The following is a 72089-nucleotide window of genomic DNA, read 5'->3' as shown; positions in this document are numbered from 1 at the left end:
GTATTTTAATAAACAAATCTGAGTACAATAAAATGTTTAGATATAATATGCCATAAACAAGATTGGTGCCCCCTTTAAATTTTGTAAAATGATGATGATAGTAAATAACATAACTGTAAACAGCAATATTACTAGAAATTAGAAAATGTTATCCATTTGTAAAGTATTCTAATCTTTATGGATGTGGTATTTTGGCAAAATGTCACAAATATTATGTAGATAAATTAATATTAGTTGGAGAAGATGTTATAAGAAACATTAGAACATTATAAAAATAGTATTTTAGAAAGATAATTTCAAAAATAAGTGCTGACACTTTTAAAGATGTAACTATTTTTTAATGCAAAATATATTTACTTAAGTAGACAGGAAATTTCCAGAGCCAAATCACATTCAAAATAGAAACACAGAATTGGACAGAACCATTTGGTCAATCTAGTCTGCCCAGTTTTCCTGCTTTAACACCTTCGTGACAATGGCTGATTTATTTTTTGTACCCTTCGTGACAATGTCTGTTTTAACATTTCTGGGGTGCTCGTGTTTAGCTATAATTTTCTTCTTTCCCATTTACTGAACCCACACAAGTTAAATATTGTTGTTTTTTTTCAGGAAAAGGGACTTTCTTTAGATGTCATTATTTTGATTGTATCATATAAGTTACTATGAAAAAGTTTAAAATATGGTAAACAATTGAGAAAAAAACTTTTACTTAAAATATTTTACTCATCTATAAAAGCTAATGAAAAAACTGCTAAAAAGATTCATTTTTCCCTGAGTTTAGAAATACCCAATGTTTTTTATGTTTTGCACTAATTCTACCGCCAGTCTTTGTCAAACTTAGTGGTAGTAATTTTTTTTTTGCGTTTTTTTTTCCACACACATTTTATTTCAGGCATGAATTTACAGGTCCTGGTTTATGTCACTGTCACACAACACCCCAATATGTGTTTAGCAACATCTCCTTAGAACAGTGATACCATCCATGCATGGGCTTGTCGGGTAGTTTAGGACTAAAAGGCCACATTTGGGATTTGGGAAGTGTGCATTTTTCAAATTGGAATTTTGACATGTTGAAAATTCTGCCCACATATCCTATTTGGGATGTATTTGAAGCTGGTTAGTTTAATTTACCCCAACAAATCATTTATTTTTTAACACACCAGGATATGTAAAATGCTGTATTTGAACTCCTTCCATGCACTAATTCTAATCAGTGGGGGTTCTACCCTGGCATTCAGAGTTTCCAGGTTTCCCGGAAATCCTCTCTCTTTCAATGTCTCCCTACCCTTTTGGGAAGTGCTCTGGGAGGCCTGGTTCATAGAGGACTTACCAAAAGAGACAGAGAAGCGTGTGTCTGTTGGCTCTGCTTTTTTTGCGGAAATGCTCCAGGAGCCCTTTCTTGGAGAAGTGGACAAAGAAAGAAAACTAGGGGAGAAATAAACAAGGAAACGAAGAAGGAGGACAGAAGAAGAAGAGTCAAGAGAAGAGGCAGAGCTGCAGGAAAGAAGATAGAGACACGGAAACTGTGGACAGAGAAGGTAGAGAGACATTGAGAGAGATAGCATGAGAGAGTGTGTAAGAGTGTGAGAATGTGAGAACATAAGTAAGACTGAAAGAGTACCACGGCCCCCAGCTGATGTGAGTCCCTCTGGGATCCTAAGCTTAAAACGGGCGAACTTGCCAATATCCAAGATGGCCAGCACACCCAGGGCCGGCCTTAGGGGTGTGCGAGCTGTGCAGCACACAGGGCGCCACGGCAGCAGGGGCACCATGCGGCCGTCCCATCACTGATGCCGATGCGGCAGGTAAAGGGGGAGAGAAAGGGACGCCAAGTGGTCGCACATGAAAAAGATTTTAGCAACTGTTCGGCCCCCTTTGTCTCCTCAGCTCCCTACCGCCGCTCTGACTGCGGTGGTGGGAGCTCGAGGCCTTTGTCGATGCCTCATGATGAGCACCGGAATATGACATCATATTCCGACACTCAGCAGTGAAGCTGTGAGCACTGCTGCAGGGCAGAGATACTGAGGCCTCGCGCTCCCACCACAGGACTTCACCAGGGTAAGTGAACTGCAAGGGGAGGGGGTAGATAGTTAGAAAGGGGGAGAGGGGTAGATAGTAAGAAGGGATCAGAGGGAGAGATAGCAAGAAGTGGGGAGAGGGGTAGATAGTAAGAAGGGGGGTAGATGGTGAGAAGTGGAGGAGATTGTGAGAAAGGGAGGTTCTAAGAATGTCAAGGTCCATCCAGGCTGCAGAACTGCCTATCTCTGTTTTTCTCTGCCTTGTCTCAGTTCCCATGTTTTGTTCCCATCCATATGCTCTGGTCTGTGCCTCTTTTTCCTTTATTCTAGTTCTGCTCTTTGCTTCAGCCCTCCAATTGTTATCACATAGTCCTAGGCTAGTTCCTGTATTCACGTTTGTCTGTCTCTTATGTGCCTTTGCTCTCCTTTCCCTGAATCATCTGAGGATTTCAGTTCCTCTCTCCTCTCCCCACGTCCCAGTTAAGTTGTCCTATCCTTAAAGGAGAAGTGTCCGAGGATTCCGGCTCCTCGCTCCATCCCCTGTGTTCCTTGCCTTGTTCCCTGTCCTTTGTTGTGCCCTGTACCAGGTATGTCCTGTCTTCCCATGCTCTTTGCTCGGTCTCCCTGTTCCTTGCTCTGTCTTCCTTGCTTGCTATGTTTTCGTTTTATACTCTGCTTAGCCTTCCGTGTTCCCAGCCTCCAGAATCCTGCACATGATTCTAGTGCTATGTCTCATGCCTGCTCCAGAGTGCCTGCAGGATATCTAATAGTTTTGCTTTGTTCTGGACAACATCCGCTGCTGTGGTAGGGTGCTGGTATGTGGCTTCTCAACCCTAGATGCCCACCTGAGAGAGTGCAGTCGCCCTGCACCAGGTCCGACTCTGCACAATAACTCCTGAACACAATCTTTGGGCGCTCTGGGTCATTACAGTCGTCTGTATAGACCCAGTTCCTGACATAGAATCTTGAAAGAGAGTGAGAATGAGTAAGAGAATTCATTAATGTGTGGGTGAATTGTGTGAATGCATGAGGATGAATGAATTGATGTGTGGATGAATTTTGTGAATGTGTGAGAGAATAAAAGAATTAATGTGTGGATGAATTGTGTGACTGAGGAAGATAATGAATGAATTAATGTGTGGATGAATCGCGTGAATGAGCGAGAATATAAATTAATGTGTGAATAAATTGTGTGAATGAGAGAGAATAAATTAATGTGTGGATGAATTGTGTCAATTAATTAGATAATTAATGAATTTATGTGTGGATGAATGGTGAGAATGCATTAATGATTATGTGTAAAAGATTTGTGTGAATGAGGGATAGAATGAATAATTGTGTGAAGGAATTGTGTAAATGACACATGAGTGACTGTATAAGTGACTGTATAAGTGTTGTGTGTATGATAGATGTATAAGTGATTTGGGGAAAGGCAAAGATGGCACAAGCCGGATGTTTGAGCTTTGGGGGCCAAGATGGCACCAGCAAGGTATTTATGGGACAAAGATGGCACAGGCAGGGTGTTTATGGGACAAAGATGGCCCAAGCAGGGTGTTTATGGGACAAAGATAGCACAAGCAGGGTGTTTGAGCTTTGGGGACCAAGATGGCACGGGCAGGGTGTTTATGGGACAAAGATGGCATGGGCAGGGTGTTTATGGGATAAAGATGGCACAAGCATAGTGTTTATGGGACAAAGATGGCTCAGGCTGGGCTGTAATTTGTGTGTGTAATCTGGGTGCTGGTCAAGTTCTATGCGGACACTGTTCTATGCGGGCCGGCTTTAGGGTATGTAACCTGTGATCTATGCCTGTAATTTAGGTTTTTAAATCTATACCTTTAATGCTGAGTTTAAATGTGATTTCCAGTTGATCTATACCTGCAAAGCCGTATTTGTGTGCTTTTCTGTTGATCTATATCTGCTATGCCATGTTTACATACATTATTTATGTATATCTGCAAATACAGGGTTTGTAGATCTTATTTAGTTGATCTATACCTGCAGTGATGTTTCCATGTGTTGTTCATTTGATCTATACCTGAACTACAGGGAGGAAGGAAAAGAGAGGTGTGACTTAGTGAATGAGGGGACAAAAGGACTCTGGGGAAGAGTACGGGAGAGAGGACCTTTCAAAGAGTCAGAAGGGGGGAAGACTGCACTAACTCTCACAGTCTTCCCCTAATCTGCAGTCCATGTGGAAAATATTTTTTTTGATGTGGGAGCAGAGGGAGTGATTGCATCCTAGGGTGGGGTTTGCAAAGGAAATAATTGCCTAGGGTCCAATTATTTCAATATTTAAAGGGAAAATGTTTTTTGTTACATAGATTATGCTGTCTTTTTTCCTATATTTAATGTATTTAAGGTACATTATTGTTACCAGTGTTTCCAGTTATATATTATTGTGCTCGTTTGCATTTGCACATAAATAATCTCTAATTAAAACTAGATTTTATTAAGGACACAGAGGCTCCTATTATGCATTATCTTTCTTTATTACTCCCTCAGCAGCAAAGAACTGAGGGAAAAAACTTGACTGAAAGAGTTAAAACAAATGAAATAGTAAGAACCATAACACTGACCAGCGATAGCCCAACCAATCAGCAGTTCTCATCATCCTCAAGGGGAGTGCAATCCTAACGAACTTCCTCTTTCTTTGCTGCTTACGGTTAAGTATTTTTTGCTCTCCGTATTCAATACATATATATTTCTTATATTTATTTTTCTTATATTTAAAGAATTTTATCTCCATCCTATTCAACATTTCTCCGAACGCCTGGTAGATCAGCTTTAAAATTGCATAATAGGAGCCTCCGTGTCCTTAATAAAATTCCAAGATTTTACTATTAACATGACGTAAAGTCATGATTTTATTAATGACACGGAGGCGAGTATTATTCCCACCCATTCTTTCCCTCCCCGGGCGGGAGAAATGAGGTAAGATCTTATTATGTTTATTTGGCTTCTTTATTTATACCATGTCTATTCGATTTCTGTATTTATACCCGCCTATGTTTAGCTGCCTAGTCGATTTCCCATTTTGTATACCCGATTTGGTACCTGTTTGATCACTACTATCACCTCTTCTCTCATTTTTCTGTAGCTTGATCTGCTATGGATGTCTCGTTGGAGTTCTACATGAGGCCTTGATTTGGTTTCCTGTTTTGTTTCTTCTGGTTCGGTTTCATTGGATCCGCAAACAAAGAGGAAGTTTGTTAGGATTGCACTCCCCCTGACGATGATGAGGACTGCTGATTGGTTGGACTATCGCTGGGCAGTGTTATGGTTGTTTTAACTCTTTCAGTCAAGTTTTAACTCTTTCAGTCAAGTTTTTTCCCTCAATTCTTTGCTGCTGAGGGAGTAATAAAGAAAGAGAATGCATAATACTCGCCTCCGTGTCATTAATAAAATCATGACTATATGTCATGTTAATAGTAAAATCTTGGAATTTTTTTCCCTTTCTTTTTTGCCCAGGGGGGCACCAGAGAACTAGTCCGCACAGGCGCCTGAACACCTAAGGCCGGCCCTGAGCACACTGTCACTCTGGAAACACACCCACAGTATGTAAGACAGCATTCCCCCTTGCTGCTACACTCAGGTGTACCATAAGGGGTGTGGCTTATCTCATACAGGGTATTAGCATTGCTATGGAGACACCATAGCACAGCTGCAAGAAATCAATTAAAGAGATCTTCTCCAGGTGTGAGATACCTTTCCATACCCATATATAGTGACATCTCATTCCTTTCCTTGCTTAGTTAATAAGCTATCTTTAGTGTACTTGTTTCCTAAAGTTTGCTGCTGTTGTTATATTTGTGCTTTGCTCTGCTCAAACAAGCTTACTATTCCATATATATGTACACATGCACATATGCACATTCATAAATAATTTAGTACAAAGGGCTATAATGCATTTCTATTTTTTAAATAGAAATTTGATAGTACATTTGTATACATAATGTGGGTAATTATCTTAGCAGTTCCTTAAACACTGCAGAAATGCAATATTTATGTTATAATAACTCCATAATAACTCATAACTCTTTGGTGGATAGCCTTTTCAATATATATATGAAATTATGTGGGTAACATGATAAATTACAAATGTTTAAGAAGTAATTACCCAATTTTTCAACTTAATATAATTAAACATTATTTTATAAAATAGTTTACTTCCCACACTAAAAATTACAAGGTGTATCAGTAATTGTAATATAGATGCACACACTTAACTTTTTGTTAGAAAATATATGACTTTTCCAAATCATCAGGATCAACTCAAACGAACCACGGATAAGTGTCTTTGACTTTGCTTTGAAAGTATAATCAGAAGTGAATTCTATATTTTATATGATTTGAGAAGAATCTGGTATTACATATATAGTGGCAAAATGTAAACATAGAAACATAGAAAGTGGCAGCAGATAAGAACCATTAGGCCCATCCAGTGTGCCCAACCTCTGAGTACTTTCCCCTTATCCTATATCTAGCTTGGCCTTATGCCTAGCCAATGCTTGCTTAACCCCTTCGTGACAATGGCCGTTTTAACATTTCTGCGCTGCTCGTGTTTAGCTGTAATTTTCTTCTTTCCCGTTTACTGAACCCACACACATTATATATTGTTTTTTTCAGGACAAGAAGGGCTTTCTTTAGATGACATTGTTTTGATTGTATCGTATTATTTACTATTAAAAACAGTATAAAATATGGTGAAACATTTAGAAAAAAATGACTGTTTCTAACTTTTAGTTGAAAAATCTTTTACTCATCTATAAAAGGTAATAAAAAAAACCTGCTAAATAGATTCTACTATTTGTCCTGAGTTTAGAAATACCCAATGTTTTTATGTTTTTTTTGCTTTTTTCTACACATTATGGGGCAATAAGTACAGGTAGCGTTTTGCTATTTCAAAGCCATTTTTTCCAAATCTGGTAATTCTTCCCCCCATGTGCCATTTCGGGTATCTTTGAAGCCGGCCAATGCAATTTACCCCATCAAGTCATATATTTTTGAAAACTAGACAGCCCAGGGTATTCCAAATGCTAGTATTTTAACCCTTTCCAAGCACTTATTCTACCATCAGCCTTTGTCAAACTTTATGGCAGTAATTTTTTTGCATTTGTTTTTTCACACACATTTTACTTCAGGTATGAATAAACAGGTTCTGGTATATGTCACTATCACAAAACACCCCAAAATGTGTTCAGCAACATCTGAGCGCAGTGATACCCCACATGAATGATTTTGCCTGGCTGTTTGGGGGCAAAAGGGCCACATTTGGGGCATGCACATTTTTCAATGTTGAACTTTGGCATTTGGGGATCCACTGCCCATGCCCTATTTGGTACATCTTTGAGCCGGGCCATTTCAGTGTGCCCAACAAAACCATATATTTTTGAAATGTACACACCACAGTGTATTTTAAATGCTGGTATTTTAACTCTTTGCATGCACACGTTTTACCACCAGCATTGTTTCAAAGTTTGCAGTAGTATTTTTGTGTGTGTATTTTTCCCACACACACCTACTTTATGTATGAATTTACAGCTCCTGGTATATGCCACTGTCACACGACACCCCAATATGTGTTCAGCAACATCTCCTGAGTACAGTGATACCCCACATGCATGGGTTTGTCATTTTTTTGGGGAACTAAAAAATTTTTTAATTGGAAATTAGATGTGTGGCCATCCTTCCCCCCCGTGTTAATTGGGACATTGTTGAATCCGGCCAATTCAATTTACCCCATCAAATCATACATTTTTTAAAAGTAGACACCCCATGGGCATTTAATATGCCAGTATTTTAACTCTTTCCATGCGAGAATTGTTTTAAGCTAATATGCTAATTTTAGGACTTGCTCACAAAATTATATTTTTTATATATATATATTTTTTTTTTGCCTTTTTTTTTACATTTTTTTCAACTTGAAGGTTCCCCTGATAGTGACATCAGTGGGAAATTATTTTTACATTTTACTGGTTTTTTACTATTTTTTTCTAATTATTATTAATTTTATTTTATTTTTAATTTATTTTTACTAATCACACTGTGATTAGAAAGCTGAGCTCCATTGACTTGCATGGTTGAATGCAGTACCTGTATTCAACCTGCAAGTGGAGCCAGAGTTCTCTAGAGGGTCTGGAGACCGTCTAGCGAACTTTTTAGTCTTTATTGTTGAGGTCGAGGCATTACAGCAACGGCGTTTCGGTGCAGAAAGCGAAAATAGTTCGCTTTCTGCACCCGTTTAAAGACGTGCCGGTCCTGGCACGTCAATTGTCATCAAGGGGTTAAATGTCTTTACTGTATTAACATCTACCACTTCTGCTGGAAGGCTATTCCATGCATCCACTACCCTTCCCGTAAAGTAATATTTCCTGATGTTAGCTTTAAACCTTTGCCCCTCTAGCTTATTACTATATCTCTTGTGGTAGTATTTCTCCTTTTAAATAAACTCTCTTCCTTTATCTTGTTGATTCCCTTTAAGTATGTAAATGCTTCTATCATTTCCCCCCTGTCATGTCTTTCTTCCAGGATATACCGTATTTGCTCGATTATAAGACAAGGTTTTTTTCAGAGAAAATGCTCTGAAAAATACCCCTCGTCTTATAATCGGGGTCGTCTTATAATCAGACCTCAAATAGGTCTGACTATGAGACGACTAAGATCCAGATCCCCCGCAGCTGCAGGGGACCTGGATCCTCCTGCCCCCCCCCGCCCCACTTACCGGTACTTCTGAGTCCCCGGTGTGCAGCTGGGGCAGCGTGTAGATGTCTACGTGATTCGCGTAGACAACTTCCGCTGCAGCAGGAAGGAGGTGTGGCTAGCAGCGGGGGTTGTCTGCGTCCATCGCGCAGACCTTCCCCGGCTGTCAGAGATCAGAGTTCCCCGCACCGGGGAGGCATAAGGCATTTCTGGAGGCAGAGTGCTCTGTGAAATGCCTTTTAACCCCCTTAATGCCACTCTGCCTCCAGAAATGCCTTTTTAACCCTCTATACACCACTCTGCCTCCTGAATGCCTTAAACCTCCCTATATGCCACTCTTCCCCATAATATGCCTTTTAACCCTCTAAATGCCAGAGTTGGCATATAGGGGTATAAGGCATTTCTGGAGGCAGAGTGGCACATAGGGGGTCAAAAGGCATATCATGGGGCACAGTGGCGTATAGGGTTAAAAGGCATATCACGGGGCACAGTGGCATTTAGAGGGTTAAAAGGCATATCATGGGGCACAGTGGCATATAGGGGGTATAAGGCATTTCTGGGGCAGATGTGCATAACTGGGGGGCAGGTTGGAAAATAGAAGGAAATAAAACCAAAATATTTTTCTCAATCATAGCTTTTATTAAAAAAAAATAGTTTAGATGAATTAACATTTACTGGTAAAACTTTTTTCCTATAGCGTCGTCTTATATTCAGGCTTTTTCTTTTTTTCCTAAATTAATATTCAGATTTGGGGGGTCGTGTTATAATCAGGGTCATCTTATAATTGAGCAAATACGGTATATGTTAAGATCCTTTAACCTGTCCTGGTAAGGTTTATCCTGTAATCCATAAACCATTTTAATAGCCCTTCTAGAGATACGGTCTCCAGTACTGTATACAATACTCCAAATGAGGTCTCACCGGTGATCTGTACAACGGCATGAGCTCTTCTCTCTCACTATACAACCAAGCATTTTGCTTGCATTTCCTGCTGCTCAATTGCATTGTCTACCTACTTTTAAATCCTCAGAAATAATTACCCCTAAATCCCTTACCTCGCATGTTGAGATTAGGACAGTGTCAAATATTCTATACTCTGTCCTTGGGTTTTTATGCCCTAGATGCATTACTTTCCACATTAAATGCCAGTTGCCACAGCTCTGACCATTTTTCCAGTTTAGATCAAATTCTATAATTATTTTTGTTTACAAAAAATATTTACTAAATACATAATACAAATTTGGAGAGCATGCTGTATAAAAACATAAACACTTATTAATGAATAGGTGAAAATATTTTTAAATAAAAAAATATGGTAACAATCATTTCTCTAGTGAATATTATGTGAATATTAAAAAGGATCATCATAAAGTGAATTTACGAGAGAGAAACTGTAAATATATTCTGGGAATATGCAAGCATCATAACAGATTATTACAATTATAATGGTAATTTGCCAATGCACGTTTGTGAGAGCACATAGTATTTTTGTTCATGTGACAGATAGTTTTACTGCATCTATAAATATACACTAAGCAGAATTAGTTTTACAAAGAGGTCTCCCTACCATGGCGCTAAATAAAATACAATAAGAAACAGAATACTGCTTTATAATTACCATGACTCCCACCATCCATTAGGACACTCATCTGAATTCTCATACTAATTCAAATATATCATAACATCTGGGTCGCCTGAGCCCCGGTGGGGACAAACAGCTGGGAGTCGGAACTGCAAGCCCGGAAGAGGGCCCCTGGAGGCCAGGGAGTGGCATCACGTCTGGACGGAGGCGGCGTCCTCCGCAATGGCTGAGCCCCAGCTGGGATTCATCAAGGCCCGTCTGGGCCTCGGAGACCGGAGGAGGCCATGGTGTTGTGGATCCTCATTCCCGGCATCACGGGAAGGCTGCTGGCGGTGGGCCATCTGGGCTGGCCTCAATGGAGGTGAGGCCTGTTCAAGGCCTAGGCGAACGGCAGTCCCTGGACTCGGAGTCAGATGGGAGCGCCCGGGGATGGAGCAGACGAGACGGCCGGGTGCGGCTTGCACCATGCTAGCAGGAGCAGCGGCCCAGGCAAGTGGGGGCAGCAGCGGGGGATGTCTGTGGCGCCCTGCCGTTAGGAAGTCTCAGCCTGGGGCCCAAGGGGGTGTTCTAGAGGGGTCCTCTGGGGTTCCTTTAGGGGTAAGGGTGGCAGCTTAGGGGTAATGGGGTCTGGGGGGGTTTGGTTAGGTCCCCTGGGGGGGTCGGGGGGATCAGGCGGCGGGTTCCAGTGAGTGCCCTGTGGGGTGGTCCCCTAGGGAGCCAGGGAGCGAGAAGAACGGGGGACAGGGGTCTTCGTCCGGCCATCTGTGGCTCTTTTGCTTGTGTTTTGGGTAGGCGCCAGGTTCAGTCCGGTAGTGATGGGAGTTTCTCTTATAGGGGGTCTCCAGTAAGCTGTGTTCCTCGGGGTGGTGGGCGGTGGGCTGGATCCGGGTATTCTTCTGCTTCAGATCTGTCGGTGAGTCGTAGGGATCGCCCTGGGCGATATAGGCGCTTCCCGGGTTGTGGTAGTCGGTCAGGTTCCAGGAGGTCCCGTGGTTGGGATGGGGATAAGCCGAGGGCCTTTCGCATGTGGGTGTAGCTCAGTGTGGCGGCGACAATAGGGATGGCAGGACCATAACATTCCAAAGACTTTCGGAAACTGGCTTCACGCTTTCTGCATCCTGGCTAACGTAATAGAGGAGAAGACACCGGAGAAATGCTCCGCGTTTTTCTGTTATGCTGATGGATTTGAGAGGCTTACAGGGTGTACGGGGGTTTGGCGTAGTGGCGCTACAATGGACAGTTTTGCCTGCGCCTAGCGGCTAATCCGGGCATGAGGAGGGACCGGATAGACCTGCCTCTTTGGCTCAAGCTGATGATGGCTTAAAAGGCATCGGCGGGACGTCCCAGGGTTCTTCGTCGGCCTGAGGGGAAGAAGGGAACATGCTGGCCATTTAACGACAGCCAGTGCAAGTGGGGGGTGTCGTACAAGTTCAGGCACGAATGCTCTGGTTGCGCAGGCCCCTTTCTGGAGGCTGTTTTTGAGTGTTTTCGGGTTTCGCCGCTGGGGTTAGTGCCAAAAAAGGAAGTGGGTAAATTCATCATCTGTCCTATCCAAAGGGGGGTTATGTTAATGATGATATTGACAAGGAGCTCTGTTCTGTCTCCTACACCTCTTTCAATAGGGGGATAGCCTTGGTTAGGGAGGCAGGCCCGAGGCCCTCATGGCAAATGCGGACATTGAGTCCGCATTTCAGTTGCTTCCCGTTCAGTCAGCACTTGTTGGGTTGCTGGTTTGATGTTGCCTTTTATGTTGACTTGTGCCTTCCTACGTGGTGCTCCATTTCGTGCGCTTACTTCGAAAGGTTTAGTACTTTTCTGGAGTGGGTGGTGCGTGAGGGGGCTGGTTGTCGATCGTTGGTCTGTTAGCTCGTCTTTCCTGGTGCACCGGGATTTTACCCCATTGTCCAGGTGTCAGTCTGTTCGGGTGATGAGGTTAGGGCTGGGACGGCTGGGTTTTGCTGCCGCTGTCAGGGTCCACCTTACTCGACACGACATAAGTATTAATGTTTTACGTTTATCTGCAACCACTAGTGGCCACTCTCTCACTTTAGCGCACCCAGACATAATTACTAGGAACAGCTGAACCTGGCGTTTCTAAGTTCAGCTACACAAAGTGGGTTCCTGCCGTCTGCCCTGTCAGTGGGCTTCCTGCCGTCTGCCCTGCCAAGCAGATCGTGGGCTGAATCACTGGTGAGTGGCAAGTAGTGAGTCTGCCGTTCCAGGAATCCCAGCCAGTCATCAAGATCATATCAGTTAGCAAAGCTAACTAAGTAAGCTTACAAGTTTTATCAGTTGATTCACATGTTTATTACCATTTGCCTTGAAATAACTTGTCAGTGTTTAACACACTGTGGCCTTTATCACCTAGCCACTGCATCTGTTTTGTTATTTTATATATTTAATGGCAATATTTACATTGCGCCAATTAAGATACTTCACTGCCTGCCAAGCTGCTAAATCTAGTTTTCTGATTCAGATGTGACCTAGCTTGTATTATGTTCTCCAATTTTATTCTTCAACAGTTTGTTTACTTTGATACCCGTGTACTGGACATTCTGTATGTAGAATCATACACATCATGGACACATGTCATCCCTCATTTTAAGACCTGACGAGGAACAGATAATTGTCCTGATATGTAACACTAAAGAATTCAAAGAGGGGGGGTTACTTTTTGTTCATACAACTAAATGTCGTGTGTATATATATATATATATATATATATATATATATATATATATATACATACATGCTTATGTCTGCACATTTATAAATCAAACTAAAGGATTACTGTACTTTTCTTCTCTGTTTTTTTTCATAATTCATTAATTTATTTAAACAAGCTCATTAGAATATTTGCAGCAGTTTAGTTTTTGTTTTGGCCTAGCATCTGCAAAAAAAACATTATTAATTGTGACAACTGAATTATCTTTCCTTGTAGATCTAGTTTTCTCAATTTAACATACACAAATAAATCCATACATTATATTTGAAAAAATAATTATTTTATTGTGAGTGTACAACCATTAATTTCATAGAATTTATTTTGTTTCTGCTTTGGCGTATGGTTTAGGATTTTAAAAGAAAATGTATGCTTTCTTTTTGCTTTTTATTTTGAATATCATATGATTTTCATAAGGTAATGGAAAGTGAAGGGTATGACATGCAATATGATGATTCTGTAAAATCATCATCCAAAATCCGTAAAAAAAAGTAATGGTGTTTTAACTAATCTACCTCAGCAGACATGTGAAACTTTAAAGCACATTAGTATTTAATCTTCAGTAAAGTAAAACACCAGTATTTATCTGTCAACACTACCTACTATAATGTCAGCAAAATCAAAAATAGACCAGCATAACAAAATGTTGGCAATACCAACATAAATGGTTCTCATCCAACACATTTCAGAATGCCATTGCTTTGACCCTATTTTCCAGGATGAGGTGCTGCATGATGAATATGAAAAACTTTAAGAACCAATCTTTAGGTTTGAAAACATTCTCTCATAAATTTAAATTAACATATTTAAAATAGATTAAAAAAAGAATCCAAATTAAATGTCATTAGGGTTTGTAGTATAAAGAGGGTCTAAATGTACCAAAATGTTACATTATAGTATGACCTTCACTTTAAGCCTTGCCCATGGATGCCATGAAAACCACATTCCATTCATTGTTAAGATAATATACCTCGTGTTTTTGGGAAGAGAACATTGTGAATGCAGATGGTCATTGTGCATGACTGGAGTTGCAGAAGAAGAGACAGATCATCGGGGGTTGAAGGAAGTTGGTTATTGCTAGGAAGTAGGGGAGAGAAGAAGAGTGGATAGAGGAGAGTGAGTAAGTGAGTAAGGTGCTAAAAAGCTTTCTTGACATGTTATTTTAACAACAGTATATACGCTAGTGTGTGTATATATACATAGATAGATTACATTATTTAAATAGCGACAGCTTATTCTTTAGCCCTTTTACAATAAGAGGAATAAATTAAAATAACACACAATAACAAACCAGTTCTAGAGGAGAAGAGAGCCCAGCTCTTATCTGTCCACTTATAAAGAGTCCACTTGGGATGAGACAACTGCAGCTACAATTCAAAGAAAGCTTGTTTCCAAGTGAGGCCTCAGAATTTATCAGACTACTTCACAAGTAGTCAGATGAGGTGACTGCATATAGGATGCCGTCTGCAAATCTCCATTTCTGGACTATATATATATATATATATATATATATATATATATATATATATATATATTATATATACACACACACACAGATCAGGACAAAAGTATTGGGACACCTGACCAACCACAGGATCTTCTCTGACATCTCAATCTAAATCCATAGACATTAACATGTAGTTTGTCCCTCCTTTGCAACTATTACAGGTTATACTCTTCTGGAAAATCGTTCTTTGGGAATTTCTGACCATTCATCCAGTACAGCTTTTCTGATGACAGGCACTGATGTTGGGCGAGAAGACCTGGCTCACAATCTCCATAATACTTTTCCATCATCAGGTCAAATAATTGATAGGAATGTGTACTCACATGGGCTTTACATTTGTGTACACATTGTAACAGCATTTATAGGTATCATATATTATACAACATACACAGGTCCTCCCCTCTCTCGCATCCATAAATGCATAAATGCACAAAGGGGGCAATACACAAGGTTGTGGGGGGGCATTAATCACTGCTAAAGGGGTCCGGGCTGGGGCATCTATACACAGGGGGCTAAAATACAAAAGGGGCAGTTAATGTCTGTCTTGATGTGTGTCTGTGTTTGGGTGTTGGTGGGGCAGAGCCTATCCTGGTGTGTGTGTTTGGGTGTCAGTGTGGCAGAGCCTGTCCTGGTGTGTGTGTGTGTTTGGGTGTCGGTGTGGCAGAGCCTGTCCTGGTGTGTGTGTGTTTGGCTGTTGGTGTGACAGAGCCTGTCCTGTTGTGTGTGTGTTTGGGTGTCAGCGTGGCAGAGCCTGTCCTGGTGTGTGTATTTGATTGTCTGTTTCCTGGCACTTTACTTACTGCTGGAATAAATAGAACTATTAAATGTTTACTTATCCAGAGATAGGAGGAGGCAGAGTGGTGTATGGGTGAGTTATAGTGATGTATGGGGGTATAATGAATTTCAGGGTAGCAGAGTGGTGTATGGGGGTGTAATGAATTTCAGGGAGGCAGAATGGCATATCTGGGGGAGTTAGAGTGGTGTATAGGGGGAGGTAGAGTGGTGTATGGGGGTATAATGAATTTCAGAGTGGCATATCTGGGGGAGGCAGAGTGGTGAATCAGGGAGTATAATGAATTTCAGGGTGGTGCAGGGCATTTATGGGGGGCGGAGTGGCATATCAGGGTGCACAGTGGCATATAGGGAGGTATAAGGCATAAATGGGGGCTGGTGGCATATTGGAAGTTATAAGGCATATAGGGGGTAAAAGGCATATCGATATTAGGCATATCAGGGGGGCATAAGACATATCTGGGGGTAAAAGGTATATCAGGGAGCTCAGTTGCATGTCACTGGCATATAAGGAGTATAAGGCATATCGGGGGCACAGTGGCATATCAGGGGACACAGTGGAATCTCTGGCATATAGGAGGTATAAGGCATATATGGGGGAAGAGTGGCAAGCTGGGGGTCAGATGTGCATAACTGGGGGCAGTTTGATAAATAAAAGAAAATATAAACAAGGCTTTTTTCTCAGTTTTTATTAAATATGAATAACTGTATTAAAACCTAGTTTGAGAAACACTGTGTTTGGGTTCTTGTAGCTTTTATTATTATGTCAGTAAAATACAAAGGTGAATAGAGAGGGGCCATTGCAATAAAGAGATGAAAGTGTAAATTGTACGTTTTTTTATTACATTATTTTAAATTTAAAAAAATTGCATTTTTTATCAGATTAATCGATTAATCGAAAAAATAATCGGCCAACTAATCGATTATTAAAATAATCGTTAGTTGCAGCCCTAGAATTGACAGACTAAGACAAACCAATACATTAGGTGGAAAGAGCCCTGCTCGCCAGCTTATATATTATATATGTTTTGATCAACATATAAAAGTTATCCAAAAAAACTTTTCCAGTGCTTTTTTCACGATTGCCAAATTAACCCTGTATTAATATGCATTATAAAGCTAAAAGGCTATATTTTCTCTTGGTGAAAAATGAGTGTGGCCTACGCACACATACATTTCTGAAGTGGCCCACTGCAGAAAAAACTTGGACACCCCTAAGCTAAGGCTATACTCCTCACTTATCACTTCTTCCTTTTCCCATCTACAAGATTTCACTTGTGCAGCCCCATAGCTTTGGAACCTACTTTCAGCAGACCTTCAGCTTTCACCCTCCTTCCCAACATTCAAGAAACATCTCAAAACCCACTTCTTCAGAGAACCCACACCATCTTACTGCTAGAACCTCCCTGTCATTAATACAACCCCACACTACCTCTCACCTTTCTCTGTTCCTTATGTTTGTCCTCACCCCATTTGCTCGAGATTGTAAGCTTGCGAGCAGGGTTCTCTCCACCTAATGTATCAGTTTGTCTTAGTCTGTCAATTCTATTCTTTTCATACCCCTTGAATGGCGCGATATAAATAAAAGCTAATAATAAATAATAACATTCACTTTTATAATATGCATATCACTCACATTAATTAGCCGTGAGTTAATGGATTTTGATTCTTATGTTATGAAGTTTGAAGCAGTGGACAAAGTGTCTATATTCACAATTAAATAAATATAACTAGGAGAGGAGAATTTTAATTTAATTTTCACTGTGCTATCTACTAATAATTACAATCTCACACATCTGTCTATAAAGTGTTAATATTTTCTCAATGAACAGTCACAGAATGAACAGTCAAATCATGTAAGCATTTCCAAAAGAAGACTACACCGACAGAAAGAAAAGAGAATAAAGTTTTATTATGTCCCTATTGTGTAATTTAATAAGGTCAGATGATTTAGTGCTTATGTGATTAAAGCTGCCCTGCATACAGAATTCCAGTAAATGAGTCAGCAGGATCAAACCATTTGAAGGAATCAATCAGTCTTCTTCAGAATATACCGTTTATGTGTACTCCAAGATAGTAAACATTTATGAACAGCTGTATGATGTAATACAGACTGTGCAGGTTGCATTTCAGTTGAAGTATTTTAAGTCAAGCAGACTTCCTGCAGTAAAATGTTCTACCTTTTTGTGTAGAGTGCTTGACACAAATTTAATAGGGGTTTCAGCTGTGAAAAACTGGACAGAACTATTTTCTCTTCACTAGCTCAAAACTCCATGGTCCCCTGACTGGCATTCAGAAACATGTGTTGATTTACTAAAAGCAGAATGATTAGGAGTTGTCAGCCAGGTTATGTTTTTAAGGCATAGTCGTCCAACTTGCAAATTCATCAATTTCAACTTGACTGCAAACTCACATGCTACATTGGCATGCAAGGACGTCAATTTCGCAAAAAAAAAAATATAAAGTAAAGCAGCTCTCAAATTCCGCAAAATTTTACCCCCTATCCCACTGGGACCGAGATGGCAAGAGGGAGGAATTCCTAGGGATCTGTGAAGCGCATATGGCTTTTTAGATTTTTTAATCCACTCACCAACATCGCGCAATTGGACATTCCCTTCCAGTAGGTGCCACTGCTGGGATATTAGATTGCCGCCCCTGCTGGTAGGCCACTCGCCCGGTGTTGCATTCGCCAATGCAAGTTTACAGAGACATGTTAATCACAGCGTGATCAGTGCAGGGGGAATCACAGTGATTCATAGGATTACCAGCTCCAACTCCAGTATGCAGTTTTCTTAGATTGGGCTACCCTGCTAATCAGCTCCCAGCCTAGTTCTCACACTTCACTTTCCCCACCTCTCTCCTTTCTCCTCATAAATTCCCTTCTCCCACACCCCCTATTCACACCCACACCCCTTTTCTCTATCACTGACATTTTCAGTTATATATTTCCTATCTCTTCCTGCCACCTTTCCAATGATCTTTTCCCTGTTTATCCCATTTCTCCCTCTTCTCGCCTTTGTCCGTATTCCCCTCCTTTCTTATTTTGTCCCTATCTCTCCTTTCTCTACTTTATCATAATTTCTTCCCTTTATATGGGATATGACATCATATACAGGTGCTCAGTGTCAATAGAGGGCATACTGTGTGAGGGAACAAGGTAAAATAGGTCTGACAGTTCAGACCTCGCAGTCCCTTCATTTTGGGCTGGTTAGAAGGAGATTAATGATCTCACAATTGGCCCTTCTCCTCCAGTGGAAGACAGTTTTGTCAGGTTGAGAAAGTGTGCTGATGTACATGTTAAGTACAAGTTAGTACAAGAGGAACAGGGTCCACAATACATTAGCCATCAGTGCCTATAACTGTTTTTGTTTTCATTATCCCACACTATGATGTTCTAAAATGTTCTAAAACATGCTTCACTATCTTAACTTCACTGATTTATTTGAATTGCTTTTTACAATGTAAAAGCAAATAACATATGTTAAAAACGGTTTGAAATATGAAAGCATTCCTGAACTACAATTAGTCTACTTCCCCTGGCATATTTACATTGTCACTAATGGTATATTCACTGATTTCTCCTTCATTGAAACTTCAGTAAAACCTTGGGAAATCTCTTCCTCATTAAGCTTTTTTACAGACGCTTGAATTACTTTTTCCATGAAATATGTTAAGGCTGTCACTTTTAATACTGAATCATTAAACTGCAGCCCCCACAATTTAGCCAAAAGTTTTAAAATACAAATCAGTACATTAGGAAAGCATGCCTTTCCAATTTTCAGTTTCAATTCTGTCAAATCTAATTTTTTAAGTGTACTGGTTTTTATTTTATATTTTTATAACCACAAAATCTAGACATTTTCATAGATGGTTACTTAGCTACATTGCCTTATGTCTATTAAAGGGGTAGCATGACTATAGGGAGAAAGGAATAGCTGTAGGACCATTTAGTTCTAAAGAGTTCCAAGGGTTTTGTCCTAAGGCTCTGGAAACCACAGTTAAGCTTTGCTGGCATTTAGCCCAGAAGGCAAGTACCCTCTAGTGGCCTATTGATTCAGTGTGCCAGATTTGGTAAGAGACCTACAGGTTTGGTAGATGACACATTCAATGCATTCTGTCCATTCTTGGACCATTCATATTCTCCACAAACTAAATGCATAGCAAATTAGGGGTGCATGAAAGCTCCAGTGATTGTGTAAATCTGTGGTGTACAACTTCAATTCTCAAGGGCTGCAAACACACAATAGTTGGATATCCCAGTGTAAGCATAGTAATACCAATGCCTTAACCTACTTATTGTTAGGTAATTAGTTTTCATACCGGGTTATAACTTACTGGTGGATGAGTGCTTACTGCTCTTTCCTGTTACTGGTAACACTGTTTAAGAGGTTCTCTGTTCAAAATGTTTTTTTTGTCTGGGCTACTAAGTGGGGTTGCACTATTAGTTTAGGAGGCCCCTTGGAGCTTGAGAGCTGTGGCTGGTGAGCATTGAGGTCATAGCTGGTGGGGTTTTAGAAACATTTCTCACTGCCTCATGAATTTTGTTGCCATGTTGATGGTTATTATTTTTACACAAAAGTGTTGATAGCAGGTATTAATTGCCTCGATGTTAATTTTATAACTAAATTTTTTTTGATTTAACTTGTTTCTATTACTATATTATAGCTGTGGCAATTTGGCAGTCACACACTCACAGGACTTTTCAAATAAATGAATAGTTGGTTTATAAATAGGACCATCATCTTGACAAAGGTCATATACACAATATACACAATATACTTCACTTTAACATGGACAATAAATAAATCCCATGCTATGCATTTATTAATGTTAAATACATTGTGTTAAATCATCCCCAGTGTTTTTTTTTATCCATCACTCATATTTTGATAAAATTGTATATTTCCTGGAACCCATGTTTGATGCACATAAAATATTTATTGTTTTTAAATACTGTATCCATGTGCTTGTGTTCTTGACTTTGCTGCTATAGAACAGAAACCTATTATATGCTAAACAAGCACAACACTTGCATAGTAATTGAAACAATAGAAATGAATCCACAACATGTAAAGCTGTTAGACAGAATGTTAGTGAAGGGATAATGCATAACATTAAAATTCCATCTCACTTTGTACCTTCATTTAGTTTAAGGGATGTTCCTGATTCTGTGATTGTCATCTGCAAGGACACTTTGTAGCAAACTTTATCATGGATAATCTAAGCAATTAAAGAATACAAAGAATACACAAGACAGACTATGTTTAAAATTGTGTCCTTATAAAAATCCTATATCTCTACCTTTACAGCTTTAAAACTACCACTTGTGCGTTGTTTGTAATCAGATGGATGCAGATATTGTGCTTAAAAACAAAAGCGTATTTTACCTCGGATAAACCGAGATTCCAGATAGATAAGGCTACACTTGATCTGCAGTCATTTCACTTCTACTCAATGATCTTACAAATGTTGCTTTAACTTCCTTCTCCACTTATGTAAAATTAATTGTCACGGAGCTGGCTAGTCCGACCGACTACCTCCGCTGTCTTGTGCTCCCTTAGCCTGGACAACACACTTTTCCCGGTTCCCCAGTCACTAGCCGAGACTCAGTGTAGGGTAAAACCAAACGAAGACTGATTTATTTCTCACACACAGAGCTGGATATACCCGGCAAAACACACATTAACATAAAACAAGATATTGAGACACAAACCGGCCCCTTAATCTGACAACAGGGGCAGTAACGAGATTAACAATACAATAGGTGGGGGTGGAGACTGATTTATACAACATTAAACTGAAACAATGGTGGTCACTCCCTGGTGGCAGATCCTGGCTGTCTGCCAGAGATAATCCCCTCAACCAGTGATGGGATGATACTGCTGGGGGTAGCCACAGAAGCCTTTACAAACCCAGGGCCCATAGTCAATAGGGAGGAGGCTGGCAGTCAGGCTTCTCCAGTGGTCCCAGTCTTCCGTCACATTAATTAACAATAATTACTTAAAAATAACTTTTTTTGAGGTATGTTGCAAAATATAGTTATTTCTTTACTGTTATGAAATGTTCACCGTTCCTCTGATTCCATCCTGATAAAGGCTATCATCTACTACTAGGAGCAGTAACCTAGTAATGGGACCAATAGTTTAATGTGATCAGTAAGTTAGCCTTGATGTTTCCATGGTCATACACGTGCTTCCAGGGCAACGTGTGATGTCGGGGTTTGGGGGTTGATACTCTCTACCCAGGTTCCACCAACCACCTTGACCAAGCTAAACCCCTCCGTTACCTTCAGACTATGTCTAAATCAACTTGTCTGTTCAGTTACTGATTGCCCTTTCATGGTTCCAGAGTCATGAGTGTGTTTCTTCAGTGTTTGATCACAGTGTACGACCCGGCCTGCCTGGTTTTTGATTCCTGGCTGCTTCTGGACTACACAAATTTCTGGATTTCTGGACTCCTAACTTCCTCTTGTGTGACTACCCATTCCGGCTCCTGACCTTGGCTTGTTCCACGATTACCTGCTTGTCCCACGATTACTCGCTTGTCCAACATTTGGCTTATTGTTATTTTTTTTGATCTGCTTCAGCAGTACCTCCCGAGAAAGCGATGAAAAACATGTCATGTCGCATGTGGCTCTACCTGAGATGAATCTGATGACACAGATACAGAGAAAAGTGATACTTTCTGAATATTTATCATGTATTTACATTATCTGTAAATTGTTATTGTAGATCATTACATCAGGCATGGGATGGGGTCTGTGCCTCCCAAACATATTTCAACCCCAATGAGATTGTAAACCATTACATTCCACTGGGTAGGCACATTGAGGTCTGTATCCCCCTTTGTGTATTCTTAGCACTTATACCTCACAAATCTTCCTGAGCAGGTGATGGGATGACAGGGGCATGCTTGAGCATTATACCTGCCTGCTTGATTTAATTGCTATTGCACCACTAAGCACTGAGATGAGGAAGAGAGGACAATCAATGGCTCTTTGGTTAATACAGGGTCCTTATTTAGTGATACTTGTAATGGGCCATTGTTTACTTAGTTTTGTATTCAATAATTTTATTATTCAGCATGCATGCCCTTGCCTCAAAAAATTGCAGGGACAAGTCACACTTTAGGGATTATGTAAGCTGTTTTGCATGCAAAGGTATGTGAATTTAGTTGAGTCTGGTCAGTCGAGTAAACCCTTAACTGGGAAGACCTTGACTTTATAATGTTGATGTCAATCTTAATGTTTGCATAGAATGTTTAATGTGTGTATAGCTTTTGTGGAAGGAGGGTTGATAGTGTTGGGACAAGTTGGGCTATATAAAGTCTTAAGTCTTATAGCAATGGTTGTTAAAGTTCTGTTTATAAGTACTAGCTAAAAATGGCGACATGTACACTGTTTCCCTATGCAATTTCTCTTATGATGCACACACAAGAGTGTGTTACGTAATTCCTAGATATATAACACAAATATACAATTAAAAACATTATACAGTGGTGTGAACAAGAAAGTACACCCTCTTTGAATTCTATAGTTTTACATATCAGGACATAATAACATCCATCTGTTCCTTAGCAGGTCTAAAAATTAGCTAAATACAACCTTAGATGAAGAACAACACTAGACATAAGTGCACCTTATGATTCACTAGCTTGTAGAAAAACTTTTAGCAGCAGTAACTTGAAGTAAACATTTTCTGTAGGACTTTGAAAGTTCATTCAGTTCATTGAATCAACAATTGATGAAGTCTGGACTTTGACTGAGCCATTGCAATACCTTGATTATTTTCTTTTTTCAGCCATTCTGTTGTGCCAGCCATTTGCTGATGTGCTTGGGATCTTTGTCCCGTTGTACTTCAGCAAAACTTTAGCTGTCGGACAGATAGCCTCACATTTGACTCTAGAATATTTTGGCCTAAAGAGGATTTCATGGTCAACTAAATGACTGTAAGGTTTCCTGTGACTGCAAAATAAGCCCCAATTATCACTCTTCCACCACTGTGCTTGACAGTTGGTATGAGGTGATGCTGTGTATTATGGTCAGATATCTCCACATTGGTTTTGTCTGTCCAAAAAACATTTTTCTAGGAGTGGTTTGTTCAGATGCAACTTTGCAAACCTAAGCCATGCTGCCATGTTCTTTTTAGAGAGGAGAGGCTTTCTCATGGCAGCCCTTCAAAATAATCCATGCTTGTTTAGTTTTATTTCTAATTGCACTTAACATTGAACTTTAACATTTAACATGCTAACCGAGGACTGTAGAGTCTAAGATGTAAGTCTTGTTTTTTTTTACAATTTCCTGGTCTGATATTGGGGTGAATTTTCTGGGACATCCACTCCTGGGCAGATTGACAGGTGTCTTAAATGCTTTTCACTTTTAAAAAATCTTTCTCACTGTAGAATGCTGGACTTTAAATTGTTTTGAAATGGCCTTATAACCCTTCCCAGATGAATGGGCAGCAACAATTGCTTCTCTAAGATCATTGCTGACGTCTTTCCTTCTTGGCATTTTGTTAACACACACACCTGAATACTCCAGACCAGCAAACCGCTAAAACTTTGGCAGTGGTCACAGTTGCTGATGATCAATTAATCAAGGGCATTTGATTAGCAGAACCTGTCTGCTACTTAGCATCTTAACTTCTATGGAAGCAGCAAGGGTGTACTTAGTTTTTCACACATGGCTTCTTCAGCTTGCCTTTATTTTTGTTGATTAAACCATGACACGGTGTTATATGTCATGTGAGGTTGTGTTTACCTAAGTTTTAGACCTTCTAAGGAACAGATGATTGTTATTGCATCCTGATATGTAAAACCAAAGAATTCAAAGCGGGTGTACTTTCTTTTTAACACAACTTTATATTATATAAAATATCATTATATAGTTGACAGCTCTATATACCGTATTTGCTCGATTATAAGACAAGGTTTTTTTTAAGAGCAAATGCTCTTCTCTGGCAGCCAGCGAACATCTGCACGATGGATGCAGACAACCCCCGCTACTGCTGGCTTTTCCGCCGGGGCTTCTACGACTTAGCACCGGCGTCACAAGACCTTCCGTTGCTCAGTCATAGAGGCGCCGGTGGAACTACACCCGCTGCCCCCACCAGACACCAGGGAGTCAGAAGCACTGGTAAGTCAGGGGGAGTGTTATATGGGGGGCCATAAGGCCTTTCTGGAGGCACAGTGCCCCATGATATGCCTTTTAACCCCCTTATGACACCCTGCCTCCAGAAATGCCTTTTAACCCCCTATATGCCACTCTGTCTCCAGAAATGCCCATTAACCCCTGACATATAGGAGTATAAGGTATATGAGGGAGGCAGAGTGGCATATAGTGGGTATAAGGCATTTCTGGATGCAGAGTGGCAAGCCTGGGGGCAGATGTGCATAACTGGGGGGGGCAGGTTGGCAAATAAAAGGAAATAAAAACAAAAAAAAAATTAGCTTTTATTAAATATGAAAAAATAGTTAACATGAATTAATATTTACTAGTAAAACTGTTTTCCTATAGGGTTGTCTTATATTCAGGTTATTTCTAAATTAATATTCAGATTTTGGGGGGGGTCATCTTATAATCGGGCAAATACGGTAGTTATTTTATTCATTAGTAGTTTTTATTAAAAATATATACGTGGCTAATTTAACAGTTCTATCAAGCTTGCAATCAGTACAGTGCTATGCTCAAATAAAATACTTGTACCAATTCCTGAGTACATTAAGATCCTGTGCAAATTACTCTACCTTGGAAACCGCATGCCTTTCTAATTGTGGATCTATTCAGAGTTATTTTCCATTTCAGGGCACATGTTTCAAGGGATGTATTTCCAAAGCATGAGGGTAAGCTATAGCAATGATCTATTTTTGCTCTCAGTGTCTTAGGAATATACAAGATACTCACAATTAAATGTTGTTGTTTTAAAATGTGTGTGTCCATCAAACCCATCTACAAGCTTGAAATATTCCTTGTTATTTTGCCAATTTAAAAAACATACATATTAGTTTTTCATAATTTAAGAATGTAGTTTGGGTAGAATGCAGTTTCAAAGTGAAAATCCTCATGCATATTTTGTTGAAATAAACTTACTCATGTGTCTCATAGTATGATTCCCAGTGATTAGCACGCAAATTAAATTGTAGGCTTGATGGGTACCTCTTTTAATGTATCTTAATTAATATTTACAAAATATTTTAATAATAATTGAGACTTATAGCAATAAAAGTGATTTTCAAAATATGCTAATGTTAAATATGCAGGATTAGACATGAGAAGAATGTTAATGCAGGTTAGCTGCTATTTGACCCTATTGTACTGTAATCAGGAATAGATTCGCTGTTAATGTTACTAGAAAAGATTCTAATAACATAAGTGGACACTTACAAAGCCAACATATGAAAAACTCAGGCTAAGCAAAATACAAAGTTTAATAATTGCATTCCTGTTTGTAATAAGGGTTTTTCTGTATATTTCCAAATTTTTGTTCAAAGTTTTTCACCAGGGCCACTTCATTTGTTCCCTCTGCATTGCTCTGCTCTACCTGACAGTCACAGAAGGGATGTTTGCTTGAAGGTCTTTTTAGTTTATAAAGGGATTGGGAGTGGTTGTAAGAGGTCAGACTGCTGTGATGTATTACAGAAGAGGACATAGGAAGAATGACAGGACTCCATGAAAATAAACCTTTTAATGGAGTCCTTTAGTGACACGGAGCATTAGGGAGAAAAATAAAATAACAGCTTTCATTTACTTATCTTTACACGATGCAAGCACTTGCCTGGCGTTATTTTATGGGGTACCCTAAGTGCAACAGTACCCTGAATAACATAATCCATGAAGAGTTCTGTTTCTATAAACGCAGCCCGTGAGCTGGGGAGTTTGAGGAGTCCTTTGTACGTGGTTTATATGAACTGATGGAGTACTGCGGATTAGGGCATGCTGAAGAGGAACGCATTTGTGACCTACTTGTGATAGGTTTAGCTGATGCTGATGTGTCGCAGAAAAGCTTCAACTCCATCCTGAATTGACACTACATGTAGCTATCCGAATTTCACGCCAAAGTGAGTTGGTGAAATCACAGAATGTGACTATGAGGTCTGAATGCATGGTTAACTAGCTATGGAAATGTTTAATGATGATGCTTTTGATACAGTATGAAACTCAAATACTAAAGTTTGTTCTCTACACAATATTATTGTGTTTTGTTTGCATTTTTGTAAATTTCAATATATTAATGCCATATAGACAGGCCTAGATAGGGTCATGGCAAGTGAATGGAACTATGTAACAAAATTTCTGATGATTCCCAATATCATTTTGTGAAGGTCCATCCAAAGCCAAAAAGCACCCCTTTAAGCCATTACAGTTTAAGATAGTAACAACTATATTAAAATTATATAGATGCACATGCATATAATGTTCAGATATCAGTGCTGATGAAGGTTCTTCATATGATTTGAAAGGATGGACAAGTAAGACAGTTATGTTTCGAATTTGTTACATTTCCATGTTAGTCGATCATAAATGATTGATATTCATGGTACATAGCAGGGTAGCAAACACTAATATAGATACATATTCTGATTTCCAAGTGACCTTTACACATACACCAATAGTACACTGTACTTAGACTGAGAGGTTAAAAATCTTGAAAACAATTTTAACATGTTTATTTTCCTTCTTTGAGCCAGAGTGACAATCAGCAATTGATTGTGCGATTAAACATCTTTGTTCAACACATGAACTAAGTACATCTGATCTTTCATTATTATTGGGTAGTCATGTTCCTTAACTGGATTTAGTACATTAAACATATAGCCCCATGAAGCAGATTGAGCATTTGGATGGGTGCATGGACAGAGATGAAATAAAATGGACAGAGTTCCCTCAGCCCAAGCTGAGAGAACTAAAAATTCTGGTATGTTTGCGGGCAATAAACAAAACCATAGATAAGAACTTTCACATTTCTTATTTTATACTAATACTTTTTTTTTTTTTTTTTTGGAATACTAAATTCACTTTAATATACAGATACAAGACATGACCACAAAGATTAGAAATTTCAGATTCTTACAGATTCTTCAAGCCAGCGCCAAATATGTATAGGTTAGTTTGGAATCTGGAAAATAATGTTATACAAATATTTACTTCTCCCACTCACTTGAAGTCCTTGGAATGCCACCATTGCCTAAGGCAGCTGCATCTGCTATTCTATATTGGACTCTGCAGGAGATATTGTATCCTGCTATTAAATGCATGGAGCAAATAAGAGACACGGCTTAGTGAGGATCTCTGCATAACACATTATAACTAATTTTCATTACTTGCTGCAAGGTAAACAATTTCAGTTCCTAAGCAGCTGTAGATGGGTTCCTTACACTGCATAGGAAAACCCTTGTAGGATTAAAAGCTTGACACTGTAACAGTGTAGTTTGGCATGACAGTAGAACAAAAATGTAGAAAATTAAAATGGCTTTCCATTGTGTCTTCTTTTCTTTCTTCCTTTCTTTTTATTTTATATTTTTTAAAAGTTGTCATGGAGATCTAAAAAGTGTAAGCAAAGGTGTACTAAATTTTCACTAAAAGTATTGATTTTTTTGATGCATCTTTTGTGCAGGTGGAATGTACCGTAATCTAAAATGAATATCATGTGAAGGTAATATCCAAATATCGTTTTATTTTATAAAATAGAAACTTAAACAAAGATTATTTAAATGTAACCACAGGACATTTTCTTTATTTGCCAGTTTTGGTTAAAGAACCAATACTTTAGATTCAAAATATTTCCATGTTTCCACATTTAATCCAACATATTTCTGAAATGGCATAACACAAAAGGCTTTTTGGCCTGCAGAAATTGTTTAGGGCACGACCTTCTCGATATATGTTGAAGGTCATACATGGCTTTAATGAGGAAGATGTCACTACATTTGCATAGTTGCCTCTCTGCATTTATTATCTGGTCTACAGACATTTTTTAATGAAAAAAAAAAAACAACTGAAACAACGAAGACCTTGTAGATTCCGAATGCAAAATATTAAACATTTAAAAGTCTTTAGCAAAATTATGCCCTGAGTTGTGATACAAAAGTGTTGGGTTCTACAGGAGACTACCCTAAATCCAAGGCCAGATTAAGTTGCTTTGGGCCCTGGAGCAATTACAAAAGGCCCCCCTTCTCTAGATTTCCCACCTTTAGCAATCTCCTTTTCCACTGATTTTTCTTCTGCTTTCTGCCTCTTGCATTTTTTTCCTTCTGTGCTATTTCCCCCCCCCCTCTCTTTGGCATCACAGCACAGTGTCAGCAAGGAAGGACGATTGCCGCACGTCATGAGACCCTATATGATAGCCACTTTGTGGGACAGATAAGAGGTATGGACTTGTCAGAATACCGGGGGCCCTGGAGCAATTGCTCCACGTGCTCCACCGTCAATCCAGCCCTACCTAAATCTATGTACCTAGAAACAGAGATGTACATTGTTATGTTTACACAGAAGCAAACAATTAAACAAACCTATACTCTGGAAAAGTCAGAAATATTTAAGACCGTGCTTGTGGCATATGGGAGAGGTTATATAATATAGCACTGTCTCACTATAAAACACAGTTTATACTGTTTTCTGGATCTTTGGTAGTGAAAAGCAAATGAGACATCACTGGGCGTGTCACTTCTCAACTCTTATTTCATTATATAGCTACCCTAGAGCATTCACCAGCTGCATCAAACAGATTATGCAGCTCATAGCAATTTCATCCATGCTGGGGACTAAAGAATTTAACATACTCAAAGTGTCAACAGCAAGGATATCAAACATATGCAAATGCATGTAGGAACTGCTGTGAGTACAGTTTAGATAATATAATGGAGGTGCAAATATTGGTATCTGGATTTTATTAGCATCCATTCAAAGGTTAATTTTCCATATTTCTTGTGCAATGCAGACTGATTTTATAATATACCGTGCTTTCCAGGCAAAAAATACACAGGCCTTCCATTCTTATAATAATCACTATAGTTGTATAATTTCAAGGGTAAACATTTAATATTTTTATTAAAACAAGCTGTATTACATAGAGAAAAAAACAATGATCGCAAAGTCAAAAAATCTACAGTGGATGTGTCTTTAGTTAGAACATAAAATAATTGTCACTATTAATAATTCTCCTGAATTAAACTGTTTATACTGTTTATTTCCCATTCCTGAAGATATTTTATATTTTTCAGATCTGTTAAACACCAAAGTCTGGTGCAAACTGTTGCCCACAAGTAGCTCCTTAACTCAGCTAAAAGATAAAACATTGATGTCCTAGAACTGAAACCATTACAGGATGTCCTTGCTGAAAGTTGTCTTGTGATCTTTGTGTAACTATTTCCGTTAGCATGCATATGTCAATAAATGTTGTATTCTGAATAAGGAAAAGATACATTGGGAGTTTTGTTTACAAAGAAGTTCTAATGTAAAGATGTAAATGTGTTGGTAAGTATTTCTGTTCTCATGCATATGTCAATAAATGTATTCTGAATTAGGAAATGATACATTGGGAGTTATGTTTACAAAACATGTTCCGATAGAAAGAGGTAAATATGATTCACTCCCCTTAGCAATGAACATCAGTTTCCTGCTTCTTCCTCTGTTTTTATTTGCACCAGTAATAGTCTTCATTTACTTTAGTGTCCTATGTGTATTTTTAGCACATATATCAAGGTAAACTTTTAATTTAGCTGGGTTTAAATCTAGTTTATGTATTTATTACATATTACTATAGCAGTGTTCTTCAAACACATGACTCTTGTTAGGTGCTTACAGGGTATGTCTGGCAGCTTTTGACCCATAGGGCAATAGAGTGGCTCCTACAACACTTCTGGCAGACACCACAATTAATACAAAGCGCCCATTACTGTCCAACACATATTAATCAAAAAAATGAGTTCATGGAAAGCACCTAGAAGGAACACAGAAAGGATTCAGTCATAGGTATTTGTTATTGGGCACCCGGTGGCTATATGTGGAATTGCAGGTGTAACACACATGATGCATTAAGACATAGATCCAAATCAAGATTTTATATTTAAATTGGTCTACCATGACTTTATGCAGGTATATTCTCTGTATACAAGATATCACTAAATTGTATGTGTCTATTGACAACATTAGACTAAGATTCCTCCCAAATGTAGATGTATATATACCTATAGTACCCTGTTCTGACTCCTTTACTTATTACTTGAATGTACTTGTACTTCTCATGTGCCATATTAATAAAATATACATACATACTACCATATAAATGAGATATTAATTTTGCTTGGTGGTTGGTCTGGAGATTGTAGAACATATAACAGAGGAGCCATATTTTATGAGCATGTTTAGAAATTTAAATTGTTTTTTTTTTGTTTTTAATTCTGTGACACACTAGTTCCTTTTCAGGTGTTTTCACATTTGCTATTTTCTTCTCAGTAATAGGTGAGTTCTTTCCCATGTCAGTAAGCATGTGTATACAGAAAGTGGCATCAGGATCAGCATTTTCCAAGAAATCAAGAATCCTTACATAGCCCTATGCATGGGCATATTAAGCATCTGCCTCAAATGCTGACCTGCTAGGTGGGCATCCCACCTTTGTGCTTTCCTTTATTAGTAATTTAGATTTGTGCAATAGGAGGTGTCATAGAAATAGATAATCTATGGAACTAAAAACTGTAAAAGCTTGTCCTGGATTATACCATGATTGGTTTATTGTTTTGTGCATGTGAGTTTTCGGTAATGGCTACACACATAGAGCAAAAGTACTTATGTAAACAAAAAATCCTCCTATAATTTGTGAATAAATATAATTGTGCATACAAAGCAATGTTTTGAGATAACAGTATTTTTTTAAGAAATGAAAGTAAATGAAAGTAAATGAAAATACATTTATCATTCTAAATAAATAAAACTAAAAAAAAAAAAAACTAAAAAAAATAAATTAGCCATTTAGAGACATCAAACATGCATTGTTTAGTCTGAAAACTGTTTGTTGTAGCATATGTGTACAACAATGAGGTAGACTGGGAGAAATATATTTCTGAAAAGAATAATTTCAAAATGCATCTAATTAAAATGATGTTTGGCGCAACTGACAAAGATACTTAAATCATGAAAAGTAGTAACACAGCCACATGTACAAAATTCATTTTATCAAAATACCATATTTTTGCTTCTCCACCAAGAACAAAAAAAAAGTTGCATGAAAACCTCCCAAAGTGTTCCACTAAAGAAGGCAGGCACTCTTTGGTAAATCTGTGTTACTCCTTTTTTCTGCATTTTGTCCCTCTTTTCTAGGAGCACAGAATTATTAGTGGGTATAAATGTATGTATTACCATGAGTCACACCTATATGTGATTATAGATATTTTTGTATTTTAGCTACTCTAGAATTTACATTGCGGTGCTATTGTTCATAAAGTTTGCACTCTACAATAGATATGGACTAAAATTCTACTGAAATCATGCCCTAAAATAATTATTGTACAGTTCAGCCAAACGCTGTTTTATTTACATTATATGCAAAATGGGTAAACCTTAAATGGCTAATAGCGTGTTTGTAACAACTAATCATAAAATGCTAATTTCTTAAAGGGTAAAGCTATTAATTAGAGACCAGTGCAGCTTTCCTTCTTACTGCTGTAATCATTAAATTGATTTTTCCAGTCCATCATGTAATTGTTCCAGCGATGGAATTCAGCCTTCCACTGTTGTTCTACTTCATCAATATTCCCTGAAAAACATCAAAAGGCTTATATTAATCTAAATTTGCATCTCCGTGTTTACATTAATTAAAAAAGAATATATGTTACTGGACTTGTGCTTCCAGTTTATAGCAATAAAAAAGGCACAGCAATTCCAAACTTATTCTTCAAATGTGTTTGTTCTTGTGGAAACCTGTCTAACTGTATCCAAAAGTAAATAATAGAAACAGGGGTCCCTAGGTACCCCCTATTAACCAATGAGGTTGACAATCACCCACCCTTCCCTAACATGCGTGGTGGTGTGGGGCCCCAGATGAGAGTGCTGGTGAGGAGCTATAGTTGTGGACTATACCCCAAGCCTTATTTTATTGCCTCACACCCCATGGGTATGGGAAGAGGGAACTCTGCCCTCTCCTTTGTTAAGGCAAGACCTCCAATGCATTTCTATTTATTTAATGGTTTATTTTTTATCTCTCTCTTTATTTTTGTTTGTTTACATTTATTTTAATAATATTTTGCGTGTGAGGGGTGATGTTTTGCTAACAAATGTTTCAACATATAAGTTTTCATTCAACTCACATGCCCTTGCATTTACTTCCCTGAAAGTCACAAGACCTCACTTGGGTACAACCTTAGTAGAGACTAGTCAGATAAGTTAACTCTTATGACCACTGAAGTAAATAGACCCAATTAGTTTACTAATCTCTTTGGATCTTCTTGTGCGTGACTATATAAAGTAAAAGATTAATATTTATTTTACTAGTTAAATTTAGATTATTGTTTTTAAAGAAACATTAATGCTTTAATAAGCAATTGAAAAGAAGTAATCCAAAGGCAATCTTGTATGTTATAGGATGAAAGGTGTACCCTTTTGTCAGGGGCTTGTATCATACACATTATACAATTCTAACTAAGCATATAAGAATGAATAAGTAGACAGGCATATCTCTTAAGTAAAATAAAAGCACACAATTTTGATAATAAAGAAATTTTTTATGAAGAACACTGTCTGTTACTTAAAAAAAGACAGTGATAAAGCCTTACAGGGTTTTTTCAGCCACCACACTCACCACACTCACCACAATACTATATTTTTCCATTACCAATTACTAACTTAATCCAAATTCAGGGAAATGTACATAATACAAAAATCTTCACTACTGACATTAATGATGCCTTCAGGTTCTTGTTTGTTTTACACATTTCCTAGAAGTGGGCGTTTAGCAGTCTGAAAGGTCACTATAAGATCACAAAATTCAGGCATCAATTATGATGTACCATAGCTGAAACTTTATAGATGTAGTAAAATGCAGAGAATATTCTGATTAGACAAAACTGTTAGCAATAACATATTACTCACACTTAAGTGCATAAAGACAACTTCATCAACTTACTTAACATTGAAATATAGTACAAAGTTTAACTGATAAAAATATATATATATATATATATATATATATATATATATATATATATATATATATATATATATATATATATATATGATTTTTGCTTTTTGGCTTGTCTGGTGTCTGTAGATGAATGCTTCTACATACCCCTAAATTTTAGTAGAAGGGTTTTCCATCACCTTTACCCACCATAACGTATGTAATGGTATATATATAATATATATATATATATATATATATATATATATATATAATATATATATATACCATTATATATCATAATCATCCAAAAGCTGGTTTACCTAGCCTTTAAATATTATCAGCATTTTATCAACAGTCTGGGTGAGGTCACTGAGGTCAATAGCTCTCAGTCCAAAATAGCCACTTACAGGACTTGCAAATAAATAAATAGTTAGTTAATTCAAAGAACCATCAATGTTTCAGTCCGCCCACCAGGCTATGTTTACTATGGCAATATGGTTCATGTTGGAAAGCAAATAATTTTAAAATGTGCCAGTTTTTCCATTTAAAGGACATTAATCTCATCTAAATGCGTTCTCTCATCCCTACGGACAAGCAGTGTATTAAGACAACCCTAGATAATAGCACCTGTGACAACACAAAGCATACACATCATTAAACATATGTCCCCATACATAATTGATCTGGTTAATTACTACATAGAAATTCAATCCAATACAACACATCAATTCCGTTGAGGAATTTAGAATATGAAAGGCAGTAGAAGGACATTGTGTGTGATATATTGTTGCCACGTGTTTACTTTTTTGTGATAAGGTCACGGAAATCAAATTACAAGTCATGCATCTTATTAACACTGACCTCATCAATCTTTGTGAAATGACTACCTTAGACATAAACCAGTTTGTCACTAATAAAGTATGATTTGTCTCTTCAGTTCTACCTCTAATTAAAATAGTTTGACCTTGCAAAACTTTATTTATGGAATAAGAACATTTGGAAACTTGGAACTTTCCAGACAAAGGGGGATTATATGTTAACCTTGTATATTTAATATATATATATATATATATATATATATATTTACTGGAAAACAATCTGATTATCTGGCATAGCCTGATTATTTGGTAACTAAAAATAGTGCTCTGTTTTAACATTAACAAGTACCCATATAATTTGTTTGTTTTGCAAAACTAATAAAAAATATAGCAATGAAAAAATGTAGAAATTGTATTAGCAAGCATATTTTAAAATATTTTTCAAACCCTTTTGAGGTATATATATCATATTCATTCTTGGAGGTTATGATGCTCATGTTGAAGAAGAACTTTAATATATAAAAGGGTATTTTTTAGACTAACAACAACATTGGTTTTGATTACGCTTTATTCTAGTAAAACTGGGGACTTATGTTACCAGTCAGATAATGTCTTAAAACAAATATGGTAATAAAAAAAAAAGAATACACTCATAGTAGCTTATGATACATTTAAAAAAAATATTAAATGCACTAAAATTATAATCTAATAACATCAAATAAATATAAGTGTTACTTTTTATAAAAACTGTACATATAACATTTGTATTATGTAGCATTGGATACATTTTCAGCTGAACTGAGAATATTGATCAGTCGAAGGCTTAAAATAATAACTCCTCTAAACTTCTTCTTTAGAATATACAGTAGCTAACTTTGACAGTGCTGGCTGAAAGACGACAGCAGATTTTCCAAGACATTTCCCTGTCTCTAAAATGAGCTCATTTTATGAAGCTGTTAATTACTTATAACTTTTTAATTTTGTTTCTTTACCTGTTATTTGCAGGACTTTGGGATAGAATTTGTTCCAGAATCTGCACTGCTTGGCACGCATTTTCCGATCTGTCTTTGAGTCTTCTGTGTCTAACATAAGGTAATGCTGCTCATCAAGCGTGAAGACAGGCCATCTGTTTTCCTGAGACTGTGCACCATTCGGATTTCTAAAGGAAAGATTTTTCAACATAACGACTGTTATTACATACTCTGTTCATATTTTGCATTACACTGTTTATTTCAGCAGCCCCTTTGTTGCTCATTTATATTCAAAATGCACAACAAATGCTTGTAATCTCGTTTGAAACTAAATGCTCAAAATATTACACTTGTTTCGGAAGTCTTATCAGTAATGAGAATTTCAGCATTTTTATCAGGAAAATGGGCAAAACTTTGTTGGTTCTCCTAAAAAAAAAATTAAAAAAAATCAACAAACAAAACATACAAAGTCAATGTTTCTTAGTGTCCATGTAAAGACTTCTTGTTAAGAGATTTTATATAGGCATCCTTTAGCTTGCTTATTCTTTGCTTGTAATGCCTCTATTAACAGGGCAGAATGTATTTCTTGTTAGTTACATTTAGACAGAAATTCTACTGAAATGTTCACAATTAATTTGCAAATGCTTTGTTTGCATATTTAGAAATGTAGAATAGGACACTATTTATTCATACACATTTAAATTCAAGTAAAGCGGTCTGTGTATCTTAAACCCAACATGCCCATCTATGTATGAGAAAGCAATAGTAAGAACACTAGTAACTAGAGTATAGAAAAATATTTATATATTTACAGTAAACATATATATTCTATATACATATACAATATATATATATATATGTGCACACATAGGTATCTTATCATATTAAAAAATATAATCAAACTGTAAAATAAATAGGAAGGCTATTTATGTATAAAAGCTCAAGTGTTTTAGTGTGAGATGACGTTCCAATTTCTGACCATTTAAAAGTGCTTCCATGCGATGTACCAGAAAATGTGATTATGTATAAACCAAGGAATTGTGTTATACTGTATGTCAGAAAGGTTACTGGAAGAGATATTTCTATTAACACATTTTGATTATGTGCTCTTGGTAGGGGTAATACAGATTTTTGCTTGATATATATAATATATATATATAGAGAGAGAGAGAGAGAGAGAGAGAGAGAGAGAGCAATAGTTGCATTTTATAATTAACTTATTTGTAAAGTGTAGGCCACATTAGCAATAAACATCAGTTTAATTATCTCAGGTGCTACCCTGTGTTTGTCCCAGTGACCCTGTGAAGCACCTCATGCACCTCTTAAGCCACTGTCCATTCTATATGACATCATATTTGGGTGCTCCAATCAGAAGGGTGTGCTGCTGGCTACAGCATGCCATAGTGTAAATGGGCTCATTGGGGGAGATTAGAGGTCTCCTTTGCAACAGGCCCATTGTGAAGTAGTGCATAAGTAGTGCCGGGTCAGGCAATTACCCCTGGTTTTATGGCATAGAAATAATATTTGAAGTTTAGATTTATTTTAAGCAAAATATTTTGATAAGAGAGTTTAAGCAGAAACATTTTTTTCATGGAATAGCATAATTAATTGCTATGTGATTAAACAGTAAGTACTGATAAGCTGTTGCCATATAGACTAAAACAGTCCCATAAAACATTCTATGTTGTTTTTATGTATAATACAGTGACATATCTGGTAAGGTTAATTTGCTTAAATATAAATACACCATAAACTAAAGCTTTCTCTAAGTGTAATAATACCGTTAAAAGCCCAGTTTCATTCTTCCAAAATGTATTTCAGTGGGAAGTCACATTTGGCCATATATTCTTGGCAATGATACATGGTTGGATTACACTGGATCATGTTGTTACTACATAATCACTCTTGGGAGGCCCAACAGCTCTGCTTTCTGCCAGGACTATAAATCTTGGGGAAATCGTTTAAATTATATTCTAAATTGTTAACTTGATTCTAGAACATCAAAATATTTCCAATAATCGTTTACACCAAACATATATCAATAAAGGTGAAATTAGATGACAAACAATTTAGTGAAAATAACAGAGTAGGATCTGTTTTCTACAGTCTTGAAAGTCTATATATCGATGACTAAGAAGAGGAAGTTTTCCTTTAGATTCAATTTCCTTCTTAAATTTTACAGATGATGCCAAGGAATCTGACACTGGCTGAAAGCCAAAGGGATCAATTACACTAGGTTGGGAAAGTGAGCCAAATCATCATCAACATACCATATCCATAGTACATGGGTCATCCCAAAACAGAATCAGGTCAGATTACAGGGAATGTTTCCTCTGTATATTAGCATTGGGCATACATATGGTTATTTATCCAGATTGACAGTTGTTAAAAGTTATAATGCTTACTGTTTCCATTCAATATACAATAGCAAGTGGCCTATAAAGATGTACGCATACTAATAAGCTATTATAGAATTCGGAAAGCATATTACAAATATTAGGACCACTTTCTAGTTTGTGTTTAAAATGAGTTGCTGACTATAATTTTGAGAATTGCAATACAGTTTATTTGGATTAACTCCTGATATTTTCTTCAAGTCTGTGCTTGGAAAAATCTATTTTTTTCCATCCTAAAGAGAAACTTGTAGAAGCATTTTCATCTCACCTAGTGAAAATAATGCATCAATATACTCAGTGATACATTGCTTGATATACTTGAAGCACAGAAGAGGGAGGTAACATTTTTGGCCTTGTGAGCAAAATTAGATCAATTGGAAATATTGCTCGGGGAAGATTTCACTTCCTTTCGCATCAGGTTGAGGTTGCTAAAATCTGGAGGGGATGCCAAGATTTAGTCCTGACAGTTGAAGAATGATGAGTATGTCACATTGCAAGAGATTAATAAAGTAGACCATAGTAAGATGGATTGACAAGGTTATCCAACTAGTGAAATGTTAAAGATTTACATTTAATGTCCTGGTGAGGAAGATTTTAAATCCATTTTTTAAAAAAAAGGCCATTAGAAAATGGCGCAGCATAGATCACTTCTTTTTTTATCTGCTTTGTATCTAATTATTTTCTATCATTAAAGGGACAGTTTAATGTCCCTAGCATCCCCAGTATAGAAAAATGCATATTAAAGTACTCTATATGCATTCTAAAGCGTCCCTTTAAACTACTTTCTATGCAATAATGACATGAAGCCGTTTATATACATAGTTAAAAAGTTGGTGAATATTTTTAACTCTTTGAGTGTGAACCACAGGCACATACAAAGTTAATCCTAGGAGCCAACCACCGAAAAATGAGTGTGAATTTTCAATTACACTAGACAGGGCATTAAGGTTAAGATTAAAGTTTTGTTCATAAATATCCTAATATATTCTCCTATAGCAACTTTTAATTGCATGCGGTTTGGGGCACAGAGTTTTTTTTATCCTCCACACTTACAACCACATCATATTTTTCTAAGCCCAGCATATTTGTTATTCTGGTCATTCGCTAAAAAAGGGCTATACTCTGTACGAAGTCTTCTATAAATAAGCATACACACATAGAATCCTTTGGCTGTAATTGTGCGATTTCTACATTGGTTATTTTGTGCTGCGGCGTGTGAGTGGAGTTATAAAGAATGCCGAATATTTTGAGATCAAATCGTGCAAAATGTTATGTTTCACAACTCATTACCACTGTAGGATATCTATTCATACATTTTTTTTTACAGATACCAAGCAAATATCTTTTCTTCTTATGCGCTATTAGTTATTACCTTAGGTTGTTAAAATGTGTCACTAGAAAAGAAATAGTCAACCTATTTTCCAGGGTTGCTTATGTTTCCAACCTACTGTCATCGTGCTGTTTTCTATCAGCTAGCCTTTAGTTGATTAGTGCCTTGGCAACACTATCCAAGGAAAATCATAACATTTCTTTTTCAGTCAGCAGGACTGGTGTAAGTTACTTTGTGGTTTGTTGGAACGAAACCCAGTTGGGCCCTGGCCATATTTCATTTTAGAAAATTCTTCATTTATTTGAATGATGCCCTTTATTCCATTCCTTATTAAGTAAGATTGATGCAGCCGTTGACTCCGATATGATTGAACACAATGCTAACAATGTCAAATATGCACATATTATGATTCTCTTACAAAGCAGCTGTAGTTTAAGACATTTTGAGTCATCGGTAATACAAAATAATACTTTTTCTTAAGAGGTTATATATTTAGCATTCTATTTTGGAGCAAAACATATTTACAGAAAGTGTTTTTTTTTTTTCTTTTCCACTCTTGATATAAGAAAATAATTTAGAGACAAAAAAATTAATGCAATTACTTGTCCGTGCGTCACATGAATTGTTACCGTTTCACTGCTTTGTATACAAAACAGCAAGCTGTAATCACATTGAGTTTTATAGGGCATGAGGCATACAGCATTATAGTAACATAATACCTTAGAATTGATGCCACTGACTTTTTTATGTTCTTCAAGTAAATAAAGCAATATCAATGTTGTTTTTCTATATGAATGGTCAGTTTAACGGAAATTATCCACCAAATAAAAATATACAATAAAATACTTAGTAGTAGTAGTAGCTGTTCATATAATTAGAAGTTTAGGCAATTTATTATATGATTGTTCAGTATTATATATATCATTTTTATATTATCTTAATGGTATTATTTTAATTCAATTCAATGGTAGATTAAACTGTGAATATAAAAATAGAAGCACTTTTCACATTAGCTTTCATTATAAGTAGATCAGTGTTATTTTACACCATCTATTGTATTTTTTACAGCAGGTTCACAATATATGAATGTTTAATGACAGCGTTAAGAGTTGCATTGACAGAACCTAACCCTGCCACTGATACTACTTATAAATCTTGCTGATTGAGGAGGAAATCTCAGTCCTTGCCAGTACCTTCAGCAAACCTGTTGCCAGAAGTACTCTGAGAAATAAGAGAGGCTCTTATTAGCCTATTATCTTATACAGTCTTACCAGCTACTATACTATATACGTGCATTGTGAGGAGTCACACCTTGTAAAACATATTGCAACTGTAACTTATTACAAATCTGAAAATAAAGATTCCAACACTGATTTTTTTTAGTCTGCATCAATGTAAAAATCTAAATCTAAAATACTAATATCCATTCCTATATCATTACCTTACATTTTATTAATAAACTACCATAGGAATGAGTTGTGAATGCAAATATAACAATTACATTAAAATTAACAATTTACAATAATACGAACACATTAAAGATCACCTAACATAACAATGTAATACACTCTTATTATTTATTGTTTTTTTTATAGTGCCATCACATTCTGCAGCGCTGTACAATGGGTAAACATGATGTAGCAAACAGTATATACCAAAACAATTTTTAGGGCTTACTCTCACACACAGATACAAAAGCTAACATGTACTGTTTAGACACACATTAATGCATATACTGGATACAGTCCTCCAGTTACTGTATAAACAATCTCTAGCTCCCCATATAGGGATGGAAATCAAATTCAATATGGCTGTTCCCATCCGCCAAATAGTGAAACATAATTTACTTTTAAAACAAAGATCCTTTTTTTCCTTTTCAAATAAATATAATTTCTTAAACTGTTATTCATCACAAAAAGGACATTTTAAACATGACTTTTATGCATGACAGATCTGCTTTCAGACATACTAGTAGAGAAAGAGAAGAGGGCCCTGTCCTTGGGAGCTTACAGTCCGTTAGTAGGTTGATGGGGAATGAGATGTAGGGTGAATACTGATGGTGCCAGCATGGTTTCATGGTAGCAAATGTCACCTACATAAATCAAGGGTCTGTATCTGTTATTGCCTAAAACTTTCTTCCTACATAACTCTTGGTAAGGATGGGGATGGGATATGTAACCATTTTGTAGCATGCCATTTATGATGGACTAAATCACCATGACCCTGGATAAGCCATCTGTGTAAAAGTGATGAAATTTCTAGCCCCTAGCAACTGGCATAACAATGCATGTCTGTACCTACTGGTATGTGGAATACTGATCCACAGAAACACTATTCTAGCTGACATTACATTCTGTCCATATCATCTGAATACTTGATATTTCTTACTAAGTATAATCCCCTTAACTACTTTTTAAGTTCACATTTTTCACATGTTTGCTTAATCATTCAATTTATTTATAACTCCGGGGGGCTATTGCATAACATTTTTCTACGATATATGTAAATAAAATAGATTAATATTGTGATCGTATTTTAGTTGTTACCTTTAGGGTTTTTAAAAAGAAAACGTAGAGACTGCTAGCTCAAACATAGAGTAAATTCGAATCAGCTAAACTCAACTAGTAGACAAAAGTAATACATGCATTTCTTACCAAGCTGTGCAAGTAAGAACTGTAATGTGTTCATCTCACCAACTACATCTATTAATTGTCCAGTATCAAGTATTTGCGGGATTCATATATAGAGAAATTCTGGTGCAAAGTGCTTAAAGTGGAGTAAAAATAGAGTCTTATGGTTACTGTGTAGGTTGTCTCCACCCCAGGCAGGCTACCCTGAGCCCCCCGAACTATCTCTACGGAATACATGGACCCTACACTGCCTCCGAGGTCAACATGATCCCAAAACAGGGAGAGTTGGCTGGAATAACTTGTTGTAAGGGAGCTAACAAAAAAAGATGATTAACCAGGAGTACCCTCAAGCATATTTCTTTAGGACCCAAACTTGTCTACCATACTTATATTTGTTAATAGATCTGTATCCCAGCCCTATAGACCTAAAAGTCAAAATATTATGTATAGAAGTCACAGAAAATTGGTTTATCAATAGCATTGTGTAAATAAAGCACATTCTTTTTTTCTGACTATATAAATAATTATTAACGTGTAATGAAGTCGGGTAAAAAAGTATTGAAAAGCCCTTCCCTAGACATGCTGCTTACCAAACCTTTTGAAGTAATAACATTCTTCTTTGACTATTTTTAAATTTTGCTAGGTACGAAAGGGTTAATGAGGACAGAATTCCCCAAGCTATGTATAAAGTTCTATATGACACACATACACAGTCTGCTAAATGCACAAGATCATCATTTTGCTTTTCTTTTCCTGGTATGTTTTTATTTTTATTATGTTTCTCTACGGGGCTATCACATTTTGCTTTAACCAGCAAGGGGGGAAAAAAGTTGTGTGTTACGACAAAATCAAGAGCTAATTGGGTAGAGACGATGCTTTTATTAGTAAAAGTGTTGTTTAGAATGCAAGCTGTCAGGACTATTCAGGTCTCTCTTACATAAATTTAAGTTGAAAGGGCAATGCTAATTTTAGAAGCTTACATCTGCAATGTATTTGGACACCTCTACCTTTACCAAACTGTTTATTGTTTCTCAATAATATTATTATTAATAATAACAATAATAATAAAAGAAAACAAAAAAAAACGATTTTTTGCTAGGAAGATTTATTTTACCCAGCTAAATGGAAGGTTTGCTGATCCAACCGGATGGCTGATGGCATTTACCTATTTGTGTAGCTAGAGATGGTAAGATGCAACTACTGAGCACAATGTTTACATCGCTAATTGCCACCCACTGACATTAAAAAGTGAATTACAGTTGCAGGGATCCCTGTTTTAGTAGATAAGATAATAGATGTATTGTTTCTACTTTAATTAAAGTTGTTTGAGCTGCTTTACATGAGCCACATTAATCCGTGACATATAATTTAATTTCGACATAAATTCCTCTAGCAGTGTCTGCCTATTACAGAAATTATATTGTAATTATTTCCTTAGTTTACAAGGGCTACATTAGGCTTTTAGGATCCCATGAAAAAAATGTCCCCATTTACTGAATAATGATATTTGATGATGTATACAATATTTATTATTACAATGTTGCTTCTAAAAATACTACAGTAATATAACTTTACGATTTATCTGTATCACACTTGTGTAGAAGGGTGCTTGATCTGATTATATTTGTACTGACGGTTTTCAGCCTTATGTTTAGTTTTATATATATATATATATATATATATATATATATATATATATATATATATATATATTACATTAATATTATTATTATTATTATATATTGCAGTCTTAACTAATTGAAAAGGTAAGATATTAAAAGGGGAGTTAGGCCAATATTTGGCAGGGCACATGAAGCTTTCTGTATTTTACTGTCTCTATATTTTAGTGAATTAAGTGTTATTTCACATAGAACTGCTACCCGTTCATTTTCCCTTTAGTTATTTGCTGACATCAGTCAGGCTACTCTGTAGGCATCTGTGTAATTGTCTCCTTGAGCATCATTGCATAGCTCATGCACTTAAAATGCATTCTTCATTGGTACAGGATAGAAGTCTTGCTGTGCTGCTAGCATGCAGATAGGCTAACACGGTTTATCTTGTTATTCAGTTTTTCAGAGAACAGGATTTTTGTAGAAAGTAATGTAAAAAAATAAAAAAACAAATATGGCACTGTTCCTTTAAGTGTTGTTGCTGTTCTCAGAGGGTACCATATGAAATAATCATTCATCACATATCAATAGTGCACAGACCTCCTTTCATAGGTATCTCTGGGTTTAAAAAAATAATTAATTTGTGTTTTTAGGTAAAAAAATAGAATTATGACTCCATTCAGCATATTAAATGTCGAGAGTGGAAAATCTAACAATGATCATAGTAACTTGTATTCTGTATGTCATTTATTTCTGTATGTTTGTACACAGCACTGTGAAGTCTTTTGTCATTAAATGTTTAATTAATCAGCTCATGTCTTTGCTCTCTAATTATATGAACTCACTCCTCTGCCGGATACGTTACCAAAGGGTTAATTATATATAAATATGTCTGAATAGTAAAGTAAGGATGATATAATATAATTCTGTGTATGAGGTAACCTAAGACGCCCGGATATAAAGTCTTGGTGGTGGCAGCAAATTGTGTACTAGGGGTGTAGTGTAGGAGGGATTGCTGGGGTTAATTTAGTGGTTGCTGGGACTAGCAACAGGTAACCAGGGATCTGGTGTCATTAACCCTTTCACTGCTACCCTCTCCCTACTGTCTCAACCGGGCCAATATCCCTGCTTCCCATTCTTAACCATGTTATTTGACTGAGACTTAAAAAGAGGTCTTTCACATTGTTGTATAACATGCCTGATGAAGGGACCTGAGAGGTCTTGAAAGCTTGCAATCTATATTTACTCAGTAACAATAAGCAACCAATTTCCAACTATCTCCATACTTCCCCATACAAATCCCCTTTCCCCCTTCAAGCAGTCCAATCAGATCAAAGGAAGAGGAACGGAAAAGAAATTTAAAGAGACCGGGCCAAGAACAAACCCCTCAGTCCACCCATAGAATGGTAGTGACAGCCTTCCCGCAATAAACCTGTTGCAATACCATGTAGTGTGTTGAAACATCACTTTTAGCTGTATCTGTAGTGATTGTATATTAATAAATGGTTGGAAACATGTAACAAAAGAGCCTGTGTATATTTCCTTTTGCAAACTGGCGTCTAGCATCTATTACAAATAATAGCCTGACATGAAATAAACCCATGGTGGGGGTCATCATAAATCCAATGATGGAATACCATCTTCCATATCACTGCCAAGGTTATATGGATCACCCTGGTTTGAGATCTAGCAGATGGAATCCCTATTCCTAGAATTGCTATAGATGGTGTGATTGTAAGTTTAAAAGATGTAAGCTGCCACAGATAGTTAACAACATCTCTTCAGAACGGTTGAAAACCTGGGTATGACCAGAAATAATGATAGAGATCTGACCTTTCCTCTCGAAACCTAGGACAAGGCTGCCCATCTGATACAACATAAATGGTAATAAGTACACTCTATAAACTGTACAGCAATTCATCTTAGTATAGGTCAAACTGGGTAGTTCTGATGTCACTTTAACAATATTTATTCTGAATATGTTCCCTAGACCCTTTCTTTGTCTGGTCAAAACCAATCCTCTCCTGAACAAGAGAGTATCTAGGAGATTCGCCCAATCCAGGTTTGAAAAGTAATGTATTTGACATTCAAGATAACTCTTAGCCAGCAGGTACATAAAAAACCGAAATATGAGGTGCGGGTATCGATCCCTGTATTACACACTTAACTCCTTATTGACTGCATGTCATGGTAGAGAAACTGATCGTTAAAACGTATCCCCCCTTGCTCCAAGTGGCTAAATGCCAGCAAGGCCTTGTCACTTTTGGAAGTTGGGTTATGCCAAAAAGACTGAAAAGGCATGTATTTTCAATTCAGTCCCGTACACAACCACACTACATTATGTGCTTTATTAGCAGTAAATAATAGGGGATTATTGCATACTTCCTCCGAGAGGTCCCTATGAGGGGTATGGAACATCAAAATGTATACACGGGAATATTAGCCTTATGTTTGTATGCCTACGACTAAGTGCATGGGAGCACGAAATGCATTAGGTGGATGGGTGGTTATGTTACCCTGAACAATTGCCTGCTGTGGATATTACTATCGTTTTATAGACTAAAAGAAATGACTGATTCCAATGAACTTCTGGTGAGCCGGCTGAGTTGCAATACTCTGCCTGAGAGGGCAAGTGGTAAGGGGCTCTAGGCCCTGATCTCGGCCAGCACGGCCAAGGAAATATCCCATCTGTATAGCTGTGATGTATTGTTTAATATGCATGTACACAGGTAATCAATACAACAACTAGCCTCCTAACATCTAGACTGCTGCAGCAACAGAAGTCCGTACTCCTACATTGTAGTGCCTGTACTTAATGAATCTAAATTGCTGTGGGTGTTTAATACAGGGCAGAAAGGTTTGATGGTAAGCTGCCATAATGATAGCAAGTAATTTAACATTGTGGTTTAGAAGGGGTCTATATTAATCCGCCAAAGTGGGGTCTTAATAGGTTATTTCCAGGTATTTAAAAAAATAATTTAATGTAGTAAGGCTGTTTGAAAACTCAACCTGTAGATGTGTTATTAAAAAGTAAAACCACTTCTATAAATAAAATGTCCGTGCAACTAACATTTAGTTACAATACATTAAATTCTACAAGCATCAGAAATTACACTAGGGTAATTCATGTCCATTAAGATTAAAGGTCACACATTTCAAGTATTCAGTTAAATATCTTCAAATGTTGTTGAAAAGGCATCAAATTCTACATTAGCATCCCAGTTATTACACACATATATAGAACATATCAATTATGTTTTCACTTTTATATCACAAAGATCCTTCACTTAATTTCTTGTGTGATTTATAATCTTGCCTAAAATATTTCTAATAGCAGGAAATCTCTACTTTATCTTCTACTTTATCTCAAGTGTAGGCTTGCTACAATAATGTAGGTAGAGCCCAGGAGCTGACAGTTGGATACTAGTGCAGTATATATTTGTAAAATGAAGGTACCAAAAGACACGAAAGGCCCTGGCTAAGACTTTCAAAGTAAGAAAATATAAATCCTAGCAACTTAAAATAGGACATTAAGTAAACATAATAATACCACAAGTTGTAAATGGTTCTCTGCGCTGGACTTAATTATGGTTCTATCTTAGATGTGACAGTCGCTCTTTAAATATTTTTATTTTATATGTGACCAGAGCATTTTTTTCAATTAGGATTAACTTGGCTAACTGTTTAAAACTATACCTATAAAGATATTGGAAAATTCACATGCCCTAAAGGTTTCTTTAGTGGCACGATGAAAAACGATCTCCACACTAACAGAAAACATTTGAAGAGTAAAAACTATTTGGAGGATTCTGTAATCACTTCCAGGGAAAACATTAAAGTTTTAATGTATCAAGCATATATACTAGACTTGTGCATGCAGATTCATATGAATTGCAATTCTGACAAGATTTGCATATTTCAGCAATCAGTATGAATCCCTGAAAACGAGGAGGGACCCCCAATGAAACAAACTAAAATGAAGCAAAGCTTTATGAATTTTTTGTTGGTTCTTTCACTCTCACATCCTAACTCACTCTCATTCATGCTTACTCACACTCTCATTCACTCATCTCAGAATGTCACTGTAGACGACGAGGCAGAGACATGACCTCCCGATGAACTTCTGCGAAATGACGTAGCCACTATAAACATCAAGGATATGCCCCGACGTGACATTTTGTGAAAATTCACCAGGAGGTTACTTCAGGCAAAAGGGTGGCCCCTCCGGCCACACTCTCTCCCAGATACTCCAGTCGAAGTAGAGGATATGCCCGAAAGCTCCCCCATTTTGTGGATGTTCATGGGAGGTTACTTTAGACACATGTGAGAGAGCGTGAAATAGCATGAGAGAGAAAATGAGGGTAAATACAACAAATATTGTTTCCAAATGTCAAAAGCTCCCCCGATTTTGTCTGAAATGAATGGACAGGAAATGAGTTGTCCAAATATGAATGGAACAAAAACAAAAACAAAAAATGAATAATTTTTGGTCCATCTCACAAGTCTAATATATACTATATGACCAAAAGTATTTGGACAACCCTCCTAAGTTACTTAGTCCCACTCACTGCTAATAGGTGTATCAAGTCAAGCACACAGGCATGCCGTCTCTGTTGACAAAGATTGGCAGAATGGTAGAATGGGTGGTACTGAAGACCCCTGTGACTTTAAACATGTTCTCTGGAATAATGAATCGCGCTTCACTATCTGGAAGTCTAATAGATGAATCTGGGTTTGGCGGGTGCCAGAAGAAATCTACCTACTAGAATGCATAGTGCCCACTGTAAAGTTTGATAGAGGAGAGATAATGGTCTGGAGCTGTTTTTCAGGGTTTGTGCTAGGCCCCTTAGTCCCACTGAATTGCAATGTTATGGTACAGCATACAAATACATTTCAGACAACTGTGTGCTGCCAACTTTGTGGCACCAGTTTGGAGAAGGCCCTTTCCTGTTCTAGCATGGCTGTGCCCTTGTGCATAAGGCAAGGTTTATAAAGACATGGTTTGATAAGTCTGGTGTGGAAGAACTCAAGTTAACACTATGGAATTAATTTGAATGCCAAATGTGAGCCAGACCTTCTTGTTCAACATCAGTGCCTTACCTCACAAATGCTTTTTTTGCTAAATTTGCCAAATGCTAATTTGCTAAATGGGCACAAATTGCCACAGACACACTCCAAATTATTGTGGAAAGCCTTCGCAGAAGAGTGCAAAGGGGTGGCCAACTTCATATTAATGGTTTTGGAATGGGATACCCAACATGCCCATATAGGTATGAAGGTCAAGTGTCCACATACTTTTGCTCATATAGCGTATAAAGTAAAGGTTATTCAAACATTTAGTGTATGCAGCAACCACAGTCCTAATGTTCTTAAATATACAGTTATCCACCATTGAAAAGGGCATTTCCTCTTTTTTTATTTTATAATCTTAGGTGATATCCTAATACAAATATCCATCTTAATATTATTAGTGATTCAGCTAATTTAATGTTTAACTAAAATTAGATGTAGCCGTTGCATATATACTCAACACTAGTTCACCAGTGTTCCGTTAGATAACTTTTAGCAAAGTGGCAAATTTACCAAGTCACTGACTGATTTGATTACATAAAAATGGGCGTAATATAAAAAGGACTACTCTTAAACCTAATCGTGTAGAGAGTCAGCCTTACTTTTCTGTGAAATGAGATGACAATTTAATGACTATTGATTTCTTAATATAACACAAATATATATATAATATAGTCTGTTATAAATGTGGGAAAGAATTGGCATGTTCAAATAATACCATAATAATGGCTTTTATCAGAAAATGGAGTAAATACGTGAAATGGTCTACTAGCATTAAATGTTCTTATTCCCCACCTCATTCTCCTTCTCCATATATGATTCATGACATATTTTGATTACATTTCAAATTTCACAAGATAATTTCCCATGTGTAATCAATCTACCCAGATATTTGTTAGTAATCTGAACTTTAAATAAAGTCTGATGCATTTAGGATTTGGGTGAATAGATAGATAGATAGATAGATAGATAGATAGATAGATAGATAGATAGATAGATAGATAGATAGATAGATAGAGATAGATAGATTACAACTGGAGAAAGATTAGTTGATATGTCTTGTAAGAAATATTGTTGTAATCAAAGGAGTAATAATTTTCAACATGAAGACAGCAACTTTAAGATTCTCTCATAAAAATCAATATATTTACTAAATCGCTAAAATTGGCATCTCATTGATTATAATACATGTATTATACAAGTGTAAGCCCCTTAAAGCAAGTCAGCGTTGACAAAAAGTTATCATGGAAAGAAGACACCAGAAGCATACGTGAAAATTGTTTTGCACTTTAAAATGATATTTGCTTTAATTTAGAACAGCTGCAGATTTTACACAATTTGTTAATATTCTTTTTTTAAGATGGACAGCTAAACAAAACTCATTCTTTTGGTGCAGTCAATTATATGGATTCTCACACTCAAATGTGAAAATGATTGTGAAAAAGTATTACAATTTGCAACACATAAAGTTAAAAACTTACCCTGTTTTAGCAAAATTTGCCCAATATCTCATTATTGTTCTGGCCAATTTTTCCTCAGACCTTGTAAAATTAAGTCTTCTATACATTGGGATTCCAAATACAAATTCTATTTCATATCCATGGACAACTCCCATCCAATCAGGCCATGAAAGTTTGGATGATCTGTGATTGAAGAAGTATACGTATGCTGCGTTTCCAAGTTCTGTATTTCTTTTTGTAAACTCCAACAGTGGACATATGAAATTGTAATCACCAACGATGTCATCCATTGCATCTCGATTATGAGTAGGGTTCTGTTCATCTTCCCAGTTTGTGTAATGAAACAGTATAGAGTCTACTGCAAGTTCTGTTGCTTTGCGAAACGCTAGCTTGACATTTTCCTGAAATTGTGTTCTGTTTATAAAACTCTCATGATCCTTGCTAAATCCAGGTAAGTTATACACTAAGAAATATGAACCTTCATCTTTATTGACACCAGTTAAAATTTCTGTAGTTTTCTTAAGTTGTCCAAGTTCCAACAAAACTTCAGGCGTATCTATGAGAAAATCACCATCAACTGCTGGAAGAAAATTAATTTCAATTAATGATCTGTGTGGTAAAGTAGAAAGTGCCTTTTCAACTATTTCCTGAGGAGTCTTGCTCCGAAGACAGGCAATTATTTCTGTTTCATTTCTGAAAGAACAGCTCAAGAGGTTTGCTAATGTGAGAGCTCTGTTCTGGGCCTCAGTTTTACTTATTACAGCCCATGGGGCATTAGCAGTTCCACTTTGCATTATAGCCCTTGTAAAAAATGGATGACTTTTAGGAGAAAGCATGTGATAACTAACTGAAGCTCCACCAGCACTTTCTCCAAAGAGAGTTATGCTTTTTGGGTTCCCACCAAATGCTGCAATGTTTTCATGAATCCACTGAAGAGCTAGTCGCTGGTCAAATAGGCCCACATTTCCTGGAGCTTCAGGATTACCAGGAAAAGCCAAAAACCCTAGGGCTCCAACTCTGTAGTTTATGGATATTACAATTACCCTTTCGGTTCTGGCAAGAAACTTGCCATCATATACATCAAGTGAAGATGTCCCAGTTTCAAAACCTCCACCATAAATCCAAACCATGACACTTGCTTTTTTTGGCTTTGGGGTTGGTATCCATATATTAAGGTACAAACAATCTTCACTTAGTTCAGTATTTGGATTCCACATTTCAGCTCCAGGAAATCCTGGGAATGTTTGATCGACATACTGATAGCAAGAATTTCCATATTGTGAAGCATTCCAAACCTCTGACCAAGGTTTGTGGGGTTCTGGTTTTTTAAACCTTAGGGCACCAACAGGTGGTTCTGCATAAGGAATTCCGAGAAAGGCTGTAATTATTCCAGAGAACACGGGTATCTCTATTCCTCTTACTTTTCCGGAATTGGTACTTACAAAAGGTTCATCGTCACAATGCGAGAGTACAAGAAACACACAAGTTATAGTAAAGCTAATGCTGGAGATTTTCTTTCCATGTATCAGATTGCACCACATGCCTGATAACTGAAATACACAAAGCACATACAGAGTTTATAAACACATTTATATGAAATTATTATTAAACATGACAAAAACATTTACTGAAAATGTTAAATTATCTAAAATTAATATTTCAAATCTAAAGTAAAAGGCATACGCAGGCGAAATATGTTCTCAGATATATAACTATTAGAATTTAGTGTTCTCCAATTTATATTAAAAAACCACGTTATGTAATAGGGGGTCTCAACAAGTGTCCCCTTAACCTCAAACAAGTCAAGGTTTTGTGCAAGGTTTTTAGTAGGGTAGAACGAGATGGAACATTGAACACAATTACTGAAAATTGGTACAGAATGAGCAAAAAAAACAGTTGAAGAGTTGGACAGTGTATTGGACTGTGTAAAGGCAGGAGAGGGAAACAGTAGGGATTTGTAATATTTTAGATGGGATAAAACAAGGGAATAAATCGCCTCTTATGTGAGGAAAGGAAACAATTGAGAGATGAAGGCTGGTTTGGTGGGCGACTCGATTTGAGAGGTGAAGAATAGAGTTGCACACCAAGGCATTGAACTTGGGCTGTTTGGTAGATTGTAGACTTCTCAACAGTGATAAAAGAATTGGAAAAAGAAGATATGGGGGAATTACCAGAAGCTCAGCCATGGCGATGTTGAGCGTCGGGTACTGCAAAGCAATCTAGGATTTAACTTCAAAGAGAGAGTAAGGGGAGTTAAAAGAGAGGACGGGAGGGGAAAGGTAAATTACTGTGTAATTGGCACATAAATGGTACTGGATTTCAAAAGAAGAGAAGGGTACGGCTGATTGTACACTAATATCTAATGAAAAAATATTACAGGTTTAAACTGGAGACAAAGGGGCTTTGCATAGCATTAATTTAATAGATTGCATACATTGTTAGAAGTGAGCTATGGTATAAACGTGTATATAAGAATATAATCTAATTTAAACGATTCCACTCTAAAAAAGCAAACCTTGGAAACATACATGTAACTAGGTAACCCTTTTAGTGCATTAAATGGTATACTGCATATTTAAATATAAAGCAAATACTAGTATCGACTTTTACTATCAGGTTAAACATAACCTCTTTTCCACGCTTCTGACTAAAATCAATGATGCTAATACTGTTTTAATACAAAGTGATTAAACAGATATGCATTCTATTACACATATAATTGTTATGTAAATATGTAAAAGCTTTTTCACATTGTTCTGCATCTTTTTAATACTACCAGGTATTTTTCTGCTATCAATAATGCCGCCAAGAGTCAACTGTCACTTCTGTTTCGTTGTTTTTATTTTCTGTGTGTAAATCACTGAATAGTTAATGGGTTTGAACACAAAGCAATCTCATGGTGTTTGAAGAATGGAAACTAAGGATCTGCCGTTATACATATATGCAATCTGATGCAGTCTCTTGATATCCGACGTGTAGTATACATCATTATTCACAACCAGCCGTTTCGCTGTAATAACTATATTCTAATATTAGGTAGACTAATCTAATAACCAAAACTATTTCTGTTCCAATATATTTTTAGATTCATAGTACAGTGGGAATTGCCAGATCTTAAACCTGACTGCGAAAATCAAGAAAGCAGTAAACTTTTTAGAAATATATTACAAAGCTTTACTATGCTACAGTTTTCACTTTAACATCAATAACAATAAATCTTTTGTTAACATGTGTCTCTCCCCCTTCGAAATAAAGAAGTGTTGTTTGTATGCGCTCAGATGCAGTACATGTTTCCTATAATATAAAGCCAGTTTGTTCGTTTGTTTATTTTTACGACATTCATACTTTTGCTCAAAATATTTTTTTTACAAACATTTTTTATAGAATGATTAACAATGTTCTGTACTTGTTTATATAGGATACTAAAGAAAAATGTGGGATGTTTAATTTAAATAATGCAAAATCAGATGTGTTCCCTGCACCTGTTTTAGTGTTAAATTTATGGAACTACATATGTGGTGTAAGCAAAAGTAAAATAGAGCAAACTAGACATTTTCAGTAAAGATTTATTGTAAACTGTGTTGAAAACATATCGCAGAATATGCCTACTGCAAATTCAAGATTTGATGAAATATGGTAATCTGTTGATTATGTTGTATATATAACATTAAAAGTTAAGTGTTTTTTTCAGACTTTACCATGGAAGATACTTTATAGTTATAACAGAAAGGACAAGAAAAGAGAAAGAGAGGACATTAAGAGAAAGTAAAAAAAATAGAAGCATTTTAGTTTAATATGCTTAAAGTGGCAAAGCTAAAACAATATTATTTTTTAAATGTATACCGTATATATATAATTAAACAAAACAAAACATTGTTACCAATTGATGTAGATATTTTAGCTGTCGAAATGCAAATAATTAGGGCTGCATTTTGACTCTTTGGATTCAAACATTAACAAGCATCCCATTGAAAATACGTTTAATATAATTAAAAATATATTTTAACTTTACATCTGAACTTCCTCATGTTTTGAGGATGGGATGCTTAACAAAATCTTACTGTACAACAATTCTCACCACTTTTGTGTAGTTAGCAAAAAAAAAAAAAACCCAAAAAACACACAAATTAACAGCAATTCAGAGCTTTGTTAATAATTAAGAAATGTAGCAACTTACCTGTGACAATATCGCAAAGTTTTAAAAAGCAGTGGTCTTAAGTAGTTTAGTGACTAGTAACACATCCGCTGCTTCAGTTCAGTAAATTGGATAGTACTGACATTAATAGAAACCGTCTCTGAATTAGAGCTTGTGAGACTTGGCAGTGGAAGCAACATGATCTGGAAGCAGGCGATCTTTACCATCTGACATCTGCTCTATGCATAAAAGTTGATTTAAAGTTGTGCCTTTAACCCACCAAATGCTAAACAAATGTTTAGTGCATTCCAATACAAATATAATTATCCTGGCTACTGCAACTAAGCAGTGCTTTGACATATTTCGCCTTATTGTGGAAAACTGAGATAACAGGTTCTAAGGTATTTTACAAAAATAATTATTTCAACTCTTTATTGTAATATCACAAAAATATATGTAGCCCAAGCTGCTTCTGATTTGTTTTAAAAAATGAATAATAATTTTAAGGTAGTGTTAACAACAGCACACTTTACTTTACTTCTGATCTCACACAATGTTGTAAGAATTATTGATGAGATGCCATCTGTATTATTAATGATGCAAGCTCACAGTAAACCTAACTTTGCTACATGTGGTAAGAACAGCGTATTCATAAAAGAACTTAATACATTAATAATATTCATATGTATTTCATGAATATGTTAGATCTAATGTCGACTGACAGGAAACAGTAGGTCCAGCTGCAACCCATGTCTCGTTATTACAGTAATATTAATCTGTAGTTCATATTACAAACTGTTTAAAAAAAAATAACCAACAACCACAAATGTGTCGAAATGGAGGGGGAGTTACTTTATATATATATCACTTAAGGATCACTTAACAATTTTTATAGTTCTGCTACAATTCCTTTTAGGAGACAATGCTACTTCTTTCATACTCAGAGAAGCTGCCAATCAGTCACAGACCAATGATAAGCATTATATTTCGACAGAATGGAGCCTCATGTTTAATTGTAGATTAGAAATGTCCAGCTATACATAAATAATGTATGGAAACATAGCATAGCAGATATGGATCAACAGAATAAAGCACAAACCCAGCTTTGCAGGTATAGATCAATTGGAATTCACATAAAAACTCAGCATTAAAAGTATAGATAAAACCCCCTAAATTATAGGCATAGATCACAGGTTGCACACCCCAAAGCCAGCCCTGGCATCCACATTGCCCACAGAGAACCCGAACAGCACCCGGATAACACACATAGGACTTGCCATCTTTGTCCCCAAAAAGCCCAGCATGAGTCAACTTTGTCCCTAAACAGTCTGTCCTATGCCATCATTTTTCCGTAAACACCTTGCCTGTGCCAACTTGGTCCCCAAGGCTCAAACACCCTGCTTGTGCCATATTTGCCTTTCCACAAACACTTTTACAATCACTTACTAATTCACAATTTGATTCAGATAATTAATTCACACAATCATTTATTCTCTCACTCATTCACACAAATCGTTTACACATATTCATTAAAGCATTCTCACAAATTCAGACAATTCATCCACACATTAATTCATACTCACTCATTCCGAAATTCTTCCGCACATGAATTCATACTCTCACTTATTCACAATTTACACACACACATTAATTATTTCATTCTCTCACTCATTCACACAATTCATCCACACATTAATTATTTAATTCTCTCACTCATTCACACAATTCATCCACACACTAATTCATTCATTCTCTCACTCATTCATCGAGGCATAGACTCCAATAGACCTCTGAAGGTGTGCTGTGGTGTCTGGCACCAAGACGTTAGCAGCAGATACTTTAAATCCAGTAAATTGCGAGGTGGGGTCTCCATGGATGCATCCTGGTGCCATGTGTTCTCCAGGTAAGCCAGTAGTGTACCTAAAGGGGGGCGGTCCAGCCTGGGTATCACTCATTAGGGGGGTGCCCGGACAGCCGCATAACGCGGGCCCGCAGCTTACTGCTGTGGCACCCACACACCGTATGAGGGAATTCAGCAGTAAGCTACAGGCCCACGTTAGGTGGCCATCAGGCCGCATAGACATCTGCAAGGCCGTCCCCGGACCAGGGAAATCAGTAAGAGAGATAAGGGGATGCAGGAGAGTGAATGTGTGGGTAAATTAATTAAGTTATTAAGTTAGTAGTAAGTTGGTGTTTAGGGGCAGAAATGGCACAGGCAGGGTGATTGGGGGGGAAGAGGTGGTACAGGAAGGCTGATTTGGGGGCAGAGTAATAGCGTTTGAGATTGCTTCAGTGTGGCAAAGTGTTGGTCAAAGTGTGCTTCTTAATAAGAAGCCGACAAAATGTAAATTAAAACTTTTCTTGACATCATGACATTATATCCCAACGCTCTGTATTTTAAAGACGCACAAGAGTAATATCATTATGGAGCCTGTGCTAACTAGGCACTTTGCTCTATAGTGCATACTGGCTGGAGGATTAAAGATCAATGCATACTGGCTGGAGGGAGCAAGATCACCCAATAGCATGTATGGGATAGACTAATGGTTAACCATAACACAAAGGAAGAACCTAACCAACTAAAAAAGTATAAATAAAAATAGGTTACGTAAGAGAAAAAAAAGTGTGCTTATAATTAAAGCAGTGTTTTCTGTTTTCGCAATAAATAGTTTGTGTGGCTTAGAGATCTGATTTACTGTGATTTTACTCGAAATCCAGCCTCAGAGTACCTTTATAACCCTGCCAGCGGATGGTCCTTTAAGGGAGCTACAAATGTGTTTATCACTCAAGAAATGTGTTGTTGCAATGGCCCGTTTATTTTTATAATGTTTTGCAATTAATAAAATGACATTTTTTATTTTTAACAAAATTTCCTTAATTTCTTTTAGCACCACTTAAAATGAAAAAAAAAATATGAATGAGACTTACAAAAACAGAAGTAATGTTATTGTTATTATGGGATAAAAATTATTTAAAAAAAAAATAGGATGTTGGTTGCGTATATAAAGTTCAATATAGGAAAAAGGCTAAACATCAAGAAATATAAATAAGCATTCTACTTCAAAAAAAGAAACACTATATTATTATGGAAATCATCTTTTGAAAATGTTGTAGAACTAAGCAATAGATTATCCAAAAGTGCAGAATCTCCGACTACAGCTGCAATGCTTGGCACAATGTTATCCTTTATGAATAGAACTGAAGCACAGAGTGAGGCTATAACTTTGCCTGTCCTTAAATCTTTCATCTTGAGTATAAAGTACACATTCTATAACACTTAATACATAGTAACATTTTATGCAAGGGATAAAATTAATTAAGCCAAAAGAAATACCATAAAACAAAATGATTATTCATGTAAATCAAGAGAACTGCATATATGATGCTGGTCAATTTAGGTGCAGCAGGGGCTGCCTGGCCTGGGTCCAAAGTTGTTTACAAAGGGCCAGTTCGACGCAGACAAGGCCACTCATGGAGCCAGGTCATGTAATGCAGCCTAAAACAAAGCTGTGACAAGGTAAAGGAGTGAAAGAGAGGGTATGCGAGAAAGTGAGTGAAATAGAGTAAAGGCTAGCGAGGGAGTAAAAGGCTAATGGAGGGAGAATGTGTGTTAGCATGAATGTGTATGTTTAAGTGTGTGTGTTGGTATGAATGTGTAAATATGTAGCATATGTAGCATGAATGTGTATGTGTAAGTTTGTGAGCTGGAGTGTGTGGTAGCATGAGTCTGTATGTGTAAGTGTGTGTGAGAGAGGGACTGTTTGTTAGCATAAGTGTGTAAGTTTGTGTCAATGCATATGTGTGTGTTAGAGGGAGTGTGTATTAGCATGAGTGTTTAAGTGTTTGTCAGTGTTAGAGTGAATATGTGTAAGTATGTGTCTAGTATTAATGATGACCTCTTTATTAATAGGACTGTGCAAAGAATAAGAGGCCATCCATTTAGACGTGAATAAATGAATTTTTAATTAATGCAGAGAAGATTCTTTAAAGTAAGAACAATAAAGGTGTGGAACTCACTACCCGCAGATGTTCAGCCTTTAACTATGGGCTAGATTATTTTTTTGCAAAGAAAAATGTACAGGGATATAATTGATTATAACGACAGGATGAGTTCCATGTGGTTTATACGTCTTCTTCAGGATCAACAGCAAAGTTGCACTGGACTTCTATCTTTTTTAACCTAAATTACAATGCTATGTAACATTTATTTGACTTGTAGTTTTTTTATTCTTGATCCATTAAATATGATTCCCTTCATGTGCACTTGTGGATATTGTCAGCACCATGAATTTCAATAATGCCACATGTCCCAGCCTCAGATTTGTTTGGAACATAGCAAAATCCCCGACCCTTTGTATTCCATACATATATATTTTATTTCTGTTTTGAAGACTAAGCAAACTTTGACCATTAGAAAGTATTTATAATGTTTTTTAATCAAGACAACCTCAGTAATTCATAGAAAGAGAGTTTGTGGTAAACCATGTACCATTTGTACATTCAGCAAAGTAAGGAATCAAGGCATTCTAAGCAAATACTATTTTAAAGCACCTGCCTGAGGCATAAATATTGGTCATATGTCCTATTACACAGGTGGCTCCTTTACAGTGTCCAGAGAGGGCTCTACATTGTGGGAGAGTTTCAGTAGGTTAAAGATGAATGCAGTGCCACTGCTTCAGCTCCATGATAAGCAGTATTGGCATGTTAGGATGAGATAGGACACCAACACATTCAAATGCAATATGATAAGCTATTGCCTTGATACAATATTTCTGAATGCCTTAGACTCATTTTCAGACACCAAACTATCTCGAGGGTTCATAACTGGAGGTATTGGAACCAAATTATGAGGTATGGGATGGGATCTCTGGGTATTTTTATAAAAATGTTGTTAGATTAAACTATTAGCATTTTCAAAATGGATTGAGATAGCAAGTCCGCTAACCAATCAGAAATTAGATCACGCAACACTTCCTACTTCCTACTTCCTACTTTCCAGTATGGCCAATTGGTATGTTGACATGTTAAGAGTTAAATTACTTTCTCCAGCCCTTACATGTGTGTCTTTTTAAAAAAAAATATAAACCTGAAGTCAAAGTGAAGAAATCCATTTGATGTGTCAGATGACATGCAAGTAACATTGTCAATAACTGTACCTCAATTCCATGCTGTTATTGTACAAAAACAACAGCAAATATCTTACTAGTTATAGCTAGCATGGGTATTTATGATTTGACATTTTTTATATAAATAAATGTAATATATGCATAGTAAAACCAAGATATTAAAAGCTTTTGAAATCATACTGTAATCTAATACGACTGATAATGACAATGATTTTGACAGTCTGGGGAAGTGAGTGTGAGAAAAGATTGGGCAATTGGGGGTCTGTAATCTTACAATGGTTAAGAACCCCTGGTGTATTTCTAGTTTTGTGAAATGAACGTCTAAATGCTCATTGGGATAAACAGTGATGTATTTCTACTCAACGTTTAAAATATCACATAACTGAGATTTCATAGGCCAGAAAGGTCTAAATACATACAGATATTTCAGTCTTATTTCTATAGTGCATAGAAAGAAGTGCTATGACCCCCCCAAAAAATCACAGAATATCAATAAGGCACATATTGTGTATGCTCGTGAGGAAAAAGGTGACTACAGCTATAAATTTAAGTGAGACAATGGAGGTGACTACAAAACACTGGTAACAGTAAACACACTATGAGTGAAAGAGGCAATGGATAATTTGTCTGCTTGGATCATAAGTAAGAAATTTGGTGACCAGCTTGACAGCAGACTCACATCTTTTTAAAAAATAGATAAATTGCTTTGTGAGTAGGCTCTGTCAATACTGAGTGACATCAACTCGACCTAATTCTGATTTCAACTTGACTTCTCTGGATGAAGTGACCCGACCCAGAAATGCATCAAACTCAACCGGACTCACAGACCAACTCAATCACCAACTTGACTGACATAGCTGACTGACAGATTCGCACAAGAGACTTAATTGACAGGTTCAACCATGAACTCACCTAATGAATCTGACTCACAGACTCCAGCATCCAGCCCAACTTGACAGTGCTTTTCATGGATAGATGTTTATGAGATATTTTCCTCATTATTTAATAAATATTTAAACAGTGAGAAGAAAAATCTATTCTATGAGAAAAAATGGTCTATTGATTGTTTTGTGCTGGACAAAATATTGTTAGCTTTCTGCTAAGCTGTTCAGGTAGGTAGCTGCACACCTACACCTTTCTGGAGTCACAAGCAATACTAAAGTCCAATTGAAGGTAAATATATTTAAAAAATAAGTTTAGGGTCAAAAAGTTGTATATAATTTTAGCAAGCTTTAAGTATTCTACAAATACACCAAATGTGGTAATTATAAGAAATATTTCGTGAAATTATATAAAAAAAATATGTTTAAATGCAATGTATGAAGTTACGTATTTAGTTGTCTTATGTGCTAAAGTGAGCATATATGTATGTGCATTATGTATGTATGTGTAAGGGTAGAGCTGCCCCTGACCATCATTATACCCACACAACTAATTCACAGCCCACATCACAATCATTATCCCCAAACGCTGGTTTTGAAATCAAGCAAATCTACGAAGGATTGGGGAGTCAAGAGGTCACCCTAAGCATTGCCATTTTGCCCTAAGGTGAACTTCTGCCTAAATGGCAGTGCTTTTTGTGACCTCCTCTTACCACATTAGAGGATCCGAGGAGGAGAGGATATCACCAGAAGCGTGGGCTTATGTCCACAGAGATGCGGACAAAGAGAGGAGATAAAAGATAGAAGAGAAAAGATTTTTCGTTTTTTCAGGCTATATTATTTTTTTTGTTTGTTCGCCGTTGGTGAAAATAAAAAGTAAACATCTGCTGAAAAAATGATCAGTTTTTTTTGTAAAAGAAATTTTTACTATCCAGCTCAGCTGTTTGCACATTTAACGTTTCAAATTTGTGTTCATTTATTTCTATGAACATGTATGAATAAAATTCCAAATTTGTATGTATTCTTTAATATAGATAATGAATTTAAATTAGACACTGTAGCCCAGAGAGAGGATAATTCCCAGCACAGCAAATCATCATTACTGCCTATACAAATGCTGTCAACCAACAAAAGAGCTTAAACTGGATTTACTACTCTACATTAGTGTTGAATCGTTAATTGTTAAGAGCTAAACACTCTAATGCAAGAATAAAGCTTCAAATTGACTACACAATGCTACCCTATAACATAACACGGTTTTACAGAACTTGAAATTGAGGCTCCCTAAACTCCCTAAACTCCAATTCTTGTTGATTAATGATAGGTATAGAACTGATAAGATTTGGCCTAACTGAAGTGTAATGTAGCATCATTAAATGGTAGCACTTTCAGGGGCGAATGGCACTGAGGCATTGGGTCTTTTTTGAAAGCCTAGAGAACAATAGATCAGTTCTTAGAGGGATTAAAAACTAACTGGTCCCACCAAATGGGCAGCACCGCAAAGATCTAAAATACCTGAGAAAAAAGGGATTAGTTAAATTACATGTTATCCCTTCCAGTGTAACATTAAAGGGGGTAAATGTCATTTAAAGGCATGCATTTCCTGTCCAAGACCCCTGACTCTTTTATTCCTGGATTCCACTTCCTATAAATATTTTGTTATTAATTTGGAATTTTCTCTGGGAAAAAATATTGAACCCGGAGCAGTTTCCTGATTTAGCACTAACTAGATCAGATGCAACATTATGTATCCCTACATTTCTTACATATACATTGGATTGGCATATGCCATGACTTAATCTTTAAATCTAATTTGAATCTATTGGTATTTTAATAAGAAAGGAAGTTAAACATAAATAGGTTGTTGTCCTGTCAGACCCTCTGCTGTTGTGAAGTACAATTTTACATATCTTTAAAATTAGGGTTACTACTGAATGATGTGTTGTCATATGATGTGATTCATGTTGCTAGTGAAGATACTGATAAGATGTTTTGTGATGTAATTGTTATATGTGCTGTCACCAGTAATGCGATTGGCAAGGTAATAGTATAAGTTCCACCAGGATCCTCTTACATATAACAAATATTGTATGTTTGAGCATGGTGAGTCCATATATATATGCATACTTCACTAATTTTAGACCAGAACTGGGTAGAGTTACACAAAAATGTACCCACTTACTGTACATAAATAAGCAGAGTCACAATGCTTGGAAGTTGGTGAATGTTGGTACATGAAAATCCATGAGACTTTCTCGTAACATGTATACAGCCATGCAGGAACCAAAGTCATTCATGATGCAAACACAGCTTAAAAATGTACACTACCTATGGTATCTCATAAGATTGATGCCAAACATTCATAATGAAAACCCTATCTGGAACTATATGGTGCTTAATTGTTCTTGCATCTTTGGCTTGAAGACCTGGCAATTTTTGAGGGATCTCATCTTTTGTATTATATGACCTTGTCTTGTTTTTCTGGACCTTGATCTTGTTTGTGAATCCTGATTTTTAGGTTTGGCCGTTTATACATGTTATTTACAAAGTAAACGGCAATTTGCAGGGATGTATTGTGGACAGGGTCTCATTGTAACTACGTGGTTTACAATTTAGCAGAAAAGTGAACTTCTTATTATGAATTTAATAGATGAAAGTAAAAAAATAATAATGATGGGTAGAGAAAAGTAATAGACATATTGCATGCACTTTTTGTATTCTTTCATTTGTCTTGAACTTTCACACCAATATCTCATTTGTGTCTTTCTGCTTCTCATCTATAGATACATTTAATGTGGCATCCATAACCTCCAGATAAAAACGATAAATGTTGGGTTCCTGAAAGCCGGGCATATGGTTTTGTTTCCTGTAATTATAGATAAATACAGGCTCCATTAAAAAAAATGAGGCAAACGCATTAGGAGCAGTTCACTCACACAGAATAAATGTGAATAAAGGAATTATACGCATAGGTACTATTTCAAAAACATAACACATATATTGCTCTTCTCCTGTGTTCTTTTCTTTTAAAGTATACTACAACTGTAGTTTTCTAAGGCAAACTTTTAACTAATATTGGTGGACACACAAATTAGATAGAAAGACAGATATGTACATATGTAAACTATTTCTTAAATAGCTAATTAACTATTATTAACAATTATAGTACTTTTGAATGTGGCTATAAATTTATCCAAGGAAGATTTGGAGCCATTGGCTGAAGATTTAGTGTTTTTTTGCAATTTCAAAATGCTTGGTGGGCAAATTCCTGCCCTACAGCACCTCCTACCAACATCAAGCCTGTGGCTGCCTGCTTGGGATTTATCAGCTGCTGGCCTTAAAGTGCCAGGGTCAATTTTTCCTTTTCAGTCCATTACTGGCTACCAGGCTAGAGTCGCTAGAGTCACTAGATTAACAAGGGCTTTAGACATAATTTGTGTATTGTTTTTTCTACAAGAAGTACAAAGGGTACTTAAGGGATTTACTCGGTTTTTTTTCTGCATGTGAAATTATCTAAGCTCTGACTTGTTAAGAAGGTTATCGTCAGTTAATTGCTTGGGGGCCATTCATGTTAAAATAACATATTTTAGAATCATATAACTTTGGTTCGGATACCACCATATAAAATGTGTATAAAACCACCATAAAAATATTGTTATTGAGCTCTGTTTTTTTTTTGGCTTACAGAAATGTAGCTTTATAAGATCTGAATGTTTTCATGAGCCAAAGAATTTTGTCATAAGGAACAAGCAGTTTAGTATGAGAAAGATACATGGCATAATTGAATTCAGGCATTACTGAGGATAAAATAAGATTTTACATTAGGATATTGTTTTACAATGTTTAAAGCAATTTTTCAGAAACTGCACTTGTTTTCCACGTTACCTCATGGTATGTTAATGTGAAACATGTCTCGGATTTTAATATTCAAACTAATTAACAGTATTTTTTAATAATATAATGTTTGATGTGTAAAAGGTAATAAATAAGTAATAAATAATTCCACCAAAGCATAAAAAAGCACAAAAAAATAATCTGTAATGTTACAAAGGTATGTATCTAAATCTAAATATTTCAACTACTGGCACAGTTAAAATGTATACCAAGTTAGCCTAGAATTGGATATATTTGCTAAATTGGAATAAAATAAATTTAAATCTGTGACGAGGATACTTAAAAAATTCTGATATGAATTCATGATTAGGACTGCAGGGAGAGTAATCTACTGTATTATTAATCACGGGGGAAGACACTAAACAGATGGATGGATGATCAAAAGATACATGCATTGTATTCACCGATTATCAACTAGGTCATTATTGATGGTGGGATGATTGATAATGGGAAACTGGTTACCATGGGGCGTGTCTTTCTGGCTGTGTTGGATATAAATACATCCAGTCTAAAGGGAAGCCAGAATTTTAGTACCCAGGACGGATTCCAGTAAATCCAGAAAATGATAGAATGTCAATGAAAATATAGTTTTTTTTAAAATATATTGTATATTGGGCATGTATTACAATGTTGCCAATTAATAAACATAATTAATTGATTAAATTGCTATACTTGAAGAGAATAACATAAAGCATCCTAGTCACAGTCAAATAAAAGAATATTTGAACCTGCAAACCTTTTATTTATGCAGTATGCCTGTGCACATATATGATTTATACATTCGAACGTTTTGGCAAAATCAGCAATTGATATGAAGCCACGAAAAACAAGGTCACAAAGTGCCTGAAATTTGAAGGCCCTCTCACACACTCTTGTCTAAATGTTAACATACCTTCTCTGCCAACCACTTCCACTTCTACCGACCAATTGCACTTCCACATTTTCTTGTTCTTTATCTTCTACTTTCTATTTTTTCTCTTTTATCTTCTCTCTTTGTCTGCATCTCCGCAGTCATAACCTTGCACGAACTTGGATGTGCTTTCGATGAAGAAGATACAAGATAAAACATAAAAAATAAAAAACAAGAAAATGCAGAAGTGGTCAGCAGAAGGGTGAATGTGGGCACTGGGCAACAAATTGTGTTCCTGATTTAAAAGTTCCCCCAAAATTTTCTTCTGAAACAAATGGGCATGGAATTTGAATAGGTGCCCGAAAATAAGAGGGCCAGAAAGTAACAGAAAAATGTGTCCGAATCATTTTTGGCCCATTTGCACGTCTAAGATACATTTATTTAGGGCCACTAATTTGGTCATATAATAACAGTCTTTAGCCTTGGTTTCTATGCTTAACATACATTTAGTTAATATTATTTAGGAACAGAAAATTAAAATAACTGATTATTGACATAATACGGCCCTAATCTGATTTTTGTAAACTTCCCCACTACTAGGGAGTCATAATATGTAGCCTAAAATAAGAAATCATGTAAATAATTATGACACTGTCATAATGTCACAGTTTTAATCCAGCCATAAATGTTTTCTCTCTCTAATGATACTTTGATGATTGTTTGTATTAGTTCAATAAATTACTAGCATAAAGTCACATTAAGGATCCCTTTCTTCATTCAATTGTGTCATTGGTTAGCGCTTTGCAACTAAATTGAATCTTTAATAAAATTCTCTGCTTAACATAAAGGGTAACTGTCCTTATAATTCACTTGTAATCTACTTACCAAGATTGAAGTTCGTTTTTATTCGTTAAAAAGTATTATCTCAGAGTTTAATTGCAAGCTATAAAAAGATGAATTTCAAATATTGTTATTTTCTTTTTTGTACTGCTCTCTTAAGGTCAGCCGGATTGTAGTCTGGACTTTGACTGGGTCATTGCAACATCTTGATTCCCCCCCCCCATTTTGTTGTAGATTTGTCGGTGTGCTTGGGATCATTGTCCTGTTGCATGACCTAATTTCAGCCAAGCTTTAGCTGTCGGACAGATGGCCTCACATTTGACTCTAGAATATTTTGGTATACAGAGGAGTTTGTGGTTGTCTCAATTCCTACAAGGTCTCCAGGTCATGCGTCTGCAAAACAAGCCCACTTCAGAGTTGGTATGATGTGTTTGTGGTGATATGCTGTGTTTAGTTCTCACCAAACGTGGCTCTGTGCATTATGGCCAAACATCTCCACTTTGGTCTTGTCTGTCCAAAGGACATTGTTCCAGAAGTCTTGTGGTTTATTCAGATGCAAACCTAACCCATGCTACTATGTTCTTTTTAGAGAGAAGACGCTTTCTCCTGGGACACCAACTCCTGGCAAGATTGACGACTATTTTGCATGTTTTCTACTTTTTAATAATCTTTATCATTGTACAGTAGAATGATGGACTTTAATCCCTTCGTGACAAGACTGATTTTATTTTTGTACTTCTTTCTCACTTACTGTACCCACATAAGTTATATATTTTTAGGACAAGAATGACTTTCTTTAGATACCATTACTTTGATGTTATAATATATTTTTTATATATCATATTTACTATAAAAATGTATAAAATATGGTGAAAAATTTAGAAAAAAGGACCAATATCATATTGTTTTTTAAAAAATCTTTGTTTTTTTAAATATGGTCATAGTGCCACCATGTCTTATTTGGGAAATTACCTTTGTAGGTCACTTGAATGTTCCCGTCATCAAATATAAATGTGAAAGACAGTTTAGATAATTGAATGCGTCCAACTTTGTGGTACCAGTTTGGGGAAGGCTCTTTTCTCTTCCAGTATTACTGTTCTCCTGTGCACAAAGCAACATAAAGACATGGTTTTATGCATTTGGGGTGGAGGAAGTGGCCTGCACAGAGCCTTTACGTTTGGTTATATGAATTGGCCAAAGCATAATTAAGCTCAAACCATGCTCTGTAAACCCTAAAGATGCTTCTGCATGAAAATCTCAGTAGATCGGCAGTTTCTGAAATACTCAGACCAGCCCGTCTCGCATCAAACAACCATACCACATTCAAAGTCACTTAAATACCCTTTCTTCCCCATTCTGATGCTCAGTTTGAACTTCAGCAAGTTGTCATGACTATGTCTACATGCCTAAATGCATCGAATTGCTGCCATGTGATTGGCTGATTAGCTTTTTGTTTTAACAAGCAATTGAACAGGTGTACCTAATAAAGTGGCCAGTATGTAAGTGTGTGTGAGCATCTATTTGTAAATGTGTGTGTGTGAATGTGTGTATGTGAGCATGGATGTGTATGTGTAGATGTGTGTAATTGCATGTTAGTATGAGGTATATAAGTGTGTATATGTGTACTGGCGGGAGTATGTAAAATGTGAGTGTGTGTGTAAAAATGTGTGCCAGTGTATATGTGAGTTACCTAAGTGGGGGGCAAGGGGCCGACAGGGGGGTCCAGTATAGGATATGCCCCAGGTGCCAAATACCCTAGGTATGCCCCTGCCAGAAATCTTGCCTCTTTCATCCTGACAAAACTGTGTTGCATCTTGCATCGCACGGTCTGTTTATATTACCTGCCTCTGTTACCTATTTACCTGCCTGTGTCCCATACTCCTTTGATTGAACTACCCAGTTACGATCCTGACCAGTTTATTGTATTTTTGCTTATGGTTTGCCCCATTGCAACTTGACCTCAGTTGCTGACCTCCTGGGATGACGACCTTGCCCTTTGAGATACCCTTGTGCTTCTTTTACCTGATGATCCTGAATTATTCTGGCTCCGATGCTGTGACCAGCCTGCAACCTTTGCACATCTAAGCTGTCACCGAACTACGTGTACCCCATGGCTAGTTTCCTGTATCATGCTCTGGCCAATATCTATCTATGTCACTATAGGTGGGTGACCACAGTTTGTTTCCACAACTACACCCTCTTCATCTCCCTGAGGTATGAACCAGATAATGTACTGATAATTTGTGTAAATAAGAAGTAAAAGTTCCTAATGTAGAAATATTTCACATTGTACCATTTTGAAAATAGTGTTTAGGCTCAAAGGTACATATGAGAATATCCAGGTTTGTAAATTGAATACAAAGCTCTGTCTCTGTTTCAGCTGCTATATGATAAATATCTATTTGGAGACCAAGAGTCATTAATTTCTAACATACACTCTGTAAACTGCTAGAAGTGAAAATAGTTTATAGATCATTCCACTGTTATATTGCTTTCTTAGTTAAATGGATTAGCAACACTGCATGTTAAGGTTAAGAAAGAGCTAGGAAAACACAAGTGAGAAGTGCATTATGACAGTAATAACACATATCTAGTACATAGATGTTTGCATCTTTTGTGAAGTTAATAAGGAAAATCAAGAGAGAATACACATATGGCAACCTAGACTGCTGAATAGGTTTCTTGGCAATGTGGACGCCGTAGCAAGCCATATAAGGTAATAGATACTTACTTGCAGCTCCCCTTACTGCTAATATTTTGTGGCATCTCCCTACAGTTGATCTAAAAAAAAATAACATCTAGAAAAAAGCACTATAAAGGATCTTGATGTAACAGCCTAGGGGAAAGAATGATAGGATAGAGCTATTTAAATATAAAAAACGATTCAACAAAGTACAGAATTAATTCATATTTCAAAGAAGAAATTCCAGGACAAGAGATCATGTTGCGAAGCTACAGAATAATCATTAAAGTAATGTGGAATATTATTAGTTCACTAAGAGGGTGCTGGATATATAGTTAGGTTAATACAGGAACAGTATGTATGTCATTTAAACATGTATTACCTAGTTATGGATATCTCTCCTTAAGCTAGTGCACAGTGGTTTCCTATGGTAGTAGGCCACGGGTCATATTTATCAAGTGTAACACAAAAGCAGCTATGTGATAAAGTGCTACATTTAAGCAGATGGAGTTCACTGGATTCTATGGTAATTATTACGCATTTACAGACCACTAGATGTATCCAGTACTAATTGTTGCAGCATAATTACAACAAAAAATAAAGTGCTGTATCTTCATAATTAAGAAAGAGATCATAAATAAAAAATAATCTTTTACTTCATGTTACTGTCAATGTTTGTTAAAGTACACTTGATTGAGGTAAGGTCCCCAAAATCGCAATAAATACACAAACACTATTAATTTGCTTATACTTCTTTACTTCAGCTATTTTAATATATTGCCACACTGCACTTACAAGTCCAGCACACTATGACACTGACATTGCAAATGGATAAGTGTGTTTGACTTTATATGCTTGTCCATAAATCATTAATATACATTTTTGAAACTTACTTAAAACAATTATCCTGGACATTAACCATTCAGTACTATATAGATAACATACCTTTAACATGTGGCAATTTTGCGATTAGTGACTAGCCACCAAATTTATACCATATAACATACTATATATATATCAACCATACCAAAACATGTAAGACCAACTGGCTTGCACAGGCATAATGGCTCCTCAATCTCTGTGGCCACCAGTTTTGCATGCCCAGCACATGTGACCACCAAAGGCCCAAGCCAAGGGAATGTCTCGCTGCACCACAAGCCACCATACTACAAGACTGTTAACTCATGTACCGTACCAGCCATACACATAAATCCACCAGCCACGGCCTATCACTAACCACTGCACTGTCAAATTCGACTGAACTGGGATGAGTGTGAGGGCAGTTTCTTCTGGTTGAGCATTGTTAACTTCCCCTATGTATATGCGCTCCATTATTCCTGGTCTGCTTCTGTATACACTTTGAGGAAGAGTGTTTTTGGTAGCTGCTTTCATTGTGGGAAGTATTTATTTTTATTTCATATTTTACACATGGGATTTTGGTTTTTTATTTGTGAGCAATGTTAACGACAGATTTTATACTTGTGCCACAGTATATTTTGGCACAAATCTCTCCTATTTTCCCCGGGGACCCAAGAGGGAAAAAAGGGAGCTGGGTGGTATGTTCAGGGCCTACTCCATCAGTCATGATGAGCCCTCTGTTCGATTTTCTTCCCCTAGGCTTTCTAATTTCTTTATCAGATTTTCACTTAAAAGTAACATCCATTATTTCTAAGTATAGAATGTTAAGGCCTATTCTAAAAAGTAAAGATGAAGAAGACTCTACACTGAACTTTCTACTGTTAAATGCATAACATTAAATAGTGCCATAATATTCTTCAAAAGAGGAAGGCATCATTATTTTCAGCTTTCAAAAAGCACAATGGGAAAAGGGCAGTATGACCTACGTCTGAATGTGCTACAATGTAACCAGAGATAGGGTTGATGTGGGCATGAGGTAAGTGCAAATTGGTGAAAATCAAGTTGATGTAATATTTGGACTGCATGTATAGCAGTTACATGCAGCGATACATTTTCAAGCAGAAGGCCCTTTCATTACAGATTTTTGCTGGAAATTGTCATCTATATTTTTAAGAACTGATACTTGCAAAAAAATGTTGACCATTTTAAAACTTTTCAGCATTTTTTCATAAGTTTTAAATGAGGCAGTTGGGAAACAGAGGACATAAAATACTCTGTTCTGGGCTTAGAAGACAATTAATGTTAATGCAAATTATACAAATACAAATATTTCGAAGTGAATTAAAAAAAGGTTAACATTACATAGATATAATGGATAGATGGCACATATTGTATGCTTTATTGTTTTATGCATGGCAGTCATATATGATAGTTCCCTTTTATCGCACAATAGACATGTGCAAATGGGTCAAAAATGATTCTGACATTTTCAGAAGACAAATTCTGCCTGTTCTTTTCAAAAGAAAACCTGGGCCCCTTTTAATTTTGGAAACATTTACACATTTACTCTCACTCTCTCGCATTCTCTCAGACTCTCACACTCTCATTTTTGTTCACTCTCTTTCTCTCATGCTCTATGAATTTTTCCCTAACTTCTCTGTCAACTACTTCTCCTTTCTGCTGTCTTATCTTTTCTTTCTTCTTTCCTCATCCGCACCTCTGCAGGCATTTCCTCCCAGCGAACTTCCGCCAAAATGGCAGAGCTCCTGGTGACATCATCTCTCTGATTCTCCAAACAGGGTAGAGGACGTCACAGGAAGCTATTTTGGTGGAAGTCTACACAGCATTATCTTATGGCAAAATAGAGGAGCTTTTGGTGACGTCTTCTACCTTGACCCTCCAATTGAAGGAGAGGACATTACTGAAAACTCCACCATTTTGTCAGAAGTTTGCTGGGAGGTTTGCGGAGATGGGGACAAAGAAAGAATAAAGGAGAGAGAAGAACAAGAACATGAAGAGCAAGAAGATGCGAGACACGGAAGGGGAGCTACAAAACATGGAAGTAGAGCTGCAAGACACATAAGCAGAAGAGATGGTATGGACACATTGAGTGAGAGTGAAAGACTCCACCGTGAGAGGTCTGGCATTGTTTTTCAAGATTTGTATGAATTGACAAGCCTACTGCACAACCCTGTATGCTCTAATCTTCTGGACAATATTCTGTATCGGGACTAGGAACAGGAAAGAAAAGAGTTGGATTTGTTGATCAGTATTTCCATTATATATCTCCTGATTTGTCTTACTTATTCTTGAGTATGTGGGTTGAGTTACAGGACCTCAGACACAAGCTAGTGATAGATTGTTGAAATAAAAATGTTAAAAAAGTCTATATTCATCACTGATTCGCATATAACTTAATCAATGTCTTGTCCTGAATCGTGTTATTTATTATGCCTATGTACAAATTGTACATGCTGGTAGAGTGCATTTGTCAAAGGGTGGCCATCAGCACACAGAATCATAGACTTCCAATATTACAACGTAGAAAAATATAACACTTCATAAAATACATGGATAAAATACTTATTATGGATTATGGCAATGCAACCGCTGTTCTACTATAGAAGTACACTGTGGGTTAATTATTTAATTACCACACACAGTTAGAACTTTGACATGAAAACCACACAATTATTTTACCCTTCATTATGTCGATATTGATGGGCAGGGACATTTTCAAGGAGATATGCTTATTATTTTCTCATTGCACAATCTTTTTTCAACATGAAAATCCCTCATCATCACCAGTGTTTTTCCTTTTGATCTGTGTAAGGACATATGCAATTTTATAGAACACAGAGAGTGTTATCTCTATCATAATTACTATCCTTTAAGGTAGACTTTCTACAGAATATTTTATCTTTCTTCTTTCACTGGTTTATTATCTGTCAGGCGAGCTGAGGGAAAGTTCAAGGTCCCTGAATCATTGTTCTTTCTGCTTTTCTTTGAAAATGTTTTTTTTTTAAAGATAATATTATATAGTATAAATGTAATGATATGATATTTCTTTGAACAGTGATTACTGTCTCTGTTTTGCAATTTTC

At 36.6% G+C, this 72089-nt stretch overlaps 1 protein-coding gene across 1 annotated transcript; it reads right to left on the bottom strand.

The window, feature by feature from the left end:
- Positions 1 to 31475: 31475 nt before the first annotated feature.
- Positions 31476 to 54008, bottom strand: BCHE (butyrylcholinesterase). Its single transcript, XM_053460797.1, has 4 exons — positions 53896 to 54008; positions 49740 to 51268; positions 35244 to 35410; positions 31476 to 32071 (listed from the first exon to the last, which is right to left on the bottom strand). The coding sequence occupies exons 2-4, from the start codon at positions 51257 to 51259 to the stop codon at positions 31947 to 31949; spliced, it is 1812 nt and encodes a 603-aa protein (XP_053316772.1). The 5' UTR covers positions 51260 to 51268; positions 53896 to 54008; the 3' UTR covers positions 31476 to 31946.
- Positions 54009 to 72089: the final 18081 nt, after the last annotated feature.

Source organism: Spea bombifrons, chromosome 3 (genome assembly GCF_027358695.1).
Source record: "Spea bombifrons isolate aSpeBom1 chromosome 3, aSpeBom1.2.pri, whole genome shotgun sequence".
Lineage (NCBI taxonomy): Eukaryota > Metazoa > Chordata > Amphibia > Anura > Pelobatidae > Spea > Spea bombifrons.
The sequence above is the reverse complement of the archived record's forward strand: the minus strand, read 5'-3'. Positions and strand labels throughout refer to the sequence as shown.

What these genes read in the sequence shown, in the direction of transcription:
- BCHE (XM_053460797.1), bottom strand. Translation starts at nt 51,259, where the DNA reads ATGTGGTGCAATCTGATACATGGAAAGAAAATCTCCAGCATTAGCTTT. An exon ending in GCAAATTTTGCTAAAACAGG is followed by an intron (nt 35,411 to 49,739) that starts GTAAGTTTTTAA and finishes TCTTTCCTTTAG; the next exon opens with AAATCCGAATGGTGCACAGT. An exon ending in CAAAGTCCTGCAAATAACAG is followed by an intron (nt 32,072 to 35,243) that starts GTAAAGAAACAA and finishes GATGTTTTTCAG; the next exon opens with GGAATATTGATGAAGTAGAA.